The 60,948-nt window shown below is 39.7% G+C and overlaps 2 protein-coding genes across 5 annotated transcripts; both read right to left on the bottom strand.

Moving 5' to 3' along the window:
* Nucleotides 1–8,081: 8,081 nt before the first annotated feature.
* On the bottom strand, nucleotides 8,082–18,551 carry got1l1 (glutamic-oxaloacetic transaminase 1 like 1). Of its 2 annotated transcripts, XM_084360462.1 has the most exons (8): nucleotides 18,304–18,543; nucleotides 15,437–15,618; nucleotides 14,218–14,341; nucleotides 13,245–13,462; nucleotides 12,979–13,129; nucleotides 10,257–10,422; nucleotides 9,862–10,004; nucleotides 8,082–8,566 (listed from the first exon to the last, which is right to left on the bottom strand). In XM_084360462.1, exons 1-8 carry the CDS (start codon nucleotides 18,479–18,481, stop codon nucleotides 8,427–8,429), a joined length of 1,302 nt encoding a protein of 433 aa, XP_084216588.1. In that variant the 5' UTR covers nucleotides 18,482–18,543; the 3' UTR covers nucleotides 8,082–8,426. The 2 variants fall into 2 exon arrangements, with proteins under 2 accessions (XP_084216588.1, XP_084216589.1); XM_084360463.1 differs by lacking the exons at nucleotides 14,218–14,341; nucleotides 15,437–15,618 and having other exon boundaries at nucleotides 18,304–18,551.
* A 5,081-nt stretch (nucleotides 18,552–23,632) lies between these two features.
* Nucleotides 23,633–36,174, bottom strand: adrb3a (adrenoceptor beta 3a). 3 transcript variants are annotated; one of them, XM_084358888.1, is made up of 3 exons: nucleotides 35,896–36,174; nucleotides 34,488–35,786; nucleotides 23,633–25,263 (listed from the first exon to the last, which is right to left on the bottom strand). In XM_084358888.1, exons 2-3 carry the CDS (start codon nucleotides 35,768–35,770, stop codon nucleotides 25,236–25,238), a joined length of 1,311 nt encoding a protein of 436 aa, XP_084215014.1. In that variant the 5' UTR covers nucleotides 35,771–35,786; nucleotides 35,896–36,174; the 3' UTR covers nucleotides 23,633–25,235. The 3 variants fall into 3 exon arrangements, with proteins under 3 accessions (XP_084215014.1, XP_084215016.1, XP_084215015.1); XM_084358890.1 differs by having other exon boundaries at nucleotides 35,905–36,174; XM_084358889.1 differs by having other exon boundaries at nucleotides 34,488–36,174.
* Nucleotides 36,175–60,948: the final 24,774 nt, after the last annotated feature.

Below are 60,948 nucleotides of genomic sequence, written 5' to 3'. Positions count from 1 at the left end.
CGACAGACTGAACCAGGAGAATCATGTTTACAAACAACACTGAATCACCTGTTGACACTTGTATGAATAGCTGTTCTGCACAACAGCCCTGTAGCATTAACTGACACCACAGTGTGCCTCGACTTCAGAGAACGTGTTCTTTGCATTCGGAGAGCACTTGTCTCCAAGGCCAAACCCACAGCCTGCAGCGATGAATGTATGTACCTGAGCAATCAAGAAGATCCGATGAGTCACCATGTTGGGTTTTTACCTACAGACAGTTTTAAACTGCAGTCCAATTATTCAGCATGCAAAGCCTGTGGATGTGTGTTGATCTATCTCATGGTATTGTCTCTAAAGTCTGACATAGCTCCAGCAGTCACAGGATCATGTCACCCTATGGTGATGAATACACACTGTTGGGTTCATGAATACCAGCTCTAAAAATCCTGATCCTTCAACATTGAAAGCTACAGATAGTGTCAGACACATCTTTTATCTAACAGGCAAGCTGAATCACTTTTTCTTTACAATCTGGACTCTCATGTGCTTTTGTCCATAAAATGATGGCTGCACCCAGAATATGTTACAGATATTGTGAGTAATGCAAAATCAAATGGGTGTTTGGTTTGAGTAAGATGTTAACCACTTGATTTTCCAATTATTAGACATGTATGAACATTTTTTTTATACATGTAGATGTTCATAATGCCAATGAATTGTTGGAAATGTTTTCACATATAGATGCAATGTAGATCTACTATAGTTTTGTTTAGAAATTCATGGTTCATGGATGAATCCTAATGACTGATCCCCAAACATTTGCTCTACCACCGCCAGCAGATTGACATCTGTGAAAAATCTCCACAACTGGATGGATTACCATGAAATGATGCCGACAGTCATGGTTCCCACAGGATGAATTGTAAAAACTCTTGTGATCCCTTAAATTTCACTCCCCACTAGATGTTATTTTAACCCTTTTTAAAGCCAAAATCAATTAAGGCTTTTATTGGTTAGTCGACTGACATGCAAAATGATACACTATTTATAATTATTGCAGAGAATGACACCGTTCAGATAAATCCTGTGTTTGTTCTACTCAACTTGAATTAAATTATTATGTTTCCAGGGAATAATTAGACGGTAACTGTCACTTTGATTGTATTATAAACTCTTTTTGTTTAAAGTTAATAGCACTTGTTTACTCAGTAAGAGACAAATCACTGATCACTGTCAATCACACTGTCAATCAGCACATCCTTTTCTAAGTCTGAGGCCCAGGTCAGAAATCATTTACTAGTGGAAATGAAGGGCCTTTTCTGCCTCAACTGGTATCCTGCTGTAACAATTTAGAGACCTGCTCAGACAAGAACAATTTCAATGAACATTCATTTAGACTGGCGTGTAAAGACTGCTTCAGTCTAGTTCAAAATCAATGAGCTGCTTGGACGTGTGTGCTGAGGAGAGGAGAAGATGGCAGAGACAGAAATCATATTAGAACCTCTGTGAGGTTATAAAGCTGCTGACGGTGATGTTAGTTATTTAGAGAAGTTATTATGAATCCCACTCATGCTCTCACAACACACCCTACTCTGCCTCTGATTGGTTGGCTTTGTCAGTTGCGTTCAGTGTGCTCGACTCCAACTGTTTACTCTCACAGCAGCTCTGGTTATGTATGTTTTTGGCATTTTTTGTGCTGTAGTTGCAGTAAAGTCAGCAGCACTTACTGTACATGGTCTTAATGATGATGAAGCATAATCTCAAACACCTTCACAATCTTAGTCAGCGTGATAAACTAACAGTGGCTGATTAGCACAGCTGAGGTTGATGTGGAAGTCAACTGTTTTGCAAATATTTAATCAAAAACCAAAATATCGGACAAATTAAAATATCGACTAGACGATGTCAATATCAGTTGACAAAGTGGTGAACCGATCGACTGACGGATAAATTGTCAATGCAGGCTTGACCCTGCCGCTAACATGGCAAAAAATGCATACCACTTTTGAATAAAACTGTTAAGAGTTTGAAAGTTGTAACTTTTTTCATGTTCTAAATCATAACTGCTTATATCAGATCACATCAACAACTGTTGGTTTGCCAGGTTGTGAATAAACCCTTGAATTAGTCTGACCACTGAAAGTAAGTTATTAACATCTATAAATACAGACCTGATAGCGTATTAGAAACACTAATCAGTGTTTCGGAACAGCAATTAAAATGTAAAAAATGCATTCATCTCAAGTGTTTCATATTTTGACATTTAAAGGCCCAGTGTGAATTTAAGAGGATTTTGGGGCAGAAATGGAATATATAATTATGTTTCAGTTAATCACCTGATGTAAGAATTGTTGTGTTTTTGTTACTTTAAAATTAGTCTTTTTATATATACAGAGGAAGTGCGTCCTCTTCCATGGAGTCCGCCATGATTCTACAGTAGCCTACAATGGACAAACCAAACACTGACTCTACAGAGACCTTTTGTGTTTTTTGTGTTCTTAGTGGCCAGGAGGGGGTGACACAAGGGCTGTTAAGTATGTTGCAGTCTACAGCCTCACCACTACATGCAACTAAATCCTACACACTAATGTTGAAATTAACTTTCTCCTTTTCACTGTTGGTTTTTGCAGACATGAAAAAGTCCATTATATTTCCATGATAAGTACATGATATTTGTATATAGGCACTCCCCCTTTATTCATGTCTGCTGAGATAACTGCAGGTATAATATAAGGATGCACATACACAATTTATCCTTGTTTGCGCGGAGGCAAATCAAAGGGCTCCAGACAGCGTCTAATGGCTCAGACTGCACGACAGTGGATGCTGATTATTCTTGTTCACCCAAGGTCACTAAAATGAAAAGAGTGAGCACGCTGCCTCCATTAAATACCTTGCCGCAACCTTTTTCTCAGAACTTAACAGCATACAGTGACAATAGTGGCATATCTCACTAATGAAAAGAGTGCTCGAGAGAATATGAAGTTAGGCAGATAAAAGCCCTATGTTTTCCAAAAAACTACATTAATCTTTAACAAAATAAGAAAATAATACTAATTTTTCTATTGCTCCACAGAAACAAGCATAACAGAGGAGAGGATTACTAATTGGTGTTTCCAGATAAACAATGATTTGCTGTGTAATACATTCACATCAGCTGGAAATGTTTCAGTGGAAAGAAAATGCTACTAAAAACATAAGTTTAGACAATAATTTTCATATGAATGGTACGTGGGAAGCACCCAAACAATAAGATAAGAAAGAAAAAGATTTGTCATCGTGACCATTGATATTTATGTATGAAAATATAGTATGTTTACACAAGAATGCTTTAAAGACGCACAGACAACGTTCAAAGTCAAGGATGTTTATTCAGCAATCCAGCTGAATTATGAATGCAGCTGAGATCTGCTGGGATCACAGCACGCGGCTTCAACAGAGATTTATAACTGATCCCTTTAATGGTTCACCTTGGCCGACTGATAAGCTCTTAATTCACCTTATATTAGATAGTGAGTCTGGTCATCAACCGATCATGTTGGTCCTCACACAGTACAGCACATATCCACAAAAACATAGGCCTACTACTAAAAATTCAAATAACGACTATGATTCCAAAAAAACATGGGGTCCTTTGGTAAGCATAAAAAAGATGGAATGTGATAACTTGCGAATCCTTTTTTGACCTATTATCAATTGAAACCAGTATAAAAAATATATTCAATGTTTTACCTCATCGATTATTGTAAATATAGGCTTGAATGCTTTGAATTTGATGCCAGCAGTATGTTTCAAACAGGTTGGGACCCGGGCAACAACCCACCGGGAAAGTTGTAAACATAAAATGACAGGGTACGAGAGCGTCATCCACAAAAGGCTCATTCACTCACAGGGAAGGATGGGTGAAGTTTACCATTTTGCGAAACACGTGATTGTACCAGGGATATTATTACATGGGCTCAGGAACACTTTGTAAAACTGTTGTTGGTAAACATAGTTTGCTTGCAAATTATTGCATTCTGTCTTTTTTTTTTTTTTTTTTTTTTTATGTTTTACACAGCCGTCCCAACTTTTTTGGAATCACATCTCACATCTATTTATGACATTAACCACAGTAATCCACCACATTATTCTACATATTCATTATGTAAAATAATAGTTTGAGATCATAGCAATGGTTTCCACTTTGTTGCGGAGAGTGTGATGTGTCTATTATATTTAAATCTACAGCCAGCAGCCTTTTAGCTTAGCCGCAGCTACTGTTGTTAAAAGACAAAAGGGAAGTCGGCGGTAACAGTGAGCCAGGCTTTATATGAAGATAATAAAATCTGCCTATCAGCACTCCTGAAGTTGAATATTTGACACATTATATCAAATTTGTGTAATAATAATAATAATAATAATAATAATACATTTAATTTATATAGTACCTTTCAGGGTACCCAAAGATGCTTAACAAAGTGGAACATACAAAACAAAGAATAAATGGATAAACAAAAATACATATAAGATAAAGAACTAGAAAAGTTGATTGTTGGTGCTGGACCTAGAGCTAATAGGCCTTACTAAAGAGATGGGGTTTTAAGTCTTTTTTTGAAGTTCTCCAGAGAAGTCTGTTTGCGAATTTCCGCTGGGAGAGTGTTCCAGAGAGTGAGGGCAGTCACACAGAAGGCTCTGTCGCCGAGGGTTTGCAGTTTGGTGTGAGGGATGGAGAGCTGGTGTGTGCCTGATGAGCGCAGCTTCCGAGACTGGGTATAGGGGTGGAGGAGGTCAGACAGGTATTGGGGGGCGAGGGAATGGAGAGATTTATAATTAATAATTTATAATTTTGTAAGTGATGCGTGATTTGACTGGGAGCCAGTGAAGGCGGATGAGAGTGGGGGTGATGTGTTGCCAGGGCTTGGTGCAGGTGAGGACCCTGGCAGCGTTCTGCACGTACTGGAGCCTGTCCAGGGTTTTGGAAGGGAGCCCAGACAGGACTCCACTACAGTAGTCCAGGCGGGAGGTGATGAAGGCATGGATGAGGGTCTCTGCCACAGGTTTGGAGAGGGAGGGCCGGAGTCTGGAGATGTTTTTAAGGTGATAAAATGCTGATTTGGTGATGGATTTTATGTGTGCTTGAAAGAATAGCGTGGAATCGAGGATGACACCCAGGTTGTCATCAGCATAGAAGTGGAAGTTGAGACCGTGTTTGCAAATTATCTGACCAAAGGGGAGCATGTAGATGGTGAAGAGGAGGGGTCCAAGCTAGAGGTGTGCATCTTCACTGCCCCCACGATTCGATTTGATTACGATTCACCAGTCTACGACGCGATTCGATTCAATTATACGATGCATCTTGATGCATCTCCATGCATCTTTTTGATGCATCTCGATGCATTACATCTTCAATTTTCTATATTACCACACATGGCTTTTTCATCAATTAAAGCAGTCAGATAAATATGAACTCTTTATTTAGAAAGCTGCTTTAAAATTCAGATATAAACAAATGTCATGTTTTGTTACATTAAGTTGTAAAGAAATATATAATTATAGGCACTAGCACAACAGCTTTCTTTGTTAGCTGCCACTCCTTCACTACATCAGACAGAAGCTCAGCCAGATGAAAACCAGTGTGGCTTTCGAAAACGGCTCTGGTTTGCAGCACATGTGACACAATGTCCCAGTCGTCATTAAGGTAATGTGCCGTTACCGTTAGATAGGACTCGGTCGCCACAGAAGTCCATGAATCGCATGTGACTGCTACTCGGCAAGCTTCCTTCATTGAATGCATCACCTGGGCTTCTGTTTCTCCGTACAACGCCGGCACAACTGTATCTGTAATTGTTTGCCGAGATGGGATCTTGTACCGCGGTTCCAGGGTCTTAACCAGCTGGCGAACCCGGCGCTCTTGACAACGCTATAAGGCCTTAAGTCCTTCGCTATGAAAGCTCCTACACACCGAGTTATCCTCTGGGCTCTCTCGGACTTGGATGGCAACATTCTCACGGACTCGTCAATCTTTGGCTGGGCTGGGTCAGTAGTTTTCTTTCCGTTGTGACCGGAGGCTAACATTAGCTCAGCGTGCCATCGGCTAATGTGGTTCCTCATATTAGTGGTGTTACCGAAGTATTTGATTTTAGCGTGGCAAGTTTTACAAATGGCATGGGTCTTGTCCAGTTGTCGTCGCATCCCAGGAACTTCATAAAATCCGAAATGTTCCCAGATATCCGCTTTTAAGTTGGGTGGATTTTTTATCGTGCATTGGCTACCGCTACTGCTTTCCTCCGCCATGTTAGATGTTGGGTTTACTATGCTTGTGTGTGTGTCCTTCCTTCACCCACAATGCAGCTTGAACTTTACAACTTTATTGTCCAGCAGAAACGGGAAACGACAACAATCGCCCATGTTTTATTTTGAATTTAAAAACCGATTATGTGATGTTACTGCATCGATTCAGAATCGTCCCATTAAGCATCTTGATGCATCTTTGAATCGATTATTTTCTGCACCCCTAGTCCAAGCACAGAGCCTTGAGGCACGCCTTGGTTGACTGGAGCTGGGGTGGAACTGGAGTCTCCAATGGTGACAAACTGTTTTCTGTTTGTTAGATAAGACTGGAACCAAGAGATTGCTGTACCGGTGAGGCCAAGGTAGTCAGATAGGCGGGTGAGGAGGATGGTGTGGGAGACTGTGTCGAAGGCTGCAGAGAGGTCCAGGAGGATCGGAATACTGATGTGGCCAGAATCAGCAGAGATGAGGAGGTCGTTGGTGATCTTGATGAGGGCAGTTTCTGTGCTATGGCGTGCCCTGAAACCAGACTGAAGGGGTTCATTGAGCTCATGGTTGGACATGTGTTGATGGAGTTGGGCGGCAACTATCATTGTGCCCTTCGAAGATATAGTCCCACACATAACTGCCATAAAACCACAAAATGACGTCTCATTTTTTGTATGAATGACACAAAGCATATACTAAAGAACTTTAGATGTGCTGGTAGGCAGATTTTGTTACCTTTGGACAAAGCCATTTTTTTTTTGTTAAGCTAAGCTGACAAACTGCTGCCTTTAGCCTTGAAGAGATTCTCCCAGTTCCAGAAGACTAAAGAATTAAACACCAAACAATATCATGAGTGTGACTATATTAATGTACACTTAAAGGAATAGTTCACTCTAGAACGAAATTCAGTCATTATCGACTCACCCACATGCTGATGAGAAGTCCGGTGTAGTTTCTTATTCCTCAAAGTGCAGCTGGAGACCCGCGGGGGTACCCTCCTGCAGCAAAAATCCATATAACGGGCGTCAATGTGCCCGAGACGAAAAGGTCCATAAAACTACACAAAAACTTTTTTTCTAGCCTAAACAGTCACTATGCTACATCTGCCTGGAGGCACACTCTGCGTTCACGTGAGTCTCCCTCACAGCCGATTGCACTACGGAAGCCGCGCCGGACAAGATGAACGAGACTCGCGATAGATACACACCGTAATTAACTTCCTGATTTGAGCGACCGAGCGACACACAAACACAAGAGGGATCTGCCTGCACTAGTGATTTGAAACTTTGAAACTCACAGCAGGATGTAAATACTGGTGTGTATCTATCGCGGGTCTCGTTCATCTTGTCCGGCTTGAAAATGTACTAAATGACGTCGTTTTGAGTAAACTCTGGATGTCGCCACTTCAGGACACTTGAATTGCAGCGGACGAGCAGTATGGAGGAATATTGCAAAGTTTTTGTGTTTTTGTTGCCGGAGAGTACCCCGCAATTCTCCACCTGCACTTTGAGGAATAAGAAACTACACCAGAGATCTCATTAGCATGTGGGTGAGTCAATAATGACTGAATTTTGTTTTAGAGTGAACTATTCCTTTAAGTCTGTAATGCTTTGAATGATTGGCAATGTTTTACTGCAGACAAAGGCAGATGAAAGAACAAGTTTTAACCAAAGTATCGCTCCACTGCTGTCACATTGTTTAGCCTAATAAATCCAGCGGTAGAAAGTAACAAAGTTCACATTTTCATCTACTTTATACTTCTACGGTTCAGACACAAATTTGTTGGTCCTCTAAATGTTTAACTTAGTTACTTTGCACATTCAGATCAATAACACAAGTACTTTTATGTTTAATACTAGTATATTTTGGTGATTATACTTTACTTTTTACTTGTACTGTGTCTAACTCATCTTCATACTAATGAGGTGTCTTCTCACCTGAAGGGGCATCACAGTCTGGACACCGTCACAATCACTTATAATTGGACGCCTGTTAAGAAAAGTCTGCAGCATTTCCAACAGAATCTTTTTCCTCTACAAGTCTTCAAATTTGCAATAGCTAGACCTTCAGTTACAGTAACCCTGAAGTATTTTAGGCTATTTTAAAAGCCACATATCTAAGGATTCATCAGGCTGAAAAGCCCCTCAGACACTGATTTCAGATCTCAATCAAAAGCCACATGGTCAGAGCGAAGTGGTCAGGACCAGATGGATGGACTCAGTTATGTAGTCCAAGTTGTGACCGTTGATTGCACTGATGTTTAGACAGCCACCAGGGAGCAGGTACACGTGTCTCCTATTTGACAGAAATTCTACCTGCTGACCTAAAGAAAAAAAACATAAGAAATACTGTGAGAGCACATCAGTATTTATGATCATATCATGGCTTTAGCTGCTGTTTTATTGTAAAATACTGTAGTATTCAAACTAAATGATCATCTGGAACAACAGTAAGTCAATCTCATTAACAATCATCTTCAATATGACTGAGAACCTTCATCGACAATCATCTTCAATGTTATATAATAAATTGGAGTGTAAAAGTTCTGTAAAAAAAACATTTCCTGCAAATCCCTTGACAGGCACTGAAATCATGAATTATAACGCTTTAATGAATAATTAATATTCATACAGAGCTAGGATGTCAGGCGTCAGTTCAAAGTGATTAATCTATAACAATGTACTTTACATGCCATGTGTCCATTCCAGAGGATTATACAAAGGATTACAGAGAAGGAAGAGCTGAGAAAACGTGTTGTGAACATCAGACAGTGTTTCATTTCATTTGCCACTTTATATTCAGGGTTTCCAGGCTCGGCAGTCTGCCAGGCCTAAGTTGGCTCTCTGGTGGACCTGAGCTTTTGGGAATTTAAAAAAAACAATTTTTCAAAATATTTTCCAAACTAAAATGCATTATACAAGCAGCAAATCCATTTAAGCTCAGAGCTACGAATGTCACAGTGTGGTGTGTGTACGGTCTGTGCTATCTGTCTGTGAATAAATACTACAGCTCTTCCAAGACCCAAACCTAAGTTCCCCAGTTTCTCCTAAACAACCTAAGTAGATGGGGACTTAATTTTCACATCATCATCAAAGTCCTCATCTACTTCAGTTGTTTACGAGAATGCTGCAACGCTGTTTTGCTGTGAAGCTCCAGAAGTTTTCAGTTTTGTGGACTACAGTGGGACTACAGTCTACCTCAGAAAGTAGACCGGGTTGTCTAGTAATTGGAAGGTCGCTGTTTCGAATCCCCGGCTTCCCCAGCTGCATTTCGAAGTATCCTGGAGCAAGATATTGAACCCCAAATTGCTCCTGATGAGCAGTTGGCACCTTGCAATGCAGACTCTGCCATCAGTGTATGAATGTGTGTGTGAATGGGTGAATGTGACAAGTGTTGTAAAGCACTTTGAGCGGTCAGTAGATTGGAAAAGCGCTAAAGAAGTCCATTGAGAAAATTTCACCTGACTTTCCATCGGCATGGGGGAGAGCAGATAATCACTACATTTTAATTATTGGGTGAACTTATCTTACTTAAGGTAGACCGGTTATTCTCCACCTGTTTTCTGGCGGAAACTCTACAAAAGTCCTAGTGGCAGAAACGGCGACGTCTACTACTCACCATTCAAGCCTGTAGAACAGTAGAGTCCACGTTGTTGAGTCAGGTGGTCCCAGCTACCTGGAGTTCCCAAAAGCCTCAGCCTTTCTCTCAAAATGTGTCTGATTAGCATACATCTCTCCACAATGTGCTTTACTTCTACCTGCCTGGGAAGCACAGTAGACAACATGTGGGGAAAAATATCTATAATTATATGATTCACTGTCTGCAAAACATAGCAGATCCAGAGAGAAAAAGAGGGCAAATAAGGGGGGTTGTCACCAGTGCTATTACATACTCAACTGTTAAGCGGTTTGAAAAGCTGTATGCCTGTTAATCGACATCTACTGATACAGTAATGTGGCTGTGCAGAAAACTCTTCAAATACCAGATTTCCGTTCAAGTGGAACCTAACTCACCATTCAACACGATGGGCCGGGTTACTGAGCACTGTAGCCACAACTTGTGCTCCTCCTACAGATGGCTGGGCCCACAGAGATCGGACGATTCTTTCAGCTTGAGACTGCAAAGATAGCCGGAGGGAGCTCTCTTTTAGGACGCACAGGAGGTGTCCGACAGCCTCACCTGGATAACCAAGAAGAAGATGAGTCTGAGGTAAAGAAACACAATGTTCCAGTGATAGCAATGTGGTGTCATGCTGCTTTCTTTTAGGGCAGCTTCTGATTTAAAAAAATAAAATTTGTGGGTGGGTGGATATTCACCACTACATATAGACAAAAGCTGATCTGCCGCACAATAAAGTTACCTGATGCTCAAAAATAACTCATTTGAGAGTAAAATTGGAAGGCAACAGAAAGCATGACTGTAGATACTATGAGCGTGTATTTCCTGGCAAAGAATGAGTAAGACATGAATACATATTCTTATCTGTTTGTGTGGGGAGCTCTCTATCTGACTGCAAAAAAGAGAAGAAAATTGAGTTCACAGTGACTTGCGGTTTTTTTCTATCAATAGCAGAACAGCCCTGGGCTGTGCTTTCAGAACCAGATTACAGTGAAATTGTAGTGGAAGTACATTTTCATGTAGAGACACTGCTACGCAGCAAAAACTCAAAATCTTGCCAGGTATATTCATCTAATTTCTAGTCAAAATATCTCATTCACATTACATTACAAAACACCTTACAAGTAACATTTCAGTGAGATATAGGGGGTTGTTTTTAACAGAGGTGACAAAAGTACACACATTCTCTACTCAAATGGAAGTACAGATACTTCTTTTACTCTGGTAAAAGTAAAAGTACTGATTCAACTTCAAGTACAGGCTCTGAAATGCACTCAACGTAGTAAAAAGTATAGTAATTGCTACATATTATCCTCTGTACTATTGTGTTACCTGTGAATTTCTTCCAAGGGAGATCAATAAAGCAACAACTTATCTTATCTTATCCCTCTGTGCAAAGCTAACTGAACCTCATGTAATATTAGAATTTAAAGACTGTTAAATTTAAAGGTAGATTCAGTAGGATTTGACCGAGCTGTTGTTTGCAAACACACCAGAAAGATAGTTGATTGTTGAGTCCAATTCCCAGGACATCAAATAGCAACATTTTGGCGTCCCGAGCACAGTAACAAACAGAAAATAAGAAAATAAGAAAATCCAGGCAGAGGGCTGCAGGGTCTCTGCAGATACAAGACACCAACATGCCTTTTCTCCCCATTCCAGTCTCGCTCTCTGTGTGTTTCCATCTTGCCATGTCTGTTACGTTTTTTTATCTTGCTATTTCTGCCGTGTGTGCTATGCACTGATGGAAATTGAAATCAGTTTTGTGATGTTGGGAAGACGATAAAAAATAAATTGATAATTCCTTGAAATGCATCAAAACTAAAGTAACAAGCCTGCTTTGAAAATTAAAATGTAAGGAGTAGAATGTAGAGATATTTGTGTTAAAATATAGGGAGTAAAAGTAAAAAGTGGTCAGAAAAATACTCAAGTAAAGTACAGATACCTCATAAATCTACTTAAGTACAGTAACAAAGTGTCATCTCTGTTTTTTAGAGAATGTTTCTTGAATATCTTGTTCAGTGAAACAGTCTTGAGAACATCTTGTTTTGGGTCGTATCGTGGATGAAACAAACTTTTTCGACGTGTCATAAGATTTTTTAAGCTCTGTGTTTTTGTAAAAGACGCATCAACCTTTTTCAAGAAATATACTCACTTGATTCAAGAAAATAAATCTGCTTTATTGGAAAAAAACTCAAGGTCAACAGAAAAACAAAGTGCATTTCATTCTATACAGACTCAAGTAGTTGTATAAGAGGAGTGCTGTGCAATGATGTCTACGAGATCATACTTCGTTGGAATACACTTGCTATTATCAAAGGTCAAATAGTAGTAGGGTATATAATAAACAATATTTCAGCATCCTGAAGTCTCATCTTAAAATGTGTTAAGAACCACTTCAGTCAAAATTGTGTTTTCCTTCTGTGTTTGTTTAAGCTTCACTGTGTACAGTCATGTATGTGCAGAGTTTGACAATAGAAGGCTGTTTTCACATTTCCTGCTTTTTTCTCTGTGCTCATTGGAAATATGATTTCAAGAGCCAGGCCTGTCATCACCTCTCTCCCCCGTCTCTCTGCAGTTTCACTATCCAATAAAGGCCAAAAAAGTCTTACTTTTGAGGGAAAAAAAATACTACTTTTTAACATTAATGGCTATTACCAAGATCTCTTTTAACTTGAAAAGGCCTTCAAGGGTTGCATCTAACGATTATTTTCATTGTCAATTAATCTGTCAGTTAATATTTGGATAAATCGATTAGTTGGTCTAGAAAATTGTGAAAAATATTGATCAGTGATTCCCAAAGAACATGATGATGTCCTCAAATGTTTTATTTTGCCAACAACCCAAAGATATTCAGTTTGCTGTCATAAAGGAGGAAAATATTTAGGATTAAGCAGAGAATCAGAGAATTTTGACTTTTGAAAAATTACTCAAACCAATTAATCGATTAACAAATGATTGCTGATTAATTTAATATCCCTACAAGCAAGTTTTCACTAGTCTTGTCTTGTTAATCTTTTTCTAACTTTTTTTTTTTTTTTTACTATTTTTTCCATTGCACAGGAGTTGCACACATAAATCCTTAAAATAAAGATATATATTGCATCACTTTCTCACCATAGAGTCCAAAGCAGTGGGAGAACGACTGAGCACAGAGGAGCTCCATCCCCTGCGATGCACAGTACTGTACAGGCCAGGCATCCCGCTCTAACTCTCCGTAGCAGAGTGCCTGAGCAGGCAGCAAGAGGAAAGGGAAAAGCCTACGCCTCTGTTGAAACAGTGCCAGAACAGCCAGTAATGATCTCAGTCAGAGTGAAGAGCTACTTGTCTGATAAATAATATTTTAGCCTCTGTTAAAAAGCATAAATGCACACGTCAGTTACCGTGATGAGTTGTGTAATCACAGCCCATTGATTCTGAGAGAGGTCTGCGCCGGTCGGGTAGTGGCCTGACACTGACAGAACAACAATGCTTTGTGGCGGAGCCCTCTCTAGATCCTCAAGAAGCTTCTCCAAACAAGCGCCCCGCTGCCTGTCATCCCAGAAATAATACTCACGGATATCTTGGATCCCTGCTGCCTGGAAGATACCAGCCAATGAGTCTGCAGGCGATCAAGACAAAACGATTAGATATCTACAGCAGACGAACTCAACAACAATACTGCTTTAAACCCCAGGATGTAATTACAGTATGGACTGTATTGTATTGTATTCACTGTGAGTGAATACTCCTTTTTTTTTTTTAAATAATTGAATTATTCAATCGTTCGACCCTCTAGTCTGAGTAGCTGACTTGTGGCCTGGTATGTCAGGACCCTCAAACAAATTTTGCAGGCCTCTGTGCAGTGCTTCATTTAACATTGTAATGTAGTACTGCATTTTTTTGTTCACAGATTCTGTCTTCTATCTCTAAACCTCCTTTAAATCATTTACACCTGCAAATGTAAAATACATTTACTGCATGTGAATACCTCTTAATATGGCTTCTCAAACTGCATATTCTTAGCCAAGGGCTATCTGGAGCCCTGGGCAAAGAATATGCAGTGTGAAGAATCCTAAAGAATATCTGATGTGGTTGCCAAGGTTTCATATATATTTATAGCCTTTTCTCATCAATGTGTTCAAATGTCTTCTTTGTACACTAAACTTCTTTCCCTCAGAGATCTTACTCTATATACTCTATATAATTAACAGGTAAACGAGTAGTGCGTACAGTTGCACACTTAAACCATGACTGTACAGTGTGTTACTTCTCAAGAGGATAATCTAATAATAAACATCACTATTTCCAAGCCCACACACTTGAAGTTGTATCTTTAAATGCTGTTAAGAGGAAGTGAGTTTTTATTGTTTTTACCATCGCAAGGGGAAGAAAGATAGACCGGCCCGCACCAAGAAGCACTGACATCATGCCAGTGTTTCAAGAGTTCAGCCCCAAGACGCACAGCAGCGGTGAAACCAGGAGTTTGGACACCTAACACCTGCAGCAAAAGACCAAGCTCAGTGAACGTTTTTCCATTAAAAAGACAATTAAAAACAGCCATGGTCATCAGTGAAGAGACATTCAAAAGTGAGTGTTTTTTCACCAACTACTTGAAGGCGTTGATTGAACATTTACATTTAGACTATATTTCTGCAATACTGGCATTCAACTGAGAAATTTGAATGTGGTTTCTTAGTCAGGCTCCAAAATGATGATATGCTCGTACTTGCACATTGTTGAGGATAATGATGTCTTTATAGCAAATCCTGCAAAATTCAACTGAACTGCAGAAACAAGGATTGATGCATGGCTCTCTAACTTGCACGTGCTTTACACCAAGCTTCTTGATGGCAGCACACAGCCTTTACATTGTAAACCCTAAAAAGTTGACTTTCCTTTAAAAATTCGAGAAACCGATTACCTCAGAATTACCAAGTAAAGTAGATTGTTTAATTTAAGTTGAACGAGCTAAAAAGTTTTTCCAACGTAAAATTACTAGTCTACTGTACTTGGTAATTTGATTGGTTTCCTTGATGTTTTTAAGTAAAGTCATTTTGTCATATTTTACAGTGTATATGGTTCCATATTTATGATATTTTATATACATTAACTGTGTTGAAAGTATGACTTAAATGTACATTACATGTCACCTACCACTGTAATATGACTTTGGAGAAATACCTTCACACTAATCAATATTGTCTCTCTTTCAACCCACAAATGAACAAATTATTAAAATCATTACACAAGTTTGTATTTTGTGACACGCTGATGTTGTAACCACATTTTAGGTGGTTGAAAAGAGCTTTGAAAAGACATCTTAGAAAATCAATATTGAACTTGCTCACTGGGAGGCTTGAGGTATTACTATGGCTGATGCTGCTGATACTCTATTGATTTACTCAGAAGAGGAGGCTGGATGTGTAATTATAGATTGCTCTGCACAGTGTCTCCAGTTAATGGCATACTTGGTACTGATTGATTGAAGAATTAGATACAGGCTACTGTGCTTGTTTCTGTGCAAACTGACGTGTAAAAACACACTTAAGCTTTAATAATGTGTAGTGTGCCGTGTATGTACAGCTACAGTTACCCGCTTCTCCACTATAGCACAAGAGCTCTTCCCCAAAGCAGCTTCTGTGGCTCGCCGGGTGAAATTCGTCAAACCAAGAGAAGGTGCATACTCTGGACGAAGAGTGGGATCAGCGCTAAGCTGTTGCTTTATTTTTCCAACAAGTCGCAGTTCAAAGGTCTTTCCTTCTTTGCTGTAATACTCTGTGAAGGACAATTATTGCAAATGTTTTTTTCATGCTACAAAACACTGTATCAAACTGCAATAAAAGAAATAAGCCAAAACTGTAACTGTCACGGTCAGAAAGTCCACCCTGAAATAGGATTAACACAGTATTTCTTTAATATGAGCATTTACATTTTAATGTGTAATTTGAAGTTATCTTGGCATCTTGTAATGGTTATTCTTAACATTATCATTGTTGTAGGCCTAGAGTGATTCTTAGATTTTCAAACTGTGTAGCCTACATATAGAGAGTATCTGTTCTAGCAAGTTGTGATTTTGTCATCAAATTGAATGATCCTGAGCTGATATCATGTATTATTTTTCTTTGACTGTTTTTTGAAAATAGGCATTAGGTTTTATCTATTATCAATATACAGTAGGCTACTTTTCATTTTATTAATTTTCACAAAAACAGTAGGACTTAAGAAACGGCTGAATATGCAGTTGTTCTGTACTGGTACTCTTTTTCAGAGTAGGCCTACATGCAAGAGTTCAGTTTTGTGTTTTGTTGGTTATAGAATCCCCCAATAAAAATGTAAACAACTGTCTTTATTGTAGGCTGCTTCTATAAATTAAAACCAGTGACAGGGCTCAGCTCAACTGCATTTGGCCGCCTGAAGTTAGAGTGAACACGAGTGGACACCGAACTGGGACTGAACACAGCCGCCAAGACCGACTGGAGTCAGTTTGACAACAATGGATGCAGTACAGAGGTGATTTACAGCAGCTCTGACATAGACTATGACTTCAGGGTCAACACTGACTCCATTTAGGAGTGAAGGAGAGAATTGGGGATTTATTGAAACCAGAGGTGACGGTGGCAGTACCGGTTCAACCAATACGCACACTACGCAAACTAATAGAGGCCCCGTGAAAAAAATAAAAACAAAATTAAAAAATAATAATAAATGTGACGACGTGACCGTCCGTCACGCACGTGTCCCAGATTCCCAGCACATCAGCCTAGCAAGACAGCGTTTAGCACGCCACGATGAAGCGGAGTTATCCCTCTGGGAATGAAAAAAGAAGGAAGAAACAGCATGACAATGAACTGCGGGAACAGCAGTCAGGTAACTCTCCTCTCCAGTGGGAGAGTGGGAGGGACTAGTCCGTGTTTGACCTACATTAACAGGGCGGTGAGCCCTGGGTGAGCCCCGGTCTCCGTGTGCGTCTTGCTGGCTTCTATCATTTTAGTTGTAGTGTAGTTACAACTGCACTTATACAAAATGGAAAGTAATAGATAAATATTGACTAAGATTGAATTTTGTTTGCTTGGATAGCCCACAGGCAAATATAGATGCATTTATCTTAGTGAATAAATAAAACTTATGAAATATTATGACAATGGTGCTAAATAAATAATAATTACATAATAAATAATAATATAAATAATTACCTACATTTGAAGTATATGAAAGTAAAACAAGTGCAGCCAATTTGATGGTAAAAAAATGATCAAAAACTATCTGAGATCTTCCATGTCCCAGGAACGTCTGAGTGGTTTGGCCATCATGAGCATCAACCATGATGTGGGGAAGCAAATATCATATGACAACATTATTGATGATTTTGCATCCAGAAAGTGCAGAAAGGGACACTTTTAATGGTGAGTTATTTCAAACATTAACATGTTTACATGCCCAACATTTAAGACTGTATGATTGTTTGTTTACACATTTAGTTTGATTTGATTTGTTCCGATTTGGTCTGAATTTATTCTTAGTTAGACCAACAGCTGGCGACAGTGCAATATGTTTAAAGGGGGGATGAGCGGAAGCACTGGGTGTCAGGTGCAACTGTTGAACATTTTTGGAGTTCAGTTAGGAGGGCCTAGCAGAATTTTGCCTAGGGCCCCATGGAGGTCTGAACCGGCTCTGGACAGTGGAAAGACAAACCAAGATTATTTTCGGTGAGTTTTATCTCTTTTATGTCAAGTCTGAATGAAGTGTATTTTATGCCAAGTTAAGGCAATTAAGCTCTTGGTAAAGGAGAATAACTTGAATTTAAAGAGCGTTTGCTTATATTTCTCTGTTTAGTAATGAAAATAGAAATATTTATTTTATTTCTTGACATCCTGTGAGTTTATTTTGTTAATTTAATCCGCTGACAGCTGGCCTTTGTCTCCCAGGTGAAATGATGGAGGCTGTGGTATACTGGAGACGAGATGGGCTGAGGCTAGATACTTCTGCGCACGTTTGTGCAACACGATACGACTTCAACGCTGTTGTTTCTTCACATAATGTTACTTATTTCTGAACTTTTCAACAAAAGTTCTGGCCATATCTTACAAAGTGCTCCTTTCATGGAAAAACGCAGACTTATTCAAGTCTGCTCTGAGTGAAAGCAGACGGAGCGGAACACTTGTACTGCCCACTTCCGGTACCATGACAGCTGCATGATTTACACGTAGGTTTTCATGATATATTACAGTTTTTCATGATATATTACAGTTTTTGCAGGCCTACACAAAGACAAATTACTCTGTCAGGCTCCTCAAATTACGTGTTTTGACCACACGTTATTTCTCTCCAGGTCGCTCCATTAGATAACACAGGCCTACGGAAGCTGCCATGTACATGTAAGTGAAGTTTGAACCCTGTCCTCTCTGCTCTGGTGTAGTGTCGTCTGAACTGTCATGAATGAACGCAGATGAGTGGACTCACCTCTACCTGCCAGGTAAACCTTCCTGTGGTGTGTATCTTTGTTGAAGGCGGACAGCAGCCTTGTTTCGGGACCCACCACTGCGCTGTGAGCATTGGTCAACACAGGCAGATGACCTCCTGGGTCTCCATTTTGGCTCAACCCTCTCTCGTCGAGGCTGCTGCCGGGTCCGCTCATCATGAACCCAGCCAGGCAAATCAGCCCGCGCGCTGCCAGCCTTTTGTTTAGCCACGGTTGCCAGGCGACGGCACGTATCTGGATGCTGTCACCCCGGCAACGGTGATGAATGAGTTTGACACGGGCTAATTTGTGGCTCTTGTGAGTTTACTTTCGCCATCGCATTGAGCTATCTGCAAATAGGCTAGCTTGTCTGGAAATGAAAGGATCAGTTTTGGTGAGGGGAGACCCACATGTGTCCTCCTCAGCCTCTGTCACTGACATCAAGTCAGTTCAAAGAGGAGCCTCTGCTGCTCATTAGGGCTTGTTTTGGTGGTTCTTTGAGGGACCAGTAGCCTTCTTCAGTTAATAAAGACACAAACATTGAGGGAGAGTCAGGAGGCTGCTTTTAATTGTACAACAGTCCACTGAAAAATGAGCTGCACATAATTTGGCTCCCCTGAGTTTTACTGATCCATAGGCTGATCTTTGAACAGAACAGATGATTTATTGATACCTCTACATTTATTTTTTAGAGAATCAGACATGCCTCTTGTAGAATTACATTCCCTTTGTTCTCTCAATTCACCAATCAGACCTGGTAGAGTATTATTGTGACCCAGTTTCTTGGTTTGGTAGCGTGCTTGTCTTTGTTTACTTTTCTTTCATCTTCTTCTTTTCCTTAATCTTTCTTTAATCAGTCACACAGCAAGACATTGTACCCACAATTTCACTCTTCCTCACTGCACATGTCACTCTTCCTTCAGTAGCACCTGTCCCTCTTAAAACAGTGGTTGGAAGGAACTAATATGTACTCTAATAATATCCCCAGTTTTTGTCCACTGAGCAGGAAGCACCTGACTCAACGATGTGGACGAGATTTCAAGTAGTCTCAGGGTTTCCACCAGAAAGCTTGTTAGATGGAGGAGTGACTACTAGTCACCTTTTGTAGCTCAAATAAGAATAGCGAGTCTACCTGAAGGGATAAGGTAAACCAAATATGAAGATTTAGCCATATGAAGTTTCATAGATCACACAAAATGTCTTTAGCTTCACAGCAAAACAGATCTACATAGCTCATCCGGCATCTCCCAAAAGCCAGAGATTCCAAATTGATTTGAAAAGTTATTTGAACCCTTTTTAAAGCTGAAATCTTCACTGTAGCTGCTAAAAGCATTAGCGTACTCGGTTTAAGTGGGTGCACAACCTTGATAGTTTGTCAAGGGTGTAAATATTTCAAATTGATTTGGGATTGCAGGGCTTCCAGGGCCTTTGATTACACTGGGTGAGGTTTATTGGGCCATTTTTTGTTTTCTTTCAGATTCTTTTTACATTTTAAAACAAGTCCCCATCTACTTCAGTTGTATTATCAAGTCATGTCGAATAGCATTATGTAAAATAACAAAAATAAAATACAAAGACAATAAAAACCAGAGTGGGGAGGCATCTTCATGGTGATAATTCATAGGCTAAGGGAAAAAGATTTCATTTGATGGTTTTGACAGGTTTTGAATGTATCAGTGGGGGGGTGATGATTTCATTTTTTGTGGCAAGCTGTTCCACAGTTGATGGTCACAACTAAAAATTGCTCCATCATCTTTGTTTTTTTCTTGGTTCAGGAGAATGCTGCAACACTTTATATTGCTGTGAAGCTCCACATGTTTTGTGGACTACGAATACTCGCCCATGGGGCGTTCAAAGACTTTCCATTGGCATGAGGGTGAATTTTAATTTTTGGGTGAACTTATCCTTTAAATGTTAAACATGTAAGCATACAAATAAAATAACAGTGAAATGATGATAATGAAATAATTATTGTATTCTCCACCAGTCCAAAATAATACTGTGGAATCAGTCCTACTGAAACCTATATATAATTTACTACAGCATACTGTTCATCTTAATTAGCCACACAATAAGTATAGTAAACGTTATAAGAATAACCAGATGTAATGTTGATGTAAGGCATACGCATGAAGAAGAGAGAGCAAAACACCTCAGTGATTGTGCATCAGGCTCTCTGAGAAAGAGAGCTTTTCCGCTGGGCAGAAAATTGAAGAACAGTCATTTCAAAGGGACGAAAATGGAGCTGTGAATTGAAAACCCAGAATCACAGTTAACACCTTGAAGCTCTTATAGGGAAGAGATAATCAGTGAGCCAGCTTGTGGAATTCACTTTATGTAGCTGGTAATCACAAATAACTGCACTAGATGGCAGTAGATGGTCAAACCAGGCAGTTAGTTGTGTCAATTAGCTGACCAGAAGTAATTTTGGAAAGGGTAATTTAAGAGACACAGCCTGCCTCATCCTCCGCTATACAGTATGTGTTATTTCTCTGAATATTCGTTGACATCTTGCAGAGAATCAGCCATTTTCCATGGATGTTTTTTACAGGCAAAGGGAGAGTTACATCCTTCCCTAAAATGAAGGATATGCCTTAGGGGAGGCATTATTTTCAGCTGTCAGCAGAGAACTCTGTATCTTTGCCCTTTCTATGATGGATTTTTCCTTGTGTCATTATTAAATGTCAGTACATGATGATGAGTGCAGGAAAAAAGTGGCTTTCAAATTGTACCGCAGGAGAGACAACAAAACATTTACCTTTGACTCTGTTGATTGCCAGTCTTGTTTTCCTCCAGTCAAACTGCATCGTGGCTGCAGGTGAAGAATGTGTTTGCCCAGTTCAATGGAGTGACAACAATTACAGTCTAACCACAAAATGGGCCCAAAAATATATGCATAGAGGAAACAGCAGTGAAAGAGTGTAACTGAGTATATTTACTTAAGTATTATAGCAAAGTACAATTCTTAGATACTTTTCACTTTTCCATTTTCATGCTACTTATTAATTATAAATGTATCCTTATCAGTGTGTATGTTGTTCGGTGTGCGAAATGTGAAGTAAAAAAATGATAATAATTTAATCGAAACAATTTTTTGACATTATACAGTAATGCAGAAAAAAACTGTATTTTTTCTATTAAATTTGTACTTTATATTTATTACATTTCCAGTGAAGTTTACTCTTTTAGTTCATTGATGTCATGTTGGACAGTAAAGTGTCTGATAACCACATTTAAGGCATCATTGCAAAAACTGTGATTATTGGCCAATATATCGATAACCAATTTTTACTACCTAATATCGGTATCAGCATCTGCCCCCAAAATTGAGAATTGTTTGGGCTTTATAATTTATTTTATCAGTGACCAAATGCAACAAATACCAATTCTGATCATCAGTAAAATGCTGAATATCAGCCGAGTAACAGCAAAAATTCCAATGATGAACTCTGACTCCTGACCTGTGGTCATTTGAGGAAAAGCCTTTTGTGCATTCTTATATCCACTGCTACATTATGCTGTCAATGAGACTACTATTAGTAATTAGAAAGAGTATGCAATGGCGGAGGTTGTAAGCTGGAACCAGTGGCATGTGCCTCAGTCACGCCACCATGTTTTCAAGATAAATCCTTGATTCTTTATCTAATTAAGGTGCTGTTGACTCAATTTGATTTAAGGGTGCCTTTGACTTTCTTTTTGACTGAAATGCCCGGTGTTCTGAAAATATCTGTCCTGAAGAAAACTTTGCTCGGGTGCTGGCTCAGGACAAGTTGTTGGCACAGACAAACATGTTTAATGTCCAGTGATTTGCATTTGCAATCAAGAGAAGAGAGAGTTTAAACACTTCCAAGTAGTTCTGTGATTAAAAATGTTTGATCAAACACCGGTGTTTGATCAGATCACGGAAACACATCCTATAAATATCATTCCAGTAAAGCTGTATGGCCTAAAATTAGGACCTCGAGTTGTCTTGTGTGGAGGAGCTGCTCTGACAAAAAAAACTGTTGAATTTACACTTTAAAACTTCTTTGACTTCATGGTTTAAATGTGCAGTTTGACTTGAAACATGTAACATATTTTGTGAATGTTGTGGCCCTGCAAAGAATATAATGTATTACTTTCACTTTTTATTTCAAATCAAATAGTCCCAGTTGGACTTGAAAAGGTGGCTTCTTTCTTTTCCTTAAAATGTTTAGCATTGATTTCAATCTAATCCTCCACGCGGAATTTGTTGTAACAGGAATCAGCTGATAAGAAGGTGGTTTAACTCTCAGACAGGATAAGTGTTTCCACTCTGAGTTGCTGTGGCTTTCTTCCTGGATGATATTTCAGTAGTCACACAGCATGTCTGGCAGAGCTAATGTTGGTCTCAGTTGGTTTTCAAATGCCATCTGTTCTGCTCTGTGTTTACTTTTTAAAGTCCCAAATCTTGTAATTTCCTCTCACAGCACAACATGATGTCTGCTCAAACAGTAGCAGAGCCAAGTGACCGTGGTACTGGTGGGTGGAGGATTATGTAAAATACGAAAAATCAAGTTGTTAAGGTCTCTTCCCAGCATAGGGGCTGCCAAATTAAATCTGAAGGGTCACAAAATAATAAAGGGGGTTAAAGCAAAAAACCCAACATATTTCTGCCATATAAATAGTATATTTCAGTGCTAACTTTTCAGAAAATGTCTCTTTTTTCACATTAAATACTAGATGGGCCTCTAAAACTGCAAGACAATGCAAGCTTAGGAATAACTGTTGAAGTGTAGATGCACTGACTGGTGTATGGAGGCCTAAAAAGGCCAGAATCATTTGAAAACAATTAAGTGAAAGATCATCTACCAAGATTCACATGCTTTGAATTGAAAGTTGTAGTTGGTTATTTAGACTTTAAACTTTTGGGTTTTGGGTTTGTAACTTTAGATAAAAACTTGAATTAAGATAAAACAAGCAATTGTTCATGGTTTAGTTAGTTAGTTAGTTAATGTGTAAGGTACAGAAAAAAAAGACTAAAGTAACAAGAGGCAAAGGCAAAATATGAGTGAGGGAGTGAGAACAGGCTGCATTTTTTTATCTTGAATTTTGGTGATTTTTACATCGAAGTTTTTGATCTGACTTGAATTTTTCTTATCTTAAAATGTCAAGTTCAATTTGAGTACTTGAATATGTTCTTTTAAGGCCATATTACTCTAATGCTATGAGTTGTTGGTAAACATTATGCATTCACTTGTTAAACATTATTATGGCCTTTGTTTACTTCCACAGTGGTGAGTTTGCAGAGAAAGCACACATGAGCAACGTCACACAGTTTTATAAGATTTTATTTCTCAATGCAACAGATGATGTAATGTAATGCACAACACAGTCCTGACAATAGATAAGGTTAAGAAGACCTCTTCCATCGAGTCCATTATTTTCCTTATTTGAACATTTCAGAGTGTTATTGAACTCATAACATTGCCGCTTGCCAAATGAAAATAGGTAGAGAATTTACCAACAACATAGCATGTAACAGGAGTGTTTTGCTATGGTTACCCACAGTTTATAATACTGTACCTTGACCTTGAACAATTAATATTGATTTATGATTGATCGTTTGCTGTTTGAGGAATTATGTTTGAGTTGTCCTTGTGGGATGTTAACAGCCAGCCAATCAGAAATCAAGCCAATTGAATATCCACAGCCATGGTATAAAATGGTATTCAAAGGACAATTTCACCCAAAAATGAAAAATTCAGTCATTATGTGATCTCCTCCATGCTGGTGCAAAGTCAGGTGAAGTTTCGTAGTCCACAAAACGTTTTTGGAGCTCCACAGTAAAACAGCATTGCAGCATTCTCCCAAACAACTGAAGTAGATGGAGACTTGAAAACTCTCCATACAGCTCATCCAGCGTAATCCAAGTCTATGGAAGTGCTGAGATCCTAAATTGCTTTGAAAAGACGTTATTTACACCCTCAACACGTGGTCGTTCTTGTGCATCCACTTCAGATATGTGTGTGCGCAAATGCTTGAAGCTTAGGTGACGTGAAGGCTACATTTAAGATTCCAGCTTTAAAAAGGGTGTAAAACACGTCTTTTCAAATCAATTTGTGATCTAGGGACTTCCAGAGACCATTTAATGTACTTTTTTTAGTTGTCCTTAAAATGTTTTAAAACAAGTCCTCATCTTCTTCAGTTGTTTAGGAGAATGCCTCAACGCTGTTTTGTTGTGAAGCTCCAGAAATGTTTTGTGGACTACGAAACTTCACTTGACTTGTGACATTGGGATGGGTAGATAATGATAGCAAATTTTCATTTTTGGCTGAATTGCTCCTTTAAGCAAGACACCTATTGAGCGGATACAGATTCGAGGATCAAAACAGAACAATTAAGACTGAAAACAGACGCCAGAGTTGAATATTTGAATGCACAGCCCTTTGCTTTAGCTGATATGACACTGAGGAGTTTGTGCCATGAACATGAATACATCTTAACTGCACAGTGCAGACTGCCTTGCCAGCATTTTGGCCTTGTATTAAGCTAGACAATGTTGTATTTTGCTAGAGATTCTGTGTATCATAAAAAGATAACTTACCAGATAATATGCTGTACAAAATTATTTGACGATGTCATTTTTGAAACCACAGGCCACAAACACCACGTCCAAAGGTTTACTGGAATGCATCTAAAACCTGCAGTTAAGTCTTATTCAGGAAAAGTCATTGAGAGGCTCAAAGTTGGTGTCACCTTATGTCTGTGAAGTGCTGAGTTGCAGCGGTCTGTCCCCTGTCCACAGAGGCAGCCCCAGAGTTCCTGTCCAGACCAAATCAGCTGTTTCTCTCGACAGTCACTCCAGTTGTACTCTTCTTTAGCTTGTCCTTGCTGCCGTTCGGTCCCAGCCCTTGTGGGAATCACAGTATCGGCTGGAAAAGTAGTTTGTTTCAGTAGCTTGACATTTTACAGTTCATCCGTCGTTTTCCTGCAATGTAAAGCTGAGAAGAGACGGACATAGTTACATGTAATGTTTCTGTCAGAACAAAGGCCCTGTGATAACAGACATGACTAAAGAGTGTATTTTAAAAGTGGTAGGAAGAGATAAGGTGACGTCACATTGGGAGGAATGTCATTACAATCAGTATGACCTTCTGTTTTGTCCCTTTTAGTCTCCAAGGGTGTTTTTACACCTAACCTGTTTGGTTTGGTTAAAACGGACCCTGTTGCATTTTTCCGGTTGGTGAGGTTCTTTTGGGCTGGTGTGAAAGCTGTCAATCAAACCCTGGTGCGTACCAAACAACCACGCCGAGACTGCTTGAATCTACCTTCCCTGATTAATAGGTCAAAAGCTGAAAACTGCTGTGCTTGCATCATACTCAATGTACTGTGACAGTTTATTAAAGTCCATTAAAAAGTGCGTGGCAGCAATCCCACAGTAAGAATAAGCCCTGAGTCATTACTGTACAGGATGCATCCCTTTCATCCTGTCTCGATCGGTTTATTATTATTACTAGTAATGTTATTATTCGACATGCTGTCGACTTGCATTCTAAAAATACCAATAATGCTAATAATTAGTTATTTCTTTGTGTTCTTTGTGACACTAAAACACATAAACACACATCAGAAGCATCAAAGGGCCGCATAAACTGCTGTGGCATTTGATTTCACTGCGCGTGGCCGAGATGATGCGCTAATGATGCAGGATGACAATCGCCAAAACTGTCCAGTCAACAAGTTACATAGTTATGTTTACTCTTCTTGGTTTGTTTGTAAAATGTAAGTGTTGGGTACGTTTTTCCAGTTAGCCCGGACCAAATAAACCGAACTACAGGTGTGAAAACCCCCTAAAAGTGGAAGAATTGCAGAATTTACCCTTAAGAGTGACAAAGTACACTTTTTTAATCCTATTTTTCCATTAAATTCTTCAAGTTTCAGCCTCAGTGGTTTAGTATTAGTGAAAAAAACCTGATTATATTTTTGACTTAGCGTGCTGCTGTTTCTTTCTGTGTGTTACCGTGACTTGTTGGCCTGTGCTGGTCACACCCTGTTTGGCATTTCAGTTTCTATCAGATAAGAAGCAGCAACGGTTTGTTGTCTTGCAGGTTATTTTTATGTACAATGTTGTTTTGATGTGGAAAAACAGCATCTATATCATGGCTGCACCTGTCCCATTTTGTTCAGTTTCTCTTGCTTATTCCAGAAAGTAAAAACAAAGTTGTCCTCATCCTTTATGAAACTCATGTGAACCATTTTTTCCTTCAACAAGACAGGAATTCTGATGCTATCACCTCCACTGTACATGTCCCCACAGGAAGACATAAATTACCTGGAACTGTAAGCTTCACAGAAAAGTGAACGCATGCAGGAAAGAAATACACAGGAACCAAATGTGGCCACATCAGAATTCACATCCCAGTTGAGAGTAGACTTATTCAGGTCTTTGGTCTGTTTCACTAATGTCTCACAGGTTCGAGGGGTTCTGGACAATTTAGTGGAAAAGAGTCCAAGAAATATATTATGTTTTACATTCTGTTGAATCTCACATTTAAACAGGAGTTGTTGGATTGTTTTAATTTGATTGATTCACAAACCACAGGCATAGTTTGCACATATTTTGTAGTCTCCATACACTTTAGAGGAGCTAAGCTCATCTAAGGTAAGGAAAATTCATCCATCATGTGTGACATGTGTATTTTCTGTTTTAAAATCTGCCTGTCAAAGAGGGAATAATCAAAAGATACATATTTTTCCTTGTACCCATTATGTTATTTATTCATCTAGATTGTTTTGGTGTGAGCTGCAGGGCTTTGGAGATATTGGCTGTAGAGATGGATCTAGATGGCGCTCAGCTTGTGATTATCTTGTGTAACTGACAAATGATTTCTGGAAAGAACGGCTGGCTGCAGCAACAAGTGACAGGTTACCAACGGGTTTAACCAGCCAATCAGGCCAAAGTCCAGAATTGTTAACTGGTCTGACTTTCACAGACAGTGATGGAGGGCTTCTTTAAAAGCGTGACCTATCAATGACTTCACTACAACAACAAATTTCAAAATGCGCATGTGATATGATGGGATCACACAAGCCGTGACGCCCATCAACATGTTCACATAATGACCTGTGACTACTCAGACCCATGACTGCCATCACATCTCTGAACTTGGCCTTCGTTTTATCTCAACTACACAAATATAAAGTCTCGTGATTGCATCTTGTACAGTTGTGATGCTATTGCGCTGACAGAATCAGTCCACAGATAGACAGATGGACATATAAACACAAGGCCAAATACTGAAAATTGCTTCTGTGTAAGTTTGCACAACAAAAGGTGTCTCCAGGGCTACATATTCCCATGACACACACAAAGATTCACAAAGTGAAAACATAACCATCCAACACTGTCGTAACTGGTAAATATAATACATATAATATAACCCTAACCCATATGCCAGCAAAAAGTGCCACTCAGTTGGGTTCCACTTCTTGACAGAAGCAAGCTACTGCAAACTGTAGTTACACTACTTGTTTAAAAGTGCGATATGTAAGAATTATATTTGAAAACATTTGAAAATTAAATAAATTGTCAATAGCATGTGAAAAAATAAGTAGAAAAAAAAAAAAGTTTTGTGTTGTGTTGCAAGATAGCTACTGAAGTTAGCATGCTAATCAGCTAGCCCCTGCTTTCCCAGTCCAAAACACCAACAATTCCCCAGTGCTCCGAGCTCCCAGTCCCAACTGCTAGCTGTACAGCTATCTGAGCTAACAAGCTAACTGCAGCTACAGTTAGTGGTTACTTTGGTGACATACTGCCCCCTATTTGTATTTAGTATGAATTCAAGAGGTGGCCAATTCTTACATATTGCACCTTTTAACTATATGTATTCAGCACTGGACTTTCAGTCACGCAGTCGAAGTTGATTTTAGCTGCTGTTGTAGGTAAACGACAAAAACAATATCCAGTTAGATTCATTTCTTTTTTAATCCGTTCAAATTTAAACAAATGAGAGTTAAACAACTCTCAAGTGTTTGCTCAACTCCAGGATGCCTCCATTTAAACAGCGTCATGCAGTGTGATTGGTTCTTCTGATATCAGAGAGGCTTGAGTTGGAGGTTTCCCACAGGTCACAATTCCTGGTAAACACACGACCTGTCCTGCACTGTACATGAAACACTGGAACTGTTTACACAATTCTGAAATTGTCTTTCATGGTTACTGCTCGCTTTATTTTGGCACAGGGAGGACAACGTGCCCACTGATAAGCACTTTTGGGATGGTAAGTCGGCATGCGTGGGAAATTATTCTAATTACATCTAGAAATTTGCATAAAGATACAGCTTGTTCCAAAACCACACAATTAATTATTAACCTGAGACTCTGGCATTATAAACACAATGTCCTTTAAGATTTGTTCCCGTGAGTTGTCTGCAATATTTACACAAGCATTTGGAGAAATGAGTCACTTGTAGAGACTTATGTCACTGGAAAAGAGATTCTCAGCCCAGTCGCCCAGGATGAAATGTTGGCAGTTTCTGCAAACCACTGATACATTCACATTTGTATGTGTCATAGGCCTATTTACCATATTTACATTTCTACAAAATGTGTCATATCATGTTCACATGACATGTTTATGAACTGATGTTCATATTGGTAGGTGGTGAGGATGAAGGTCGACAAGAAGGCGAGTAGGCTGCCAGCCCAGTCACTGCAGTTCGGGACTGGACAGTATGAAACCACTGGATATTTTTAAGGAGACCTCAGGACAATTTCCTACCATGTTTGTTGCGACAAAATCTATTAACTTTAAGCAAGTCTTTTTTTTTGCCTAAATCTATGGCTGTCATTTGCACCACCTTTTGAAATGGCCAGTTTTGTCCCCATCAATTTAAAAAAATATATTTTTTAAAAAATGCTCTGAAGAATATCTTGCACCAAGAAATGTTAACTAACAAATGAGAACAAATACTTTGCTGTCCAGCAGTGCCTGCAGTTGAAAATGGCTGCTGTTGATTCTGATGTGAACATGATATGCAAAGTAGCCTCCAACACGTGCATTAATACAAATATTGTTTCATTGGATAATGGATGTGATCAGCATATAGTGTAATCCGCACACATAATATTACTTATCCATATCGTAATTATCTACTTTAATATCACATGCAGTCTTCCCAATACAAGCACTGCCCTTGCCTAAACCTAGCCAGAACTTAAGCACAGCGTTGTCACAAAATAAAACTTAAAATTGGAGCTGAAGAAATGTAAGGCTGCAACATAAAGAAATGTTACGTTTCAATATATCTGTGGTTCGCAGAAACATACGTTGTCAACATTTATTCAGATAGAGATTCTCCACTGTTTCTCTTTGTTGTAATTTTTTGTTGCCAAATGTGTTTGTTTCTGATGTCATGGGAAACTACCAGTGAGTGCAAGCTTCTGCACTGCTTGTTGTGATCCATCATATGAGCTAAATCTGGACGGATCAGTGCCATAAGTGTTTGCTTTTCACATATCACCTTATGCTCATCCTCCTTTAGCTTTCTAAGGATGTAAAATGTTTTAGTGTGAGCATGAAACATGACTTTTTTTTTTTTTACAGTTTTCAGTGCTGTTTACTCAGTTACTCAGCAACATGTTCCCTATCGTGTCTGTTTATACTCTGATTTTGATGCAGAAGCACAGCTATAGCACACAGCATCCTTCCTGTAGAGTATGACCTCTATAATGAAGGCCTGCCTGTATGGCTCCTGTACTGTGTCTCTGCCTGAATATTATTCCTGTGTCTCTGCTTAACAGTAGAGCTCTGGTTGTGTTTCTAAATTGGTCTATCAGACAGAGAGTCCTCATTTCCGCTACATATTCACACTTCAATGTAGTCCACAACCTCGTCAGCTGCTGCTCTTTGAAATGAAATGTTCCACTCTCTGTTGGCTTAATTTTAGTGTTCTCAATCATGGATAAAGTGTGCTAACAAACCCCCCCTCTGCTCAGCGCTGCCTTTCAAATATATTAAGATTTTGTCTTAAGTACCCTAAATACACATATTAGGACTAACGCAGGAGCAGCCTGTCTCACTTGAGAGCATTATGACAAGTCAGAGATGGGATGTCACTAAGTAAATTTACCCAAGCACTGTACTTTTTGAAGTATTTGTACTTTACTATCTGCTACTTTATACTTCCACAGCACTACATTTTGTAATCCGTTGACCCATATAGTATACAGTATAAACATTCATGTAAATATATATGCATAATGTACTTGTACTTGTACTTTTCATACATTTAATATGAGATACTTTGAGACTTTTGCTCAAGTACTATTTGTATGAATGACTTTTACTTTTACCAAAGTCATTTTTTAGCACAAAATCTGTGCTTTTACTTAAGTATGACTTTCTACAACACCGACAAAAACAAAACACAGCTAAACCTTAAAGGGTAACATTCAATTTTACACAGTAAAGTGTGTTTACAGAGCTTATGGAGTACTACTGCAGATGTGAAAAAAAGTAGCATAAAGCCATTTGTGGCTCCAGAGGAAGCTGCATGTAATTGTAATGATACATTGCTATTTAGTTGCTAAATTGCATTGTGGGTAATGTAGGCACCAGGTAAACACACCTGTAAACACACTTTAATGTATAAAATTAGTGGAGTTACCCTTTGAATACTCCAATTCACATATTTGGACTAATACAGCAGAAGCCTGTCTCACTTTAGAGCATAATGACAAAAATAAAGGAAGACACAACTAAACCGTAAGTCATTCTGTAAAAACAGTCATGTGGACTGCACAGCTTTCCACATTTGCCTCCACTTTGATGCCAAAACATCTAAATTTATACTCATGAAAGATGAATTAGAAACGCCGTCATGCAAGGAATCCATAAAGACTTGTCATATAAGATGGTGCATACGTGACAGAAGCTGAAGGCTGCTGTGGATGTTGATAAGGGCAGCAGTAATACGCCTGCATGTTTTCCTGTGAAAACAAACTATTGATAATGGCCTTTCTGTGCAGTGCAGCGCAGCGCAGCCACTCTTCCCTAGTAACCATTCCTGTCAGTGGTTGTACCTCCTGTTTTATCAGCCCTGTTACATCAACTTAACTAGACCTGCTGTTGCATGTTGTCCTAGGGTTTAAAGGAAATACACTGCTCAATTGCTCTTTTGTGCAGCTGGTTAAATAGATATAGAAAGTTAACTGAGGACGTCTCTCACCTTGCATTGCATTATCAGCAATAACTAAACCAATTCAGCAGCGCGGACTCTACCTGGAACCATTTGTCTTATTCCTATTTAAAACCTGTCTCTGAGTCATTCTCGAGCGGCTGGTCTCACTTACGTTTGTAATCCTGCTCAAAGCGCAGGGTGAGTCCGCTGAGCCTTCCTCTTGGGGTGATTTACTACAGAACACACCAGGCTCCTTTTAAGGAAGACTTTTATATGCTCCTAAATGTCTCTCATTTTACAGCCTCATTGATTATGTCTGTAAAATCTCGCTGAGAGGATAAGAGAAGAGCAAAATGATATAGTATAGTGTGCAGAATAAATATTTAAGATTAAACACGCCTCTGTCATAAAACTGGGTTATTCATGGGAATTTGCAAAGCAAGAGCTGTCGTGGAAGAAAGGGATTAAGTTGTGCCACTTGTCAAATTAAATTTAATTACGAGTTGTGTATTTAAATGTTATCTTCTACTGATTTTATATTTGTATGTTTATTACTGAAATTCAGGGGCGTCACTCGTGTCGAAAAATGGTGATATAAGGGCTAAGATAATGACACCGACAACCTACTGTACAGTAGGTACATGTCACAAGTTATGTTTTAATATAAGCAGCATTAATGATACAATTCAAGCACTTTTCAAGGGCAAAATATTTCAAAATTAAGGACCAATAATGTATATAGATGCTCTCATTTACAAGTCTGTCCAAGCACAGTACTCAAGGGTGTCACTGTGTTGAAACGTGGTGGGAACAGAAGGGCTCAGATGAAAAAAAAATGTATTAAGTGATCTTCAACATATGAAATCAAGAGATTGTATGAGGTCAGAATAGATAATAAAATAATAATAATAATAATAATAATAAAATTTAGCAAATATAGCAAATATTGTGAGTTCAATTTGTAAATGACACACTTCTTACACCAGAGATAGACAACCTTTTACTTAATATATAGAAAACTGATTTTTCTAGAATCTGCCAGTCATGCCAAAACTCATAACTGTGTGATATATGTCTTCCTGTATTCTGTGACACATCCGTTGTGAACCTTTTGTGGGTTATAGAAGAAGAATCATACATCACATGTTGAGCTGTCCAACCCCTGTTAACCTGTGTTAATCAGGGTGTTCTCATTGGCTGTCGGTCTTGTAAACAGCCTCTCCAGTCGTGGGGGGAAGTCTTGTGCGCAAGTGATAAAAATTTATCTGCTGCAGGAGATGTTGGGCAGGGCACACTGAGGCCCACTGACAAGAGACATACTGTACTTAGTGTGCCAAGCAGTTCTCCGAATCAGCCTAATACTGTACACATCACCCAGAGCCACATTACAGTCATCACATCTGGGACACCATTTTTATATGTTAGATATTAGATAACGACACTGACAAACACAAAATCTGCATTAAAAATTCAGCAGGTTTCCATAGAAGAAACAATTATTAACTAGTGAGCTCAAAAATTAAATAATGCCCACTGCAGACACAGTACCAACAACAGCACTGTGGACATCTGCTAGTTGTTTTTATTACACTGACATCAGCGTAATTCAAAGATTGATTACAGGTAACATAGTGCAGTAACTGATACAGGTACAGTCCTCAAATGTTTATTGAATCATGTATAAAAATCTAAATATTAAGTTTCACTTTTAGTTTTGAGATATTGTACCTCCCCAACAGCAGCCAATGCTTCAGAAATGATTTATTTTTCTGCACTGTTCAGCCCAGTCTATTTTACTCCTGGTCAGCAGCACACTGATGTATTAGAACACATCCAAATATGGACCTCTGCTTTTATTAAATGCACAGTGGCCAGTAAAACAAAAGTGTTTTATCAAATATCACATTTTTATAAAATTACCCACAGTTCTTGGACACGATATGTGCCGAGCAAATGTCTTGTTATAGTATTGAACGCGGGTTGAGGGGGTTACTTTAAAAATGTATTCAAATACAGTTACTAATTAATAATAAACTAAAAAATGTAGTCAGTAACGGAATACAAGTATCACAATATTAAAGTAATGTAACTTGATTACTTTCAGTTACTTTGTGATTACCTCAATACCAAACATGCAAATAAAGGCAAAAGAAAAAAAAGTCAATGAGAGGACTTTTATTTAACCTTAATAACAAGGCCAGAGTTCTGGTGTGTGAGACTCCTCATATGTGCGCATGTGCACTGTTACAGACCACATTATGTTAAAAAATGTTAAACTTGTAAGAAAATGGATATTTTTGGTGATAGATGTTGACATTAGTCAGACATGACGAATAATTATTATTTTCTATAATCATTTCCTTTTTGACTATTTTGTTGGCAACTATAATTTAGCAGACTGAAACAAGCACACATGTGTAAGCAATTTTTAACATCATCATTGAAAAGTACTTAACTAATCTGCAACAGGATGTCAAAAAGCAGTAAGTCATGTAAATTCTTTGATTAATAGATTCTTCACCGTAATTCTTCGCACTTCGGCTTCAAAGTGCAAACTAACTGCTCACATGTCACATGGTTGACCACTGACATCGGCCTAACACTTAGGTCTATTGATTTATTAGCAAAAAATAAATAATGAGTACAAAGGTGACTGATAAATCTTAAGATTTCACCCCACAGTGAAAACGACTCGCTGATAAACTTCACTGTCTTCTCAGTGTCAGAGAGATTTAAACGTCTGAGTCAAGATGCACTGAGATTCCATGATGTTACATTATAAAATGTATTTTACTGGATTCTATTATTAATTTAAACATTCAGGAAAGTTAAAACGCAGACTGTAATGCTGGTTAATGTCGTATTGATCAAGATGTTGTGTTCACGTGCCCAATAGCCATCAAAATTGTGTCTTTAAACTATCTGTTTTTACTTGAAGAGGAGGAAGTATTTATGTGTTTTTAGGCAAAAAAAAATTTTAAACAGCATAATATTTAAACAAAATGTTTGAGTGGGTAAAATAAATTGAAAGAAAAGAACTTACTATTGTGGCTCTGGTTCAGATAAGTCACTGAACTGTGTGCTGCCGTTGGACTGCAGAGGACCAGGGGAAGCCTCCTCATTTTTGCTGCTTCCCTGAATACTGTCCTCGGTCCTGCTGTTTGAAGACTTCTGGAAAGAGCCGGCTGTGCCTGACTCAGGCTGCCACAGAAAGCAGGAGCAGCGAGTCCGCAGCTCTTTATAGAAAGTATTGAGCCACACTGTGGAGACCCACGGACAGCCCAGCAGGCTCTTGAATGCTGCACGAAACTCTGGACTCCTGCAGTAGATGATAGGATTGAGGCCTGAGTTGATGTATCCCAGCCAGTTTAACAGTCGGAAGATCCTCTCTGAGGAAACGCTATGAAATGCACTGATGATGTTGGCTACGAAGAATGGCAGCCAGCACACAGTGAAGGTCCCCATGATGATACCCAGGGTCTTGAGGGCCTTGTGCTCTTTGACGACCATCAGGCGTGACGGTCTGCGCTTGGTGCTCTTGGTCCGCACTGCATTGTTGTAGCTGCTGGAGCCCGCACAGCCCAATGGCACGATATTGTTGATGTGGGGGCTAACTTGCATCTGGGCTGTTGGACACTCACTCTGGAAACGCATGCGATTCTTATCTATGAGCCTGACCTGACGCGTGGCTATTAGAAAGACTTTTGCGTACACAAATATCATTATGAGCAGTGGAATGTAAAAAGACATTGTAGAAGATACAATAGCATAGGCCTTGTTGGTCACAAAGTCACAGCAATAAGGGTCATCGTAGCAACGTTTCGCTTCAGGAGATTCATCTCTCCAATACCCATTCATAATTGGCACAAAGGAAATTAAGGAGGACAGAGCCCACACTAAACAAACTATTACCCTGGCACGGCACTTACTGAGCAGCACCTTGTGTCGGAGTGGTCTCGTAATGGCTATATACCGATCCACTGCTATGCAGCAGAGTGTCTCTATGCTTGCCGTCACACACAGGACGTCCACAGAAGTCCAGAATTCACAGAATGTATCACTGAGCTGCCATTTACCTGTCACCACAATAGTGGCCCCCAGGGGTACCACGAAGACCCCCATGATGAGGTCCGCACAGCCCAGGGACATAATAAAAATGTTTGTGGTCGTCTGCAGCTGTGAAGTGACAGCCACAGCGATGATGACCAGCAAGTTTCCCACCACTGTGGTCAGTATGATGATGACCAGTACGATGAGGCTCCAGGGTCCCGCAGGATCATAGTCATGTCCCGTTTGTGTGCTGTTGGTGCTTAGGTTGCCATCCATTATTCACCGGCACGACCTGGTCACAAAAAGTTGTTCATGTCAAAGTTAATAAAACTAAGGAAACTCCTTTTTATAGATAAATCTACTCAGAATAAAGAGCTTCCTCACTAAATGCCACAGCTTACATTTCACACCTTGTCAGTCTTGTTTGGTAGAGTTCAAGTCGCTTTCTGTGTCTCCAGAGACCTGATTGTTTTTGGAAGTTCCTCTGGTGTGTGCAGCAACATGTTCTCCAAAAAGATGTTTTCCAAAATGTCCAGGCAATATTAGTTCCCAGAGTTGCAACACTTTCGTGAATCCAGGGAACATCAAGTGAAAAAAAGTTTTTGAAAAGAAAACTCGTCCATTTCAGTCCATCCACTGGGACTCAGAGGAGTTTGCCGTGTTTGTCTCTGAATCCTGCATGAGCGACAATGCCAGAGTTGGACTGTTGGAGATCAAGCAACAGTGACGCTGTTGCAGGAACCACCAGAGTGCACCAGAGTGGCTATCCACTCTTTCTTTTGCTCTCTCTCTCTCTCTCTCTCTCTCTCTCTCTCTCTCTCTCTCAGTGCAGGTTGCCCAAGATTGTATTGGCTGTAATCACACCCTGGCTGAAGGCAGAGGGGAGGAGTTGAAAGTGTGCCTGTGTGCCGAAGCCATACAGGGATCAGTACCCTAATAGAGCCACACACATGCAGAAAATCACTCACACACACACACACACACACACACACACACACACACACACACACACACACACACATATATTTATATAACTGCAGGCAAAGAACTAATCCTGCATCACATAGTGTAAATCGGTGTAATGCATGTCAAATTGTCGCATTAAAACTGTTTATCTTTGTGACACACACATTGTTTACTTGTAAGTTTAACAGTATGTGATGACCATCAGCTCTTAAGCTTTAATGTCACTGCTGTTGTGTTGAATGTAGCAGCATCACTAAGCTTGTTAACTCATTAACTGTATCCGTCACCTGACTGTGTCAACAAGGTGACAGGCTTTTCCACTCCTGGCCTCTGTTCTCATTTTCAAATGATGCTGGCTTATGTCAAACACACACTTCCAAGGCTCAGCAACATTTTTTTGTCATTCATTTTAGACAACAGCTTTTCAGTAAACACAAAAATATTGGATGAACTTGTCAAGTTTTGCTGTTAAATTGTGATTATCATATCATTATCTTTACTTTAATACCACAACTCTAAAGATCTCTAGCCGGTTTATTTGTAATACAGTTTGTGGTCAACTTTGCAGACCGCAAGGCACGAGGCACCCCCAACTGAAGAGAACAGAAAATAAGTGCCCTCCCTTTGACTCGGCGCAGTAAAAGCAAAATAATAGATCACTATCTCGCTGTTCCTCAAGCTGCTGCACTGAAGAAGAACAATCAGGCAAATGCCTTCTATGCGATTCCCTTGAGATATCAGGCGCTGTGCTGCAGAGCTGCGCTCTCTTGTCACCGGGCAGTTCCTTCTTTGGTCTGATCAGCTCCACAACTGGAGCTCTGACAGCTCTGCATTTATTTACCTTGCATTTAACTTGTACTTTTAGAGAATGTAAAAATCAGAATACTCACATACGAATTGACATATTTGTTGGCAGTTATGCAGTGCAGAATATTCCCATGATTTATGATGAATTCATATTTTACCATTGAAGTGGCTATAGGCCTAATCAGTATTTTTATATTAACAAATGGCTGTTGACAAAGTTAAAGCAATGTGACGGAGTAAAAGTCACCATCATCATCCAAATCTGCAGCTCAACATGACTTCATGGCGCTTTATACACTAGTATGTTCAGCTCATTGTTTAGTTGTTAGCCCACAACTTTGCTGCTTTGGTTCACTCTTATCACTGTCTAGCACTGTTTTCAACCAGAGCATGCAGTTGTTTTCAGCCAAGTATGGCAGACAGACAGTTAGTGAGCTGCTGGTAAACATTTAGCAGCTAAACAACAAACAGCTAGACAACAAAAAGATTACTGAAAGTAAGTGAATGATGGACTTACATTCACCTAGGCAGCCAGAAAAATTTCTCTGTAACAGCTGGATGTGAAAATAGAAAAGAACTGCGAACAAGTTCATCCTAACAACTTAGGCTGCCCCCTAGTGGCCAAAAAAATCAGACATTACAGGATTAAGATACAATATTTGATGCCAAGGTTCCACAAATTCTTCAAGTACATTATTGCGATTTTATTACACCAGTCTTTGAGGTCTTACAAACATCACTGAGTTGTAATACCAAGTGAATACATGCTACTGCTAAAGGTAGCATCTGCCATATGAAGTAGCGTACTTTATAGGTTTCACAAAGCAGCTAAATTTGGCGACTATACTTAGAACTGTTTGTGTACCTGTAGGCTACGATCAATATCAAGCTATAGCCATGAGATGGTTAGCTTAGCCTGCTAATCTGGCTCTGTCAAAAACGAATGAAGCCCGATTACCAGAGCCTCTAAAGCTCACTACATTTTCATTTTCATTCTTTGGCTTTTGTATGGGTTAACTAAACAAGATATAACATGCTAATCTGTGAGCTCTGTGGTAGGTAGCTGAATTTTGTTATCTAAGGACAGAGCTGGGCTAGGTGTTTCCCGCTGTTTTGAGTCTTTATGCCAAGCAAAGATAGCAGTTGTTGGCTCCAGTCTAAGAGTTTTATCAATCTTGTCATCTAACTCTCAGCAAGACACGAACAAGCACATTACCAAAATGTCATACTATACTTCTTGAAAAGTGTATCTGAGTGATTTGGAGGCTACTTTAAATATAGCATAATTTTCAGGTTAATAAATGTATTGATACAGACACATGAAACATTTCACAGATGGCACAGAGCCTCCTTTGTTTTACTGAACATGAGTTTTTATGTCTACAGAAGGGAGAAGGCTGTCTGCATCTGTACTTATTTTTTGTCAATAAAAGTCACTCTTTAAACAAATGGCCCATTGGATGTTTAAGCAACTTGTGTTGCATTGTAGCATGCTTTTCTCATCATATACACAATGTCTTCCTACCCTTCTGAACCAGGTCTAAATGAACTTTTTTTTTTCTTTTTCACTTCATCACTCATCTGACAGGAAGTTGTGGAGTTGTGCGTGTACTCACAAAAGGGCAAAAGCGGACAAAAGCAAAACACTGGCGCCTTTTTAAAGCTGATGACCAAGAGGCCCCACCGGACGGCATTTCTGTAGATGAAGGTCACCACTGTGGAGCTGACAACTTGACAGCTGCTCATTTGTCTTTGCGTGAGAAGATGCCATTGGTGGATCTGGACCTGGTCCTGGTCTAGTCAAGCATGACAGCTGGCACAAGCTGAGTTGTTGATAGTTGAATCAGCCATGACAGCTTTCTCACCATTGCAGAAGTGCAATGGTGACATCAGTGTATTGTAGATGCAGGGATTTATATTGCATAATAAGTCATTTGCAAGTCAATAAGTCAATTTGCAATGTATTGATGAAGGTTTTCAGTTATCCAGGTCATGGTTATGAACTGGAACTGAAACAAGTCCAGTTGCCTACGATATAGCTCTTAGTATTTGTAAGAATTATTTTTTACATTCATTTAGCTGTAATTTTTCTTACCTGTGAATGAAAACCAGTTTGATGACATTGTGAGGTGTGTGTGCCATCATGGAAGTTGTTGTCTTTATTGTTAAAGGTTAATGATAGAATGGATGGGGGAGGGTGAAGCAATGAATCACAGTTTCTTACAGAGATGTCTGACTGCACTCTCTAAATCAAATACTTCCTGGTTGTGTCTGTGTTTTTGTTGCGGTTGGCTTGTAAACAAACAGCGAGTGGTGGTGATACATCTGATTGCTTGAGGTACTTTCCCCGGTAAACACACCAACCTCTTTGGCTCGCAACTATGTCTCTGGGCTAGGCAGAGTGGACACACTGGTGTCTGCAGGGCTGGCTGCCAATCTTGGATGCAGGACTTACCATACTTGGTTTCGGCAAGGCAGGGTTTGCCACGGGGCTGCTCGCGGAGGGCAGCCCACCCTTCAGACACTCTGTCCAAGCTCTCAAGCACAGAGATACAATGGCAGTGAAGAACAGCTCTGGAGGAGTATAACCAGAGAAGAGCAACAGCAGGCCGGTCAGATGGTCAGAATCTCCCGTATTAGCAGCACCGCTGGTTGTTTGTTATACAAGCCAACAGCCAGAATAACTGCACATAAGCTACATTTAATACAGAAAAAGTCTCAGGACTCAGAGGTGTTTAGGTAATATACGCATGCACGTAACTTTTATTCATATTACGTTTAGTCACATTCACCAAATTTCTTCCTCACTCTCTGATGTATCATCTGATGTTATAACCCCCTGGTACCTTGTTTAAAATTACAGATTTCTCTGGGTTTGAGCATATAGGAAACATTTGGTATCATTTAAGAACACAAACAAAATATAAAACAAAGGTCTATTTTTTTTTCAGATATTTTAATGAGGAAATATTACATAGTATACCTTTAAGGTCAAATGTGTGATGTCTGATCCGTAAAACATCAGCATCATGTGTTTTATCGTGCAAATCATTCAGATTAACGTGGTACTCATGGTGCACTTGACCTCAGCAATATGTCACTAAAATTTCTATGACACCTGTACCTGTGCCCCGCTTTGGTTGAAATGAGTTGTAGCTCAGGAGATATATTTGACAGCAACTGCATACTTCCTCTGAAAAAAAAATCCCGATTTACAGTGTGCAGAACGGTCAGGGATTTGCTCGGTTAGTGATGGCAATGCTGTAAATCATCAGAGCTGTCATAAGGATTTAGAAAGCCCCTTCGTTACAGGCTCACTACCCACATGTACAGTGCCCTGGGAATGTTTTCCTCCTCTCCATGGAAACCTTAAAGATGATAAGTTCCAATGAGCTTATATTAAAAAAACTTCTGGTATTTCTCTGTTGAGACTAACAGCATATAGCGAAGGCCTGATCCATGGCAGCCATCTGGACTCTACAAGCTTACATTTCAATTCACAACGCAATCCATCTGGTCAGTGCCAACACTCCCATGCTTGGAAAAGTCCACACAGTCACTCTCCCACTCATTGCCAATGAAGAATGCCAGAGGGTGTAAATCTTGCAGACATCAGTTTGCTCATATTCAGCAAGATTGATTGTAGGACATTTGTTAAAGACGAGATGTGGATTTTTTTTAATTGAGTGGCTGCTCGAGATATTGTTTGGATCTGCTGAAGTGTCTTTTCCAGAAGGGGACAAGAGAGACGTTTAATGTCTTCATCCTGTCAAACAAAAGTAAAACTGGAGCCGGCACCAGGAGTGTAATCACAATACAAAAGGAGTCAAGCTATTCCATTTTAAAAAGGCTACACTTTTATTTTGCATTCTTTTCACACCACACCTTCACCAGCATTTGGATTGTTTTCTGTACATCAGATGTTTAGGAATGCTTCCTGTGAGTTTGTTTGGCAGCTTTTTTCCTTTTGCACAGGAAACCCTACATTAGTTGGAGAAGCTAATCATGACTGGAAGGAGGAGGAAGGAGTGGCTGCAAGTGGAAAACAAAACTTCAGACCCGAGCACACTAATGATGGCTTTACCATATCCTCTACATGTAATATGATAATATGCATAATATGTAACATACATCAAGAATCTGAAGTAAATTAATCATGGAAATGATGTAAGACCAGAGAACATTTCCTACTCATGTGTGCATCCTGTGGGGGTTAAAGCCCAAAAGCAGTTCCTCTGCCAGCAGATACAGTATGAGGCCATGTGTTGAGGTGAGAGCAGGGTGGTTTAAAGACCGAGCTGTTCAGCCTTCCGCAACTCTCATGTCGTGGGTAAATCACACTCATTACGCTCTGAGTGGAACCACATGCAGAGAGTCTCTTATAAGGGGTGTATACAGGGAATACTGAGGGTTTATTAAGGCAGCTTTTGCCCTCCATACACTCTCAGGAGAGATGTCCAAGACCAATGTCAAGCTATTTTTGGGCCATCTTAAGTATTTCATTCTGAACACCACTCTGAATGCATACATATGCTTCCAATCTCAAGCTTAATAACCAAAAGTAAAAAGCGACATTTTGCATGATCCACATCTCAAAGCAAAAATGTCCTCTGCTTCTCTTTATATCAGGCTATTTGATAAGTTTTTGATTTGATTTGCATCCAGCTCATCATCATGCTTCATGAAAATGCATCATATTTACCTTCTGTAATTCATTACTCAAAAGTTTGTCATTTTGGTAAATACACTTTTTGGTTGTGACGAAGATGAGAAGATTCTTACCACCGTCTGTCTGAACTGTAAATATGAATCTACAGTTAGTAGCTAGATAGTTTAGTTTAGCATAAAGACCTATGCATCCCACTGCTTTTCTTGCCAAAATCACCCTACTCCACCTCTAAGTGGTTGCCTTTGTTGATTGCGTTGGTTGTACTATGTGTTACTCTGGTTGTGGATGCTTTTCGCAGAGCTGATAGAGCTGTTAATGAGCTGTAGTTTCCCCAGTTAACAGACCAACATGTTAGGCCTCCTGCCCGGTCTGCTGCTGCTCCTCTCAGGGTCACTCAGCCTCCGGAGCTGCTGTTTGCTGCCAGAGAGTCTCTGTGAGAACAGGCTGCGGACACCCACCTGTCTGCTCTGCCTAGCCCAGTGACACTGCAGCTGCTACAGCCAAACAGGTCAGTGTGTTTACCGAGGAAACAATAGTTTATAATCTTCTGTGTTTGTTTTAACTGCCTGCAACAAAAAAAAAAAACGGACACACAACTCATTAACACCTCGCCCAGTTAGCATACAGTTAGGAGATAGCACGCTAGCTATTTCTTCCTTATTTGTGGTCTGACAGTAATTTCACTGTGGTTTTGTTTGTACAATTTATAGATTACAGACACGTTTGATGGGGCTTACATAATTCACTTTCACTGTGTCTAATTACAAGTTCTGATTGGCAAGGTGCCTGCCAATACATAGCCGTAATCAGGGCTCTAGCTGTTGCAGTTTGCTTTGTTGCATTATGTGTACATTGATGTATGTACTGTAAATTGAAAGCAGAAGAAAAACTGAAATGGAATATAAAACTTTCTAAAAGTAACGTTTTCTTTCCATTTTGACATTTAAATGACAATTTGTTAGGAGGTTTCTTAGTTATTGATTTTCTTCGTTTCTTAGTTTTATAATCCATTAACAAAATTAAATCCCAGTCAATTATTTTTAAAAAGCTTTTCTAAATTGACCAAATAGTGCTTGATTATGATTAAAATGAAAGTCACTATTTTTGGTGGTTCCATAAAGCTACACATCCTCATACCTAAACGACTAAATAGATTAGGAAAACATTGTGGTTTTGCTTAAAATAACAACATTACTGTTTCCAACTTCAGTTACACTTCTTTCACTTATGTTCATTTTTCAAAAGCATGTATCCTGTTCGTGGTTGTAGAGGATCCCCGTGATAATTGAAATATTTGGTTTAGTTTCCTTAGTTAGCCTAGTTCCAATGGCTGCTCGATCAGCAATTTATGTTTTTTTTTATGTGGAGCACCAGTGAAATTTGTTTTAACCTGTACATATGTTAATACACGGATGTTTGTCATATATCTGTATGTGGAGGGGGTTGGTATCACTCAGGTTATGTCTACTAAGGGAAATCCTCCACTATGGTGTCTCTCCTTGAGGCAGCCTGTTAATTAAATGTCCATTCTTCAACATGTAGGAAGCTTTGCTTGTGTTTTCTTTGGGAGTACCCACATAGGACCAAGAGTCCCAAAACAGGACACGTGCTACAGGCAGCAGGCCAGCTAATTAGAGGATCATGTTGGGCTGGTTTTGAAAGCAAACACAGCAGTCACAACACTTTATGGATAATAACCATGCTGGGGTTTCCATTTGGTAAACATGGAAACAAAAATAAATGTGACCTGCCTTGTCTTGCTGCTTGTGACATTCACATTAAACCCCTGAACCCTTGGTCAGTCGGAGCTGGTCGTTAGGTGGCTGTAAATCTGCGAGACTGTTGGTGATGGCCATTACAACATGCTATTAAAAAATCCATACAGCCACAAGGTCTGCCATTATTGCTCTAAGGCAAACAATAAATTTGAGTCAGAGGTTGACACTGGCTTTATATCTTAATAAAAGAAGTGGTTTGGTTCTGATCATCCTCTGCATCAGTGTCAGAGCGAGGAAGGCAGGAGTGTAGGGTGCTGGCGCCAGAGACAGAGACACACAGACAGAGAGAGGAGGGCTCTGGTTCAGCTCTCATCCTGTGGGGATCAATGACTACAGCTAGTGTCAGCAGCATGTTGGCCCTCTGCAGTCAGCTGGGGGTTGAGTTGACATTAATCACCATAATTACTAATTACCACCTGCGATTTCATTGAATTATTGATGGCAGTCCAGGTGAGATCCACCAGTAGGTGAAATCCTCTGTCGGGTAAACACGCCAGATAAAGATTAACCACATGAGATATCTCGATGGCTGGAGCGATGAGAGTCTTGTCAGTACAAAAAAGGAACGTGAGACAAAACAGCAGACGGCTAATTGAGCATAGAAAGGTGAAATAAGGGCACAAGATTATCACAGAGCAAACATGGGAGAGCCAGCTGTAGAGTACACAATTTAGAAACTAGAAAATGGACTGCTCTGTATGGTAATACTGCGCGTCTAACATGTTGCATATCTTCTCTAGATTTAATGATAGACTTACACCCTGAACAGTCATCACTGAAAATGCATTCAAATTCAATGTTTCTCAGCTGGCTTGCTTTGTCTGGTGTTGTTGCACTTGCTTGATTTGCCAAATTTGTTGACACACAATTTTTTGGATCATAAAAAGTGCCTTTTTACAGCCGTCTGTAATTTCCCCAGCGGTGTGTAAGTCATTTCTGATCCAAAACTGTAGAGGAAGCAAATCCCAAAAATACAACATCACTCCTTTGAGCATGAAGTGCTAAGTTTAGCTGCACAGTTGAATGGTTATAAAACGTGGTCCTTAAGACTTCCAGACATCACCTCAGGTATTGTAGTTGCAGCTGTAGTTGTAGTTAAAGTGCAGCACAATTTGATAGTGAAACTGAGACAGGTCCGACCTCATGACCATGTTTAAGATGGTAAGATCTGATCCCGAGGTGGACCTTGTTGGCTTGTCATCCTTATCCTCCAAATGATCGCAGATTCAGATTCAAAAAATGTCATGTTGTGGCACCCTGTGAAACTGAAACCAGTTAAGTTGCTCTATCTCTGTCTTTTCAGCGGCGTTTACTTTGTTCGAAGCAAGTTCTCCTCTATGTATCCACAGCAGACATTTTTACACAACAAACCCTCATTGTCCCTCTTATGTTCTAAACATTAGTGAAAAATGAGACAGTGAGCAGACATTTCCTCGTGTTACATGTTCCAATACAGTGTGTACAGTCACGCTGAAAGAGGGAGCGATATGCAGTCATTTTCCAGACTAATGTCAAAGCCCAGCCCAATAATAAACAAGGTGTACCCATTTTCTCCTGCTGCATGAAGTCCACTGCATAATAATTAAGACATGAGAAGCCCGTCAATCAGTGTTAAGATGTTTTTTTTTCTGTCACAGGGACATAAACAGTCTTTATTTGAGCTCACAGAACCCCTTTTGACTGGCCGGCATCCTCAGCGGTCAAACTGCAGTAACCAAATGTTTCCACCGACTTGTCATGTACATCTGTGAGCACAGTGCTGCAGCCACACTGTTTCAAGGCACATCATTGTACCTTGCTTTGCACCACACCACCCATGTTAAGTGGCCTCATTATGGACCAAGTCGTTTATTGTATTTTAAGGGTCAGGAGGAAAGCTCCCTGAATAATTCTTGTTAAAAGCTGTTTTTCACGCAGCTACACTGACACAGATCATTTGACCTGTAACCAGGACGTTCTCCTTTACAATTAATATGTGGAGATTCACCTGATAAAACCACTGAAACAAGCACACACCCACATCTCCAGCTGAACTCACTCCCACTAGTACACATACATCCTTGTTCTGTTAAAACCTGTGGGGACATTACACTGACTTCTATTCATCCCTTAATCTCTAACCTCAGTCTGAACCCTCCTCTCTTAACCTTAATACTTAAACTAACCCAAATATCCCCATGTACTACATTCCTTCGATTATATTCATCCTACAAACACACAGGCGTAAGCACTTAGATTTTCACAGAAGTTATATGTATTTAGTATGTAAACATGACTCACAGGGGGGGAAACCCATATGGGTGGATGGAAATGAAGAAGGAACCACCATGGAAAGACAATAGCTGATAATCTCAGGTGTGGATGAGGAGTGGGAACTGAGGGAAAACTTGTGCAAGTCAAGCATTTCTGTTTTATCTTTAAACTATTCTTAAGGGCATAAAGTGTGTGTGTCATGTGTTTCCAGGGAATGACTCATATGTCACACATCCAAGACAACAGTAGTTGTACCATACCATAGCTGAACCCACATGTCTTTTTTACAAGCTTCACAAAGGAAGAATGCTCTGACTATTATTATTAAAGCATCTTTTTTTGTTTATTTTGAGAATTGTGATCATTACAATTTTACACATTCTAATAAACAACTTGTCTTAAAGATTAAATCCAACTTGTCTTAAAGATTAAATCAATTTAAGTCAAATTAAATTAATTTCATCTTATATTTTAATCAATTCAGGGTATTTTTCTAAGTAATTTTTAATTTGTAACAATTTAATTCATTCAACATATTTAACTAGATCAATTTTCAATGAAGTTAATTTAAGAAATAAATGGAATTTATTCTACTAAATGAAGTTTTTTTTTAACCAAATTAGTCAGAAATGAAATCAAATTAATCAAAATCAAAATTAAGAAACTTAGCTAAAAATATTCAAAAACAATTAAAACATATTGTGTAGATATCTCCTGAAGTTAGCATGCTTACCAGCCAACCCCGGGCCTGAAAACTTCTTTCCCCCATGTGGTCCACAGCTTCTGTGCTAAAAGTGTAAACACCACCCTCCCCTGGTAATCCGGCTAGCTGCACAGCTAACTGAGCTAACAAGCTAACAGAAGCTCCAGTCATGGATGTGTAAAAAGAATAGCCATCAGCAGTTAGCGGTTACTCTGACGACATGCCGGTCCTATTTATTGGGAGTATGAATTAAACAGGTGGCCAGTTCTTACATATTGTACCTTCAAATCAATTTAATATTACAAATTAACATTTAAACATTTATTAAATCAAATTGATGCTGACATCTAAGTTTATTCAATTGAATTCAAAAGAAAGTCAAATTGAAGCTTCATTAAATTTAATCAAATCATTTGTAAATAAATAAATGAAATTAATAAACGTGTAAAATAAGTATTTGTTGTTTTCACCAGATGTTTCATTTCAATATGTTGTTGAGCTGATTTGATTTGATGTCTAGTTATTGTTCTATTTTTCCAAAACACTAGTGTGATGAGACGTATTACCTGCAGAATTTGACTGGTTCTGAGCAGGTCTTATAGACTTTGGACTCCTGCCTCAAACATCTCTCAGGCTCTCAGCTACTTTGGCGCTAAAATGTTTTGTGACTTACTCTTCAACCAAAACCTTCTCCTCAGCCAGTAAGGCGCTACATTTAGCTGTAGGATGTTTTATGAATGTGTTCATTCAACGGATAAATCATTGGAGGTAAACCAACGGGACGTGGCCTGCGACCCATCACGCCACATTTTTGACAAGTTGCAGGTGACAGAGTTCTGGGGAAGAGCATACATACTGCTGCCAACCTCGCCATTTTGCCCGTAAAATCATGCCAAATTAAATCTCATCTGGAGTACACTACCAGCCTTCTCTGTATGCACACTGACAATGTGATTATGTTTTGTTGACATAAGAAGAGAATGTATTTAATATCAAGATAACAGCTTTAAAAAATAACCAGAAGAAGTGGTCCATGCTGCTATCAAGCTTACAATACCAGTGTTACAGAAAGGCAAGACAGACTTGCTGAACAATAAACCCACACAAATACAAAACTTGCCTGGCATTAACAAAGAACCTGTCTATGATGCATTCTGGTTGAAAACAATGTCAGGACATGTATGAAAGGATCTTACAACAGTTTGGTTACATACAGTAAATATTTACTGTTAGTACTTGACAACGGGCCTAATGTGAATGTGATGTTGTGAAAATATTACTTTCTGTCAGGTGGAAAATGAGTTATGCAGGAGAGCCCATGGTGGTAGGGCGCAGAATGGTAGCTAACAGTGAGCTAGCAAGAGAGCCATCTAATAAGTGAAGACTGGCAGGGTCGTAAAGAGTAAGAGACTGTATGAAAGTAAGGAGGGTTATGTGCTTTTTCTTTTTGCTAAAGGGATGGTGGAGGGTTTTTTGTGGATATTTATATCTTATTTCAACCCTCAATTGTAAGAATTGTAGCAGTCCCATTATTTACTTTCTTTTTATTTTAGCTGAATGTCAAAATCCCTCTGTTGCAGGGTGTGGAGACTGGCTCCTAATTAATGTGTGAGCAGCTTGGAGCGTTCCCCTCCCAGCCAATCAGGATGTGACGACGCCCTTTGGTGAAGGCTTAAGGTGGGGAATGAGAACGACCAGGTCGTTCTGACTCTGATTCTGTCATTGACACGCAGCAGACCTCATCCGAACAGGTTGTCGGCCAGAGACTATGGTCTGTTTAGGCCCTGATGAGATTTCTTTGCTTTGGAAATTGTGAGCATTCTGCACCTTAGTTTGGTGACCATCAAAAGTCCATCAAGTAACTTGTGCAAGAGTGTTGCTTGCCTTTCAGTAGCCTGGCAACTGCAGGTTGCTTTCAGTTTGTTTTGTCTTAACTGAACCCCTCTATACACCTTCAGCTGTTTCCTATTTCATTTCATTAGGGACTTAATAGGTAACAAAAGTAGTATATTTCAGTTTATTTGTTCCCTGAAGAGGCTTTTGTCATTATCACCGAAGTATTTCTGACCTTTGGCATTCCCCACAGATATACTGTATATTTTTAGTTTAGTGTGGGCTGCATGTTCCCAGCAGTGCTGCCACAAAATTACTGAAGAAAAAAATCGCTTTGTGTAAGGTCCTTCTGAGAAGGTCTAGTTTACAACCCTAACAAGTCATTGCTCTTACTTTAGATCCAGTAGCAGCAAGTACAGTATTCTGCTAATTAATAAATAAATACTAAAGTATCTTTTCATCTTAATAGAGCAACAAATAGGTTTAGTAAGGGTCTAACAGTGACATAACAGATAATAGATAGGTGAAAGATAAGTTAGTTAAAAAACAATAAATGTGTTTGTAATGGTATTACAAAAAATCGCCTTAAAATCAGCTCATGTTTATTACAAGGACATTAATATAAAGCCACTAGTGCTGTCTCTGTAGGACTTTGCTCCTGCTCCCATCAATCAGTGGCTGCAGTAACCTTTTCATATAGCAGCCCTTTATTGGAGAATCAGTGTGTCTGCATTTTCACTATTGCCGTTTGTTTTCATGAACGTACTTCTCAGAGATATAGGGGACAGAGTATTGCAGTTTCTCTTCTAAGAATTTAAGTTGAGTGGAAGTTAATAACAGACATTTGCATTCAGAGAAGCTTCACTGCCATTTTCTTGTCTGTCTCTGTCAACCTTCTGAAATGTCATCATCTGAAGAACGTCTCTGCTTGAGCCTGTGGCTGAGACACGTGGAGGATAGATTGATGTTAGATGATGATTTGATTGCTTTTGTTCCAAATGAGTTTTGTAAGTATGCAAATAGCTTTTTTGTATGGCTTCCATTATTTCCATCTTTTTCTTTTCTTTAGTACCTATAGTTAGTATGGATGCATGTTTTGCTCTTCAGACAATCTCTCAGTTATCACTGGTTCTTCAGCCTCAGTTTGACTTTAATATTTCAAGCTGTCAAGCATATTATTATGCTGAGTGCCTCGAGGAAATCAAAAAGGCTGTAGGTGCGCTTATCTCACAACATGCTGGCTAATTATCGGGATTGCTGGACTGAGACTTCACCAACATTTACTTTTCTGTGCTGGTCAAGATAAAGGGCCAATTAAACTCTGTGTGACCATGCCTTTCTCCTGACATCGAGTGTCAGCTTTAAACAAGCACACATTATATTTATAACACTAATTAAATAAACAGGCCATAGAATAATACAAAAATAAGAAAATACTGTCAGAAGGTCATGCATCATCACATCTGCAGAATCTGTTTTTAATCCATTCCATCTTAATGATCACTGCCATTTTGTTTTGTTATGCTTCTTACCTTCAGTCCCACTTTTGTTTGTGTTCACTTTATTTTAATTGCGGGCCCCTAACATATCCTTTTAAGGCATTTTCTTTCTTACTCTAATTGCTCTTGCCTATCACCGCCTCATCAAACAACACAAGCTTACTCCAAAACTGTTTTTGTCAGCAATGCTGAGAACCTCCTGACCTGAAAACACAGTCAGGTCCAAGGCTTGTTTGTGCACTTTTTGGTTGTTAGTCAAAATGATGCCAAGTTTGTGCCTCTTTATCAAATCTTTTTGTTTTCTTTTGGAAAAGAAAGTTTCTGCTAAATGTGTCATTTGTAAGAAATGGCCAGAATTTGAAAGTAGCTCCAAAACTATAGGGGGCAGCGTAATCACTTACAGCTGCTCACTGTGCCCTACTGCTGTAGCTATGTTTGGCTGTAGCAACAAGCTATGAGCTACTTTTATTTTGTTCACGTCAAGTTTAAGTAAAGTGTTTATGATGAATTAATGAGAAAATTGCACTTGTTTTATTTGGTAAAAAAGATTTTTATCAACATTTTGTGAGTTCATTTTGTTGAAGCTGAAACTACGGGGGCTATCAGCAAACACCCATGAAGAGCACCAGGCAACTTTTGTAGTGGCAAAAAGATTTTTTCCAGAAGCTTACACTGTGAAAGAAGCAGCTGTAAAACTGTAGATAATATTTTTTTAACGTCACAACCCCTGTGAAATTGAAGGATTTGTTTAAACAGGACTGACGTGCAGTAGCTCTGATACTACTCAACACATTACAGCTCTATCTGGTACAATGCAGGTGTGCTGCAGCACACCATTTGGGAACAACTGGTTTAAAGCCATGTAGCTCTCAGCATGGCCATCTGGCTGGCTATGCTAATTCAAAATGAACTCAAAATTCAAAAAGGTTTCCAACTAAAAGTAATTTTATTACTCGCCACTAATGTAGCTTTCAATAAAAGTGTGTGACGGGTGCAGCAAATGTCCATTGGTTCCCTGTGTGACTGCACCTTTAAGCATTTGTTAGAGGCCCTCAGCCCCTGGCGCCATGTAAAGCATATTGTAATAAGGCTTAACATGCTGATTGAAGATAAAGCTGAGAAAAGGAAATGTAGAGGAAGGGGAACTGGGTTGTGTAATCTACTACTGCATGATCCCTCATTGAGAAGAACAACATGCCGTAGTAGAATGACTTTATTTCTCTTCTATTATTATTCTTTCTCAAATAAAATCATGATCTGTGTAATTACTTTGGGAAAGCTTCATGACAGTATCTCTAATTGCCCTGCTGGTGATCCCAGGGGACTTTAGAGATAGAGGGACAAGAGGCGAGTGGGGGAAGGCGGCATCTGCCTTCCTTTGTTACTAAATTCCTATGATGCACGCAAGTCCCCTGACATGCTCACCTCCTCAGTGCCAGTCGGACTAAGATTAGAAAGGCACACCTCAACGCTCCTTTCTAACAAGGCAACAAGACCTGCTTGCCTGTATCATCGCAAGAATCTTGACTGGCCAGTTTATGCTTGAATTGCAGTGGGGAGACAGAGCGAGCTAAAAGATCAATGTGAGTGTCATAATGCGTGGGTGATGTAGAAGATACTGTAGTTAGGAAAGGTTTTAGGTCCGTGATTGAGACAGCAGAGGGACACGAATGGCATGAAAACATGAGAGCGCGCCCTGCGATAGCATCTCTTCAGCCGGCTTCCTTTTGCTTTGGAACATTGCTGGCATTGCTAATGGTATATGTAGGCAGTAGACGAGCTTAGACCTGTTCCTCTGACTTTTAAAATAGAACAGCGAGTCCCTGTGTTTGGTAAGGCCGGTCGAGTACCAGCCCAAAAATGCAAACAGGACATCTCGTTGCTCAGGGGAAACCAATCCTCATTATGTGGGGAAAAAAACAACACGTCTGGAGAAACATGCCTTGTTATCCCAAAGTCATTAGAGATAGTGCCTTGCCACTGAGCCAGAATGCTGTAAATGCTGCCCTTTTTAGAGAATCTGACATAAAAAACCCAACCCTTGCTTTCTGCACTACAAGGAGCAGCACTCCTGGCAATAAACAGCTCACTAACACCAGAGGGTATTGTACAGCGTCAGGCGGATCGTATTTTTTCTCTGAGTGGATATCCTCCTTCCTTCTCTTTTAAAATTTGCTGCATAGATTTACAAGGCAAAGTGTTTGTGCAGCTCATGTTAGTCAAGCTGGTTTGATGCAAGCAGCATTAACAAGGTCCGCCAAAGGTTAGAGGAGTGGGAGATGCAACCAAGATAACAAAGTGTTGATTACAGTTTAGGACAGCAGGACAGATTTCTAATGGGATTACATGTCACTGAGACTTTGATTAGTTCTGTAATTAGCAGCTTATCAGCAACTGGCTAATGACGATGTGGTCAGGCGGACAGGACGACCTCAGTTTCACTGTGGCTCTTCGATATAGATCAGATGATACTGGATGAAGCAGAGATAGAAATTTGATCTCTTCCGATCAACACCAAGAATCAGTTTTTTTTTCCTCAGAAGTGACAACCTAGAGCCATTTGATAAATGTGCCCAAAGCTCTGGACTTGAGACCTGAGACACACAAATTAGGTCTCGACTGCTCTAAGACTTGAAGTTTTGACCTTAAAAATAACTGACACTGACTCAGCTATGTTAAAAGAAAGGTCTGACTGATTTTTGGCCACTTGGGGGCAGTAGAAACAAGCCGTAACACAAAGCTGATATATTTTCACCTTTTAAGTTGTTATGAACATATTGATACAGTTGCTATTGACACATCCATCAGATACAGAGCATCCAGCATTCATTTCTGACCAACTGATGAATGTAAGTCAATATTAACTCTCTTTGAGTTCTGGTCTACAAAAACTATGGAGGTAAATATTTGGTCCCCAATCCAAGCCAGAATAAATGTTGGCATTGTACGTTTCTGCAATATGTTCAAACTTTGTTTCTTTATGTTGCAACCTTGTGTTTCTTACGGTGTGACAATGCTGTGTTTATACTAGGCACAAAAACCACTTGGTTAGGTTTAGGAAGAGATCACGTTTTAGGTTTAAGTACCTGTTTTCGTCACTACAAACACGGCTGGAGATGTTCCGACTTCCTGTCAAAAATATGTGTTTTTTGTCATCACAGACAAAGCTGGAAATTGTCAGGCCTACATGCCTTGAAATGCCACAGTCCCACATTATAGATTGGTTTCATACTTACCAAACACTGTCTCAGACTTGCGTCACTGACACATGACACATTCTGTAGAACTGTCAATATGGTACATGACACATATCAGTGGTTTGCAGAAACATTAAATGCCAACAATTTATCCTGATGACTGGGTTGCCGGCTCCTTAGCTGCTTAGTGCTCCACCGTGTTCACCAGGTTGGATTTTTCAGAGGTTTTTCTAAGAAAACAGCTGCATCTGACACGACACTGCTGAGACAACTGATACTGAAGCCAAACAGGAAAGTCTTGCACCGCCAGTCCAAAGATTAAGCTTAGACATGCTAAAACGCTCTGTGGAGTGTGGATCTAACAATTAAAATCTGGATACAGCATAGGAGGTGAAGCCCTGTCCATTCCTATGAAAGCTGCTTAGTGGCGCATGAACTTCAAAAAATTTGACTTCCCGGGTCATCCGCGTTGTTTCTTCACATGATGATGTAATTACACAGTTTTGCCACTATGACAGTTGGCTTCAAATCCTGGCACAACACCGCCCCCTTCCACATACACACAGATATTCGATCCAGGGTTAATGACATGATAATAACAGCTTTCAGGACTGACTTACTGACTATCTTGCTATCTTTAGACTTTATTAGCCCCAAACGACTTAAGAGCAGCTCTGTATGAGCCAAAACTTCAACAGGGATTTGATTCTTGTTGATGCAGAGTGTTATTGGAATTCTTTTACGCTCCCGAGAAGTTTTCAATGCAGAGTTTGCCACGGACAACAGCTTCCACCTTCTTCTCTAATCCTTTATGAATGTGTTTGTCTGTCAGCTGCAGAAGTCTCCACTTCCCATTACTCCTGCAGCCTGATGATGGAAGATTAGACCTGGACTTACCAGAAGAATTGTCCCCTTTTAAACTTATTTTAATGGCACTGTACAGCAGAGCCAAGCCAAATGGGCACTTAATAGCCAAGGGGAAGTTTTTTGCTGAGATATGGAAGCAATTGCCTCTTGTTGTGACTCCTTATATGTATCTCATTATTATCAGCTCTGTCAACAGTATCATATAAGTGATCTATTACTCTTGTGCTACACATGTCAGATTGAAGAAAGAAGTCAGTCCTGTCTTTCCCATGTTTACGCCTTTAGCAGTTTCCCATTCATGTGATTCGAGCCGTGTCCTGTTTTCCTCGATTTGCTGTTGTTGTTCTTTTTGTCGCATGCCACGAGAAAATTGTTTTGGTTGTAGAATGGCCTTTGGAGGCCCAGGTTCAATTAACCTAATTAGCGTTACTAGAGAAAAGTGAAGGGTTTGAACAACTACCTCGAACTTTCCCACAGCTATATCAACTTCAGTTTGGAATAATAAAAACAAATAATTAGACAGTAAAATGTATAATTTATTCAAAGTTTGGTGTTTCTCAGAGTCGTTGCCCCCTGAGTCCTGAGGTTGCAGGTTCATCCATCTCTCTACAACACCCGCTGGTCAAATATTAAGCTGAGCCACTGACCATGATCCCATGCGCATCCATGCACAGAAGTTTTATCCATTATTTATACACTCTGCACATGCATGTGTTTGTACAATTTCTGACACGTTTTTCTATGTGTACGTGTCTGATGTGCAGAGAAAACCATTTCGTAATGATGGTTTCCCCCCAGTGTGCCAAGTGAGACCATCTGCTAAATGAAGGATGCAAGCAGCCAAAGCGAAATATTTGTTTGTAGACCATTTTTCCATGCTGTGTTGAAATGATAGCAGCTCTTCCGAGCGAAGAACCAGAGATGTGGACACACAGAGGGGGGAGGTCAAGCTCAGTAACTAATCATTGAAATTGTGTGATTTTGCAGAGTGAACCTTCCCACCGAGAGACAGAGGTGCTGCCAAGAGTCTGTAGTTTAAATCAAATAATGTTATCTGATTATCCTGTCTTTTGTCATGACCCACTTAGCTGTAATAGAGTGGTTGATAAAGCCAGTGCGCTAATGTTTTTGTGTGAGTGCACTGGAGGAGATGAGTTCAGCTTGTATTAGCACCACAAGTAATGGTGCTTCAGTGACTTCCCATGCACCCACTCCTCTTCTTGTGTTGAGAGAGTTAATGAAGGCATTTACAACGAGCCATGGGAAGCCGAGAGCATTTCTTTCCAGAGCCCCTGAATTGGATTGGAATAGTTTTACCTCACTATGGTGGCTGAGAGAGCTCAACACACAGCATCACTATGTAACTTGTAAAGCAACTCTTGATTCTTGGGTCTCAGCCCTAGTTTGTCAAATGCTTACGCTTTGGATTGGCCCAAGCAATTTACTCAAAGCAGGCCTAGAAACAATCTCCCTGAAATGTGAAATTTAATGCGAAATGCAGTTAAATTCAGAGTTGACAGACAAAGTCAAACAACATCTTATTAAAGCTGTGAAATATAAAAACATTCATCTTAGATCACTACATCTGAGCCTGTCTTAACCTCAGGAGTGCATAAAATACAAAAATGTAAAATTGTTGGTTTTATCTTATCAATTGAAAAAGATTTATATCATGCATCCCTAATATTTGACGATCTGGGGATGAGACTTAACTGTCTCTCTCCAGAATTCTACATATTGTTGCATCAAGAAAAATGCGAATGGATAAAACAGGTAATGACGAGCAAATCAGCAACATCGTGAGTTCGACAACACGTGCAGCATTTAGAAAACACGCCACAAATACACTCAAACCAACGTTAATAACTTCATGAGCCACAAACCATGGCAACAAGCGTTCACAAGCCATGTTCATCACCTTTTGTACTCTGGAAACACTTGTTGATGTGTTGTGTATGTTGCATGTAGAGTTTTGTCTACTTGCATGTGTTTACTTATGTTGCAGTGCGTTGAGCTCTCGCGACCGCCATCCCTCAGTCCACTTTGGTCTCCCACTGTTGAGTGTGCAAACTGACTAGTAATCTCCAGCCGTTCAGTCAGAATTGTTATGTAATAGTGTATACATAAATACTGTATTTCCTGTATATTTAGTTTTTTCCTTTCTTTTCTCAGTCTGCTGCTTCTCACTCATTTTCGGATGTCTCACAGTGTCTTCTAATTGAATTCTGTGTTTATCTCAGAGGAAAATCATGCTTCCTTCTTGAGTTAGAGTTTCCTGGATTGCTGCCTGTTTGGTTGTCTCTGGCATTCCCCACTTTTCCTCCCCCACCATGATGGATCCCTGATGCAAGGAGGGCAGGTCCAGACTTAGGCCAAAGACAATTTGACACTTGAGAGGTAGGCTTAGAGTTAAAGAAAGTTCAGCAGTATCCTGGTTTTGTGTTATTGGTAACAAGCCGTTGTTTTGTTAGACAAGCATGATTTCTGTCTACATTAGCATTGCAGCACCAGGTACGGTAAGCTTAAATGTCAGCTCTGCAGTGATCATCACTCAAACTGTTTCTGAATTCACCCGGAGCAGACGAGGCGACTCACAGCCTCGTGTCACCTGCATGTTTCACATTCCTCAACAGGTTTGGGAGACATTTTATCTCACTGGAGATTACACACTGTCTCCATCTCCATCACTTATCATCAGGGTTTGGTAGTAAAAGGTTACATGTAATGGGGATTATGTAATCAGACTGCAAAAAGTAAGTCACTGTATTCAGCCCAGATGTCATTAACCGTGATAAGCATGTCTAACACACAGGGTTTAGTAGACAAGTGCTCCACTTTGTGGCGATTGTCACAGGAGAAAAAAGAACAATGTTGAGTTGAAGGTTTAAGCAGCAATAGTTCCTCCAAAACAGCCTTCCGGTCTTGGCAACACTGTCATTATTTTGACTTAAAAAATGTGAAACATAAGAAGGTCTCTGTCCAATTTTGCTGTTTGTACACACAAAAAAATAGAGCTGCTGTCATAAGCGAGTGTGCACCATCAAGTAAAAAAAAACACTTGTTGTGAAATACACTCAGTACACTTGTAGTTTGTGCCAGTACTTGTTGTAATGCTGTCGTATTTTATTGATTTTTAACTGGCAAAAAAAACCAAACATTTTTGTGCACCTCAAATTTTTGTGGCGGCTTGCATTTTTCATTTTTAAGGTACGATGATTTCAATGTTTGGTTTCCAAATCCAAAAATATTCAAATTAGATTACATGTACATCTGTTTATAATTCAATTGATTACGCTTCTAATTACAAAAAACGCCAAGTAATTTGTATTCAGTAACTTACAAATAAATTTGAGCTGCACTTGCATACAGTATCACCAATGTCCTGTAAGTAAACATTTTAAAAATTAAATTGATCTAAAATGGCCCTCACTAGAATGCAAAGCTCCCATTTAATTCAATCAAGCCTAATCCAATATCAAATATTATAATATATACAGTATCAAAAATCATCTCGAGCCAAATTTTTATTTGGAGCCACATCAAATTGTACTCACTCATAGATATCAACCACCTAAATACGAGATGCAAGATCCATGCATCATTGTCTCACAATGTTAAAGAAAGTGACCAAAAATTTCCTGGATCTTTTCTGGATCTGCACCAAAAGTTAAATGTGGTCCATTCTCCATCCAAGTTTCGTGGAAATCGGTTCAATTGTTTTTGTGTAATTCTGCTGACAAACCCTCCAACTAACAAACAAACGGGCACAGGCAAAAAAAGAAATGACCTCTTTGGCAAAAGTAATAAGCAATATACTATGAAATTAATTTTTAAATTGCAAATGAGTTGTGATTGGACACACACAACCCCCTTTTTTTCATGTTGGCACTTTCAGGCTGCTGTGAGTGAAAAGCCTCAGTGCTGAGGGAAACATTGTGAACCCTAATATGATTTTTCTGCGGCGTCCATCTCCAAAAGGTTGAGAACCCAATAACAGAATTAAATATGTATGTGTGTTTTTTTAGTCGTGTCCTGAAAGTCACATCATGTTCAGAAATGCTGCTGCTGCTACATAACAGTTGATAATACACTACTGTGTGAACACACAGTGTATCAAACTATGTGTTAATTCATAACAGGTGCACACTCTCAGGCTTGACAATTTCCAGAACCTCAGTGAATCAAGTTTCCCCACTGGGCTTTTTTTAACCCTCGATGCGATCATGGCACAAAGGAAATTTCCAGTGCCGCATGTCTGCGTGTTGATTGAACGGTGTTGCCGTGTGTGCTGTGTAAACTTGACCTCCATCTGCGGTTCCTAAAGCAGGTAGAGCCCAGATGGCACGATTGCAAATGACCACGCTTTGACCCTAAAGCCTTCCAAACAACAGCATCATGACTAAGAGAAGAAAAAAAAAGTATTTCATTATGCATGAAAGCCACATAAAAGGGAAGAGTTCGACTTGTTTTGAATTGCTTATGTATCATCTTTCATGGCCATCCTGGTGACTGATGAGGCTGGCAGTCTGTTCAGCCTGGGAATCACGAACACTGAACACTTGGACAGGACATCATAATATACACTTTGTGATTCAAGGCCGAATTTCTTACACGATGTCAGCTTGTCTAAAAACATTTTAATGTTAACTTTAGCTGCAGTAAAAGGACCCTCCTTGTCTAAGTGAGCAGAAATAGCAAAACAGCTGTAGTTGTTAGTGTGTGGTCTGAGAACAAGCCTCTCTCTGCCACTCACTGCACTGTGTTTGCCCCCATGTGTCGTCTCCCCCGGGCTTTAGGGAGTGACCTGGGTCTGTGGGATGGTATGCTGCTTCAGTCAGGCGCCGTTTTTAAATCCAGACGCATTACATCAGATGATCAGATTCCTTCAGGCTCGATCAGATAAGCCTGAATCTCACCTTTCGCCTCCTGCCCCACACCTCACATCCACCTGCAGCCTGTTTGTTCTCCAGTTTGAAGGACAGAAGTGAGTGAGCATTAATGAAACTGTGAACTGATCGGACATCATGACATACCACAGTGCTGCGCGCTTATCAGTGCGCGGGTTACACAACTTCAAAAAATATGACGAAACTCCGATGTTTGTGATTAAGACTCTAGCTGCAGTGGAAGGAGCGGCCTCGCCACTTCTGGCACAGATGGATTTCGAGGGGAGCGGATCTGTTTTTAGACTCGTGTAATAAGTTTCACTCCGATAGCGGCTGCAAAGCACTGAGGCTTTTCTGCTGAATTTAGTCCATAATGGCTGAACAAACAGTGTTGCATTTGCACGGCGAGCATTATCAGCAATCCAGGAGATTACATAGGCTGTTTTTACTGGAGGAGACAATGGGAAATGAGGACTTGGGTTGGGGATTGTGGGAGTGAAGGGTGGGGGTACATGAGACCATTGTGAACTTGTAAATGTCTGGGTTTATTTACGCCAGCATGATTAATCTCACACACAGAGAGAGCTGTGGCCTATGGGAGTTTGTGGGAACTTTCCTCAGACCAGTGGGAAGCCTCAGTACAACTGAAATCTTCAAATACTCGTTCCCTTGAGCAACAAGGTATGTGTTCTAAAGAGCAAAACCAGAGATAGTTGCATAAACCTATATGTTTATTAATAGTGCCTCTGGGTTTATTTTACGGACAGCAGTGCCATTTACAGTTGCTTGTAAATTGGTATATTGACATTCCAGTCTTGTTCTCAGGCTCTTACGCTGGACTCCACATGGCCATCCCCTGGGTCAGTCCCTGTGACACTGCAGCCACAGTTGAATTCTGTTCAAGTTTTCTTCCTGAATACAGAAGCGCTGAGGGTTGAGAGACCATTGTGAAATACATGAAGAGGCCGAAGCTTTTCTTGTATTGCTCCCTAAATAAAAAGGGAAGATATGGAACAGGAAATTACTCTACATTAAATTAGATTTTATCAACTTGTTGGGCATCAACTTGCCGCTCAGCAGCGTTCTTGACAAGGCCCATGGCAGTTATTTCAGACTAACGACACCTGGGGCCAAAGGTATAAACCATGCGTACACACGAAAAATGTACTACCAGTTTCCACACAGGAATCAAAATGTATAAAAATCCACAGAGGGAGAGAATGTGCGTACTGGTACACACCTTTAACACCATGCGTACCATGAGTGCAGTCTTTTTACTCTGATTAGTGTGATGTTGTGAGTCGGCAAAAAATGATAAGAAAAGTGTGAATTAGGGTGACATTTTATTTAGAGCTGTTTTTATGTTTGTGCTAAATTGTGTTGGATTACATTTGTCTACAGTATAATTATACAGTGATGCACAACCTTCTGTTAAATATGTTTGTCAGTATGCCTTAATATAATAATAATGACAATGACCTTTATATAAGTGAAGATCATTTTCCTGTATAATTGGGGAGTAAGAATACCTTCAGGCAGGACCTATTATCTTGCCTCATTTTGTTGCTGATGCCAGAACTTAAGCGGCCAAATAATTCTTGTTTTCGTCTGTGATCAAGTTCACAGTCTATAAAAATCACGCTTCTTCTTCTTCTCTGCTTCACTAAATTCTGGCCCTTTATATGCAAACCAGGTAATTGGGGGCGTGTTTAAAGCCATAAATAGTAAATTGTGGGGATGGTCAGGCGGCTCGTGCCATCAATTTCCGGATGATTGAGATGTATGAGGGTTTTATAAATCTGACGAAAAGACTGCGCATGCATGTTTCCTGTTTTGTGTGTACACAGATTTCTAGTTTTATACATTTGGCCGTTATCTAATAGGAAGGAAGCCATAACTTTGCTTTCAATGGTCATACAGTATCATCAGTCAAATCTGATTAAAAAAATTTAAAAAACACTTAGAAACTGTATGTCTTTGGCCCAAAATAAGTTTT

Source organism: Pagrus pagrus (genome assembly GCF_965226575.1).
Source record: "Pagrus pagrus genome assembly, chromosome: 8".
Lineage (NCBI taxonomy): Eukaryota > Metazoa > Chordata > Actinopteri > Spariformes > Sparidae > Pagrus > Pagrus pagrus.
This window is presented reverse-complemented; position numbering and strand designations above follow the sequence as displayed.

Bases quoted from the DNA above. Each gene is read 5' to 3' on its own strand.
- got1l1 (XM_084360462.1), bottom strand. From the start codon at position 18,481: ATGATGAGCGGACCCGGCAGCAGCCTCGACGAGAGAGGGTTGAGCCAA. The intron at 13,130-13,244 runs GTAACTGACGTG...CTGTTTCAACAG, and splicing joins TGATTACACAACTCATCACG to AGGCGTAGGCTTTTCCCTTT. The intron at 10,423-12,978 runs GTGAGAAAGTGA...TTGGTTATCCAG, and splicing joins CCACTGCTTTGGACTCTATG to GTGAGGCTGTCGGACACCTC.
- adrb3a (XM_084358889.1), bottom strand. From the start codon at position 35,770: ATGGATGGCAACCTAAGCACCAACAGCACACAAACGGGACATGACTAT. The intron at 25,264-34,487 runs GTAAGTTCTTTT...GTCTCTTCTCAG, and splicing joins TCTGAACCAGAGCCACAATA to CTTTACATTGCAGGAAAACG.